Genomic DNA, 72,089 nt, shown 5'->3' with positions numbered 1-72,089 from the left:
GCCAGAGGTATATAATTTTCAGCATAGGGAATAGCTATATATATAAAAGCCTACGCGACCATTAAACCATTCAACCCTTCAACTGGTGGATATGATGTGCACTGACCACCAGGGGGCAGACGCTCAATGCAGGAGCTGCTGAGCTGCAGTGACTTGGCAGCAGGGGTTCTCGAGTGACACACCCTGAAACCAGAGAGGAGGGAGCCCGATTCCTCATGAGGCCATGCAATTCCACCTTCGGCCGTGGGTTATGTTGTTGCTGGGGCACTATCAGCCCCAAATCTGGGTTACTGCACACTTGCATTTGCATTCCACACCCTGTGTGACAGCAACTTTGCAGAGTGCCCTCTCGCACTCCGAGACCCCTCAGGGGATGTCGGAGAGCCAGTTTCAGCCCGATCCCCGCAGGCCAGGCTGAGGGACCTCCCCTGCCAGAGGGACTCGCTCACTCTGCAGAAGCTGGGGAGGCTCCAGGGTGTGTCCGGCCTGTCTCACCCAGTCCTGCCCCACCAGCCACCTTCTAATTAATTTCCTTTCAATGTGCACGAATCCATGCACCAGGTCACTAGTTTTAAATAAAAATTAACACAAAGGGATCAATACCCACTAGTAACACATAAAACTATAAAAACTTTTAGAAGAAAACAAGGAAAATCTTTATGATTAAGAGTTAGGAAAAGAGTTCTTAAACATAACACCAAAGCAGTTATTCATAAAAGAAAAGTGTCAATAAATTACACTTGATTAAAATTTAAAATATTTGCTCTATGAAAGACCCTGTTAAAAGTATGAAAAGACAACTCACAGGCAGGGACAAAATATTGGAAATCACATATCCAACAACAAAGATATTCAAAATATATAAAGAACCCTCTTAATTCAACAGCAAGAAAACAAACAATTTAATTGGAAAATGAACAAAAAAATTGAACACACTTCACCAAAGAAGACAGACATATGAATAGCAAATACATAAATGAAAAGATATTCAACATCATTATCCATTAAGAAAATGGAAATTAAAGATGTCACTGCACATCTATCAGAATAGCTAATATAAAAATATTGATGCCCTGACTGGTTTGGCTCAGTGGATAGAGCGTCGGCCTGTGGACTCAAGGGTCCCGGGTTCGATTCCGGTCAAGGGCATGTACCTGGGTTGCGGGCACATCCCCAGTGGGGAGTGTGCAGGAGGCAGCTGATTGATGTTTCTCTCTCATCGATGTTTCTAACTCTCTATCCCTCTCCCTTCCTCTCTGTAAAAAATCAATAAAATATATTTTTAAAAAATATTGATAATAAAAATATTGATAATACCAAATACTGGTGGAACAACTGCCTCTCCTGCATTTCTGGTAAAGCCATTGGAAAATTTGACAATTTCTTACAAAGTTAAACTTGCACTGACCAGATGACCCAGAAATCATACCCTTAGGTATTTATTCTATAGAAATGAAGTTACTTTCACATACACACATTTTAAAAAAATCAAACAAAACTGTTTACAAGTGTTTATAGGAGTTTTGTTCATAATAGCCCCAAACTGATTTTTTTTTTTTACTTGAGCAGGTAAATTGATAAAGAAAGAGGTACATTTGTACCTGGAATACTACTCAGCAAAAAGGGACATCCTGTTGGTATATGTATCAGTTTGGAGGAACTCACAGGTATTATGCTGATTGAGGGAAAGGCCAATATCAAGGATTTATATACTGCAAAATTTAATTTATATAACATTATCAAATTGACAAATTTAAAAAACAAGAGAACAGATCAGAGTGGGGGGGAAAGGTGTGACTATAAAGGGGTAACATGAGGGAATTTCTTTGAGAGAGACACAGAATGCAAACATGAGTGAAAGATTGGCACTTGGGTAAATAATATTGTACCAATGTCAATTTCCTGGCTTTTGCAATGTACTATGTTTATGTAAGATGTGCTCTTTGGGCAAAGCTGGGTGAAGGGTACACAAGAAATTTATCTACTATTTTTTGCAACTTCTCATAAATCTTGAACTATTTCAAATTAGAAATTAATAATAAAATAATTTAAAAATATTATTGACATCTATTTTCTATGATCTACTTTCCCATTTCCTTTGTTATAGTAGGTTTGTGCATTTTATATTCTTTTATTGTACTTTAAGTGAGGTTTGAGAAAATGGGGTGCAAAGCTTGTGTTCATTCTGCTGTTTAACCAGCAACCCCTCTATTTTTATTCTTTTAACTAGAGGCTCAGCACACAAAATCGTGCAAGACCCTAGACCCACCACACCATGGGTCCGCAGACCTGCTGCGCTGCTGCAGGAGCGGGACCCCCAGACCTGTTGTGCCACGAGACCCATCAATGCACCTCTGAGTGACCAGTGGTTTGGTCATTATGGTGTTACGGTGCTGCAGCCACAGGCCTTTTATAGTATAGATAGCTGCTGCAGAGAGGTCATAGGCTAGTTTCTCATAACATTTGTATTTTAATATGACACTATCTATACTTTTATTCTTATCAAGGATCTGTAATTATGACCACTGACTACCCAAACTGGAAAAATAATAAATGAGGTTAGTCCAACTTTCCTCATTTTATACAGGAAAATATACACATAAATGTGTAATTGGTGACTTTTCACAGCATGAAGACACCCATGTAACCATTGTCCAGATCAAGAAATTAAACATTACTAGTGCCCAGACTCCCTCCTCACCTGTGAAGCATGGGTCCCTCTTCAGAGATTACTCTCATTATAGAGATGAGACAAGTCTGGCTCAGAAAGGTAAAGAGAGTTGCCTATGCTCACATAACCAGTGGCAAAGCTGGGATTCAAACATAAGTCATTCATAACCACCTGAAATCTGGCCAAATGGAAGTCCTACACCCAGAGAAGTAAAGAAGAAAGTACATTGAGACTGGTAGGAAGGGTAGGGTGCAGAATGGGCTGATCCAACGCCCACATGTGGCCTGTTTTTAATCAGACTGTGAAGGTCTCCCATGAGAAGCAAGGGGTCCCAGCCCCACACAGACTTCTATCCCAGGGTCCGAGAGCTGGGAAGAGAAGTTCCCATAACTTCAGGCTGCAAATACCAGCAGGAATTGTGGCTGAGTGACATGGAGGCTACTGGAGACCTTGTAAGGGCCAGCCCACGGATTTACTCAGACTCGATCCCTCTGGGCTCCAGTGCTAGGGCAATGGCTTAGGGGTGACTCAGGGACATACGGGGAGGAACTGGATTATCTAGCATTGGAGCAAGAACACAGAGGCAGCTTTCTACTGGCAGGGGTGCTCCCAGGGTTTATTGTTCCTGTGCTGGGACCTCCCTCTTCACAAAGCTGACTGGCAGCCATATCTGAGTTTCCATCAGCTTGGCTCACACTGTTCCAGCCATCCTGGTGATTCTGAGACCACACCCCACTCAAGCTGTTTGCAATAGCTTTTGCATATAAATGGCTTGTCCTGGCTCGGGCTTCAGACTTTACTAAAACCTCTCAAATAAGCAACGGCTGGCATCAGTGTGCCCAAATTCTATCAATAATAGTCCCAAGACCCCGGCACTGGTGCCGGCTTGCCTTGCTTCATAGCTTGGTCTCTCCTGGGCACTTCTAAGCCCAATACAAATAGCAGCCACCTACAGATCTCTCTTAGCTCCTTCCAGGTGGCCTCAGGCAGTGGTTGACTTTGCACCTCCCAGGAGGCCCCAGGGCCAGCATACGCAGTGGACAGCTTCAGACCATAGCAGTTTACAACTCTATATATCCAAAAGCAACACACTCCAGGGGCAGACTCAGCGAACACAAAGCCCCACTGAAGCAAGTCCTGCCCCATAGAGGTGTCTCCTGCACAGTGGCTCTTCCACTGTAGTTGCAGCGGGTCCTCACAGCCAATTGGCCTGGAGCTCAATTCCTCCCAGTGATGCCAACAGCAATCAAGGTTCATCTACAAGACTGTGCACACAGCCCACACAGGGGTGCATCTAGAGTGCCCAGCTCAGGTGACTGGGGAGGCTAAGTCACTGGGCCCTGTAGGACACCTACTACACAAGCCACTCTACAAATTCCAGGAGACATAGCAGTTTTACTTAATATATAGAAACAAACACAGGGAAGAAGCCAAAATGCAGACAAAGTAATAGGTCACAAATGAGAGAAAAGAAGAAATATTCAGAAAAAAACCTAAATGAAATGGAAGCAAGCAAACTACTGGATACAGAGTTCAAAACAATGGTTATAAGGCTGCTCAAGGATCTTAATGAGAGCTTTAAGGGACTTAATGAGAGCTTGAAAGAACTTAGTGAGAATTTCAAGGATCTTAGTGAGAACTTCAAAGACATGAAAAAGATCCAGTCAGAAATGAAGGATACACTAACTAAAATGAAGATTAATTAACAGGGAACCAGCAGTAGAGTATGCCAAGAATCAAATCAACAATTTGGAATATGAGGAAGCAAAAAACACACAATCAGAAGAGCAAAAAAGATATATCCTATATAATAAAAGGGTAATATGCAAACTGACCCTAGCAGCAGAACGACTGGGAATGACTGGTCACTATGGCACACACTGACCACCAGGGGGCAGACGCTCAATGCAGGAGCTGCCCCCTGGTGGTCAGTGCACTCCCACAGGGGGAGCTCTGCTCAGCCACAAGCCAGGCTGATGGCTGCCAGCACAGCAGTGGTGGCGGGAGCCTCTCCCGCCTTCTCAGCTGCACTAAGGCTGTCCGACTGCAGCTTAGGTCTGCTCCCCACTGGCAAGTGGACATCCCTTTAGGGCTCCCGGGCTGCCAGAGGGATGTCTGACTGCCAGCTTAAGCCCGATCCCCCGGAGAGTGGGCCTCAGCCAGCAGGTGGACATCCCCCGAGGGATCCCAGATGCAAGAGGGCACAGGCCAGGCTGAAGGACCCCCCACCGAGTGCACAAATTTTTGTGCACTGGGCCTCTAATATATATATATATATATATATATATATATATATATATATATATTCAAAAATATAAAGATAGTGTAAAGAGCCTCTAGAACAATTTCAAGCATACCAACATTTGCATTATGGGGGTGCCAGAAGGAAAAAAGAGAGAGCAAGATATTGAAAACTTATTTGAGGAAATAATGACAGAAAATTTCCTCTACCTGGTAAAAGAAATAGACTCACAAGTCCAGGAAGCGCAGAGAACCCCAAACAAAAGGAACCCAAAGAGGCCCACACCAAGACATATTATAATTAAAATGCCAAGGGTTAAAGATAAAGACAGAATCTTAAAAGCAGCAAGAGAAAAGCAGTTAGTTACCTACAAGGGAGCACCCATATGATTGTCAGCTGATTTCTCAACAGGAACTTTGCAGCCAGAAAGGAGTGGCAAGAAATATTCAAAGTGATGAAAAGCAAGGACCTACAACCAAGATTACTACCCAGCAAAGATTACTACCCAGCAAAGCTATCATTTAGAATTGAAGGTCAAATAAAGAGATTCACAGACCAAAAAAAAAGCTAAAGAAGTTCATCACCACCAAACCAGTATTATATGAAATGTTGAAGAGTATTCATTAAGAAAAAGAAGATGGAGGAGGAGGAGGAGGAGGAGGAATATGAACAATAAAATGGCAATAAATAATATCTATCAACAATTGTATCTAAAAATCAAAATTAACAAACAGGGATCTAATGAAAAAAATAATAAACTGGTAAATAAAATGGAACAAGAGGCATGGAAACACAAAACAGACTGATGAACCTCCAAGGGAAATGGGGAGGGGGGGGCGGGAGAAAGAGATTAGCCAAAGATCTTACTGGTATATGTGTATATGCATTACCTATGGACACAGACAATAGGGTGGTGAAGGCCTGGGGTGGGATGGGAACCGGGTGGAGGAGGGCAATGGAGGGAAAAACGAAGGACATCTATAATATTCTCAGCAATAAATAAAAAGAAATGGGGCTGGGGGGACTTATTGCTTTAACAACATGCATTGACATGTTACTAAATCTAACTAAGGATTTTGAAGGGTACATTACCAGACTTTATCCAAACCATGAAACAAATTCTTGAAACACAAGCTGCCAAGCTCATCAACTTGCTCGGATCTCTGCAACTTTGGTCTCAGCAAACTACTTGCTTAGCTCCTTGATTAGCTTTCTTAAGACTTTGAGGCTGATTGGGGTGGTGGGCAGGGAGAGCCTGGGGAACAGTTTAGCAAGCTCACAGCATTGGCCCCTTTTGGAAGATCAGACTTCTGGAATCGATTTGGGTCTAGGGTTGCATTACCCAAAGAATGTGGAGTATGCACAGTCCTTGATGGCTTGTGAACAACACTTCCTGGAGCTGGCCACCAGCCAGAGCTTAAAAATGAATTCTTTATGAGACAAAGAACAATCCACCCAATTTCTGAAATTACTGAGCAGAAAGCTTTCCGTAAGAGCCTCGCGCTTGGATGACACTTAGGCTCCTTTGTATTCCTAGTACTTGTGGGAATCAAACGCCACCCCCAAAAGCCTTTCCAGTCGCACAGCAGGCCCTGCAAGGTGTTGAGGAGCCAGGGACACTATCTTGCTAAAACCTAACTGCTCTAATCAGAAGTCCGTTTCCCTATCAAAAATACTGCCAACTAACTGCTCAAAAGACAGCACAGGCAAGACTAAATGTGGTAAGAAAAGACAAAGAGAATTAATGATTTTGTCTTTCCAAGAACATAAAAGTCTAGCCAGCAAGAAGAGACAAGTATCTGTGAAGGACGCTTTAAAATCCTATATAATAAAGCCTAATAAGCAAATCGACTGAATGGCAGAACAACCGGTGGAACAACTGGTCACTATGACTCACACTGACCACCAGGGGGCAGATGCTCAATGCAGGAGCTGCCCCCAGCTCACAGGCCCCAAGCCAGCCAAGGTGGGTGCCAGTGGGGGTCCCCGATCACCCCTCCGGTCACCCCACAGAGGGAGGCAACAGGCGGTGGCAGCAGCTGGGGGCAGGGGTAGGGGGCCGGCAAGCGGACAGTGCCAGGCTGGCCAAGGTGGGTGCCAGCGCCCCCCCAATCACCCCACTGGTGGCCCCACAGATCGGCCCTGATTGCCAGCCAGGCCTAGGGACCCTACCCATGCATGAATTCCGTGCCTTGGGCCTCTAGTAAAAAATTAAAAAGCAATGGTTTGGAGGGATATCCTACAGAGTTCTTATAGGAAAGGGTGAGCTGTGGAAACAACTAAAAACAAAGAGAACATTCCAGCTGTTGGAAAATGACGGGGATGCAGGCTCAGAAGCAGAAGTGAGCCAGATGTGTTGTGGGTCATGCCCTGCGGGAGTGGAAATAGCCAAGCCTAAGAGTACAGCAAGATAAGCATGGGGGCAGCAGGGAGGGTAAAAGAGAGAGTCCTATGGGGCTTGATTTTGCCTCACTTTTCCAAGTAGATTTTAATTATCTTATGGTTGTTTTCTTACTATTTAGGCAACGAACATTTTCACCTGATATCTTTCAGATTAGCTCATTTCTGTCTCTTGTTTTGATCATTTTCTTCAAAGTTATATCCTTGCATGTGCTATTGACCCGTAAAAGTCACTGCTGACTCTCAAATCCTACAAGATCATATATGGCACCACACGAAGTTGCTCTTCTTCATCCAAGTAGGGAAGTATATCTTCTGAATCAGGAAATACAGGCAGAATTATGGTCAGACTCTGCCCCAACTGTTCTGAGCAGTTGATGATGTCGCACTGTACAAGCAAATCTGACACTTTTATTCCCCCACTACCAAGCCTTGGAACCTACATGATAATGTTAGGTAGGTAGGTAGGCATTAATAGAGGACAGGAGCAAAGGGAACCAGGCAGGAAGGAGACCAATAAACTAGAGAGCTGAGTCGAACAATAAGCCTTTTTCACTGGGCAGCTGCAGAGGCCATAGGCTCTCGGGAGGCTGCGGGCATCCTCTGCCTTGGGGCCTTCATCCTCGGGCAATCCCCGAATAATCCCTGAAGGGGGAGGAAGGATTGTTACCAGTAATTAGCCAGGATTACCAAGGCGAGATAGAGCAATGAAGGGGAAATTCCTCTGCTGGGCACATGCCCAGTAGAAGCCAAGACTGTGCAGGAGGAGGTGCTTCTACTAGGAGGCATGCCAGTAGGAACGAAGATGGTGACCATAGGGGCAGGGCCCAGCCTGGGAAAGAATTGGATGGGGTAAGGGACACAGAACCCCGGAAGATCTAAGACATGGGTAGGTTAGGGGGAGGGCTCCACACCAGCCACCAAAGATTGGGAAGTTGGTTAGTTTGAAAGGGCGCCTGGTCCTTTCCAAGCCTGAGGTAGTATAATCTGAGCTTAACAGAGACAAGCTTGCTCTCTGGCCCATCACGTGCTCACCCAGGTGTTTGTGCATTCTCTCTCCTGGCAGCCATGCACCCAACAGCTCTCCGGATGTGGTCTCCTGGGCTCCAAGCATGAACCTGGGCAAAGCATCAGCCCAAGCAGAGCAGGAGCAAACTGAACTAGCAGGATATGGCAGAGACTGAACAGGAGTAAGCCTCAGCCTGGCACCGAACTGGCCCTGTTTCTGGGCCTGATGAAGACAAGGCTGGACTTGACCCAGTGGAGAAGCCAGACATGAGACCCAGGGACCTGGGGCCCGTCTTCCATTTCAGCCCGAATAAATCTTACTGCAGCACCTCAAGCTCCCAGGCGTGAGTCCCTGAAAATGCTTTTCTCACAACTCCATAAAAAAGCCTCATTTCCACCGGCAACATCAACAATGGTACTTACCATTAATGCACATTCTCACGTATGCTTTCTACTGAGTTCCCCTTCCTACTTATGAAGAGTTCTAAGAAAAACCTACCTGTAAGGTAAATATCTCACATTCCTCAGTGTCAGGATCACACACCTGTTTAATCAATTTCTCATCCTACCAATAATAAAAACCAACATTCTCAAAGTGTATTAATTAAGATTCTGGTGAGGCCGGTGTTTCCAATTGGAGCTCTAATATGAGTTGATTATACCAATTACAGAGGGACCTATAGCTAGCCTGAGGGAATCACTCCAAATTAAACGACTTTTTAAATAAGTTTATTTTTTAGTTACTGCTTTCTAAACTAACAAAAGGACTATTATTTTTTGCCCTGTTTCTAAACAAACTTTAACCAACATAATTAAGAATCATGAGTATAAATTCTTTAGAGGATATAGAAAATGTCCAGCATGGTGCTCTGGTGAACAAATGTGTGATTGAGTAAATAAATGAATTACTTTTTAAAAGGAGCTCTTTTTCATTAGAAAGGATAGGCCAATCAATATCAATGGTTGGAGATGGTAGCAAATAAAACTGGTTAAATGACTCAGGGTATCTTCAGGTGCTGTTAACAGAGTGTTGAAGAAAATTATTAGTTCCGTCTGCTTGGTCAGAAATCAAGGGGATTGTAACTATTATCATAATGGACCACTGCAAACTAATGCCGCTAACTGTCCACTAAGCAGTACATCCCAGGGCTTTCAAAAGACCCCAATATTTCACAGCGTGCCTCCCCAGCAGGATGGGCCCCTTAGGGGTCATCTGATCTAGCACATGTGTTTAGAAGAGAAGCAAAGGCCCAAGGAGCAGCCCAGTGTCACACATTTATGGCAGAATATGTAGGGTCTCCTTTTCCAAACCCAGGCAATGCTCCTTCTACTGCACTATGGCTCCATGCTATGAAGTCTTGGAAGGAAGAACAGCCAGGCCAGGGGAACTGATGAGCCCAGGATGCTGGACCCAAAGGACTATTTAGGAAAAGCCTTTGCTGGTTATAAGTATTCAGGAGCAATTGAGCAGCTACTGAGGGATGTTGAACTAGGGTGCAAAGAGCCAGCAGACCCCTGTCCAGGTGAATTAAAACGCAGAAAAGGTTTTGCTAGTAACAGTTTGGAAAGGGAGCATTGTTGAAACCCAGTCAGTAACTCCAGCTGCTCCAAGGATCTGTGTAAGGGCAGTGGTGCCAGAGGAGTCTGACGGCCTTCTGCTGGGGGTAGGGGAAGTGGCTCCTGCGAACTTCTTAGCAAACATTACTAAGTGAGACGCCAGTATTTCCACTGAGGCCAGAGCAAAAATAAAACTGAGGCCCACAAAGAAATGACAGGCTGCTCAGATCCAAGGACAAAAGTTGTTGTTTTAAGAGAAATACTATTTTCACCTTAATGTCAAGGACAGAAATTATGAAGAAAAAAGATTGTGTTGAGACTTATCTTGACACATTACTGTGGCAGATAAAGGCAAGGCAACAAGGAGTGCTATGCAGAAGGGGATTAAACCATTTTTACAGCATGAAAAATGGGGCTGAAGTGGAATGTGAAGAAAGGGTTTTAAATATCAGGCTGCAGAGTTTGGTAGATAGAATGTCTGAATAACCCCTGGGGAGGAAGCAGCATTCCAAGGGGTGGGGTCAGCAGAAGTATGGGACAAGGACTGCTCTTCATAGTCGCCTCACCCAAACTCCTAGATGAAAATATTAAAACTCAGATAGTGCCTATAAACATACCATCAAAACATAACCCAAAGGAAAGAGATGAGGCTTCTTAATTAGGTGAAATGAACTAAATCAGGTAGTTGGGCTCTCTGGCTTCAGCCACACGGTGATGGGATTGGCAAGGGTAAAAAATTATAGACATTCTGGAGCCAGGGCTGGCTGGTTTAACTAAAATGGTTCAGTATCAGTTTGGTTGCCATGTGTGTAGACACAGCTTTGGTTAATTATCTAGATATTTAGGCTACATGAGGTCAAATATTTGGAAAATTTAAAATATCAAAATAATTTTCCTTAAGTTTCTGCCTAAATGCTTTGGCATCATCGTCCTTAGAGTCAAGGAAGAAAGGTATGAAGAATGTAAATTTATAGTTAAAAAGTATGCTTCTATTCTTTTTAAACTTGATGCTATATTATGAACTGAAGTTATGGCTATCTGTTTACAAGAAGAAGGAGGGGGAAGTGGAGGAGGAGGTGAGAGGGTGGAATAGAGTTATTGAAATATTTAAGGCATTATGTAAGAAATCTCTTTAAAGTTAACTTAGCCCAATCTCATATATCTGATTTACCAGAAATAGGCATATTGAGGAAATGAACATATACATGACCCAGAAGAGAAAATTCCAGTCTTATTCTGTGTGAGAAGTGATTCAGAGCTTAGAATTTGGAGTCAAATAGACTTTATGTCATATTGTTATTATTTGTCCAGAGGCAAATTGCTTAACTTCTCTGAACTTCAGTCTATACATTGTTACAGTAAAAGGGGATAGAGGGAAATACCAAAGCTTTATAATACTATTCTGAGCATTAATTGAGATCACATATATAGGGCATGTAATACAGTACCCAGTAGGCACTCAGTAAATATTAGCTGTGACATAAATAAAGTTGGAATAAATTGGGGACGGGGATTAAGACTTCCAGATAGAATTTGTGTGTGTTTGCTTTAACTATGAGTATTACACAGAAATGCTTCCATCTCATAGAGCACTGAGCTCCATAACCTCTAAGGCAGTGATGGCGAACCTTTTGAGCTCGGCGTGTCAGCATTTTGAAAAACCCTAACTTAACTCTGGTGCCGTGTCACATATAGAAATTTTTTGATATTTGCAACCATAGTAAAACAAAGATTTATATTTTTGATATTTATTTTATATATTTAAATGCCATTTAACAAAGAAAAATCAACCAAAAAAATGAGTTCACGTGTCACCTCTGACACACGTGTCATAGGTTCGCCATCATTGCTCTAAGGACTACTCAAATTAAACTAGAGGCCTGATGCATGAAATTCGTGCAAGGGGCTCAGCCCTTGCAGCCCCGGCTTCATCCAGAAGGCCGTCCAGAAGGCCGTCCAGATGGTCATTCTGCTGTTTGGTGGTTTGGTCAATTTGCATGTTACGCTTTATTATTATAGATGTCTGAACTCACTTCCTTTCCTAACAGTTGTCCTATCATCATTACGTTGTTATAAGAAGACACACAACAAGTGCTGAACTAAGTGTGGGGCCAACGCAGGCCTGACAGTGAAGAAGGAACCAATGAAGAGTGCTCACTGCACAGAGGTCAGCAAATGCAGTTAAAACACATTAGATATTTTGTATCTGCTCACAAAATGAGGACTCTGCTTGACAATGTGTACACTTTATCTCACTAAATCTCATAACCCTGAGGTTGGTACACATAATACCCCATTTCAAAGAAAAGGAAGGTTAGGCTTGAAGAGATTTAAAAATTTACCTGATGTTACATGTAGCTAGAAAGTGGCATAGACCTAGGTGATCAAACCCATATTTAACCACTTCAGGAGTGTGGTGAAAAACCCTAGATCACCTTTTTGGATTCTTATTACCCAAGTTACTAAGAATATTACCAGTGGCATACAGGGAGCTTAACCAATGAGCGGTCAGAAAAGATGTTTTCTCTGTAGTTCACACCAATCGCCGGCTTGCCCCGCCCCCCCAGGCCTGATGCCTCTGGCCCAGGATTCAGGCCTGGGCAGGGGACCCCCATCTCCCTCCAATTGCCAGATTGGTCCCTCACCCAGGCCTGACACCTTGGCCAGAGGCATCAGATCTGGGCAGGGGACCCCCATCTCCCTCCAATTGCCAGATTGTCCCCTCACCCAGGCCTGACACCTTGGCCAGAGGCATCAGGTCTGGGCAGGGGACCCCCATCTCCCCCCTATCACCACTTCGCCCTCACCCAGGCCTGATGCCTCCGATCGCAGGATTGGCCCCTTGCCCAGGCCTGACGCCTCCACCAGAGGTGTCAGGCCTGGACAGGGGACCCCCATCTCCACCCAATCACCAGCTTCTGGGCGGCTTCTGGGGCTTTTGGGGCTGGCTTGCGGCCCAGGATGGCGGCTCGCGCTGACGGCTGCGCTGTCCCACCCTGCCTGCAGTATGCAAACTAGCCACCATCTTTGTTGGCAGTTAATTTGCATATCGTGCTGATTAGCCAATGGGAGGTGTAGCGAAGGTATGGTCAATTACCATGTTTGTCTATTATTAGATAGGATTATCATTCCAGGTACAACTGAAATAGCAAGCTTTGAGAATAAATTCAACTGATTCTTAGTGAACACAATTTTTCTGAAAAGAATTTCATAGACTCGCTGGAAAGATGCCTACTAGTTACAAATGCTCACTGTGTAGTGAGCATTATTAACAAAGTCCTTTAGTGGGAATAAAGCATTCACTAACCCAGCAAGTAAATTAAGTACAGGTGTGTTAAAGAGCTCTATGATGTTAATGATGAGCCTTTATGAAACTGTTTACATATTACAACATCCTATCACATACATTACCAGGCATACACATGTATTACCATTGGTCGACCCTTTTTTTCCCAATATTTACTAAAGGTAGCAACTACACTCAAACCAAATTGTAAATGTTTTTAATAGTTATTTCTCATTCTTTTTACTTTACTTTCATTTTTTTAGGTTTGAGGTGTCTTTAAAATTTTAATCTTTCTCCAAACAATTTACCAGGAAATAAGAACTAAAATGGCCAAAAGAGAAAAGGTGATAGTGTAAATAAAAATTAAGATATGTATAAGGAATTGTGTATTTAACTTCTTCAAATCAAGAAAGTCTTCACGAGAGATGAATGAGCTCTCTGTTACACTTGAGTATACTAATGATTCGAATACCTAGGAGAGAGTAGGAGGGAAAGCCAGTTTCTTAAAAGTGAACGGTATAAACAAAGCATGGGAAAGTGTAGAGTGTGCTTCATAACAGGCTGTGCACGGGGGGAGGAGAGGAAACTCGGAGAGAGGGCCCAGAGCCCGCTGCTGAGCATGACCTTCAGCGGTTTCGGAGGGAGAGGGGGAAGCTCAAAGGCCTGTTCTCTGAGACAAATGAGTGACTCCCCACAAGCCACCTACGTGGATATCATGGCATTTAGATTTTCCGAAGCAAACTGAGAAAGATTTACATTTTCTCAATCTGGTGGTTTTATGTTTTGAAACCAAAGCCTCAACAACAGGAATACAGAATTGCTAAGCAGATGGGGCCACCCACACAAGGCCCGCAGCCTCCAGCCAGGCCGTTTAGTTTGGTCAGGTTTTGGGCACAAGACAATTCAGGCTTCCCCTGTGAGGTAATACAATATAGATATTATTGTTACCCAAAGCTTGTTTTTGTAGTGATCAAGCTTTCCAATAATCAAAGGGGTTTTCAGATGGAATTATTTGGGTTTGCTTTTGGCATAATTTCTCAGTGGACTATGTAGATGAAATATCCTTCTCTATATAGGATATTTTAGAATTTGGTTGAGTATAAAATATGAACTCTAAAGTTAATCAACAGGGTGGCATTTGGTGCCAAGGATTAAATATTTACTGGTAAAATACACAGTGACGAAAAGAATTTCTAAACAGGTGATAAATCATATGGTTTGTGCTCTGGATTAAGTGTTTTTACCAGAGAAAACACAAAACTGAGACCAAGGAGAAAAGTTAACCCATTGCTGTGGATGCCTGAAGGCAGAACTTGTGAAGATCACCAGGAATTTCTTAAAAAAAAAAAAAGTAAATGACAGAGATTTTATTTAATCTTTGAAATGATTCATTTGTTGAGTGAAATAAAGAATGCTAACGTCCCACCCTGCCCTCAGCCGCGGTTGAGCAGTTCTTCCTCAGGCTCTCCCAGCTAGGCTTTCCCCCCACCTGTCCTGTCCACCATTGTTAAGGGCATATACCCTGAGGACGTGGAGAAAAGTGAACCCTAGTCACTGCTGGTGGGAATGCAGACCTTGTGGCCTCTGTGGAAAACAGTGTGCAGTTTCCTCAAAAAGGTAAATATGGAACTGCCATTTGACCCAGTGACCCCACTTCTAGGAACATAACCTAAGAAACCTGTAACACCTATCAGAAAGAATGCAGGCACCCCTATGTTCATAGGAGCACAATTTACAATAGCTAAGATCTGGAAACAGCCCAAGTGCCCATCAGTAGATGAGTGGATAAAAAAGCTGTGGTACATTTGCACCATAGAATACTATGCAGCTATAAGAAAGAAGGATCCTTGCCCTTTGAGACAGCATGGAGGGACCGGGAGAGTATTATGCTAAGTGAAATAAGCCAGTCAGAGAAAGACAAGTATCACATGATCCCACTCATATGTGGAAACTAATGAACAAAATAAACTGATGAACAGAGTGGATCCAGAGACATGAAAGCATGGACCAGAGTGTGGAAGATTAGAGGAAAGATGGGGGAGGTGGGTGGGTGGGAGATAATCAGCCAAGGACCTTGTATGCATATATGCATGGCCCATGGACTCAGACAATGGGCAGTGAGGCCCTGGGGCAGGGGGCAGTGTCAGTGAGGGAAAAAGGGGACAGATGTAATACTTTCAACAATAAAGAATTTTTTAAGTGCAAAAAAAAGAAAAAAGACTATACAATTTTCTAAACCTAAACACACACACACCCACACACACACACACACACACACAGAGCACATGCCCTACAGCTGGTCCGTCTAGGTCCAAATCCTGCCATTTCATGTGTTATTTAACCTCTCCAATCTTCAATTTACTCGTCCACAAAATGAATATAGCAGCAGTACGACATCATTGGTTTCTACACAGGTTAAGTTAATACATATGTGCCAGTCCACTAACACGTGGATATTTTTAATTGACTCAAGCAGTTCAAACCCACCGTTCTTCCAGGGTCAGCTGGCAGCTGGGGATCCACACATAGGGGCCATTTTGGGGCTGTGCCTGGTGGCCATACCCTATTACTCCTGCACTGTCGAAGGGCCCACGGTGTGTGTGAGTACATACATAATCACTTAGAGCAGTGGTCGGCAAACTGCGGCTTGGCAAACCACGGCTCGAGAGCCACATGCGGCTCTTTGGCCCCTTGAGTGTGGCTCTTCCACAAAATACCGGCTCTTCCACAAAATACCTACTTCTGCGCATGGGCCACGAAGTTTCAGTCGCACTGTACATGCGCGCCCGCACGTGGTATTTTGTGGAAGAGCCACACTCAAGGGGCCAAAGAGCTGCATGTGGCTCTCGAGCCGCGGTTTGCCGACCACGGACTTAGAGTGCAGCCTAGGAAATAGCCATCGCCACGTTATTGCTTTTCGTCTTCTTTAATTATCCAAATATAACCCATTTTTCAAAACCTAATGTAATTCTTTAATAACCTGTCTTTCATCAGTGCAAATCTTCCCTGAATGTACATAGCCTCTTAGGCCTACACCTCTCTGATTTAATATCTAATTGCTTACTATGCACAGTTTCAAATTGTTTTATGATTTTCCTAATACATCATTCTGAGAGAGGAGGGGTGAGACTAAATATTTTTTAAATCTCTTTCAGCTGCATACGCCTTTAGGCAAAGAATATATCAATAGTATGTGCCCACCATTTTGCATTTAGGGAGAGCCTGGTATGTGCATTCTGATAAAAACCAAACCCAGCTCCCCATCCTCTAGCTTGAAGAACGAGAGAGGTGGGTGCAAAGTGTAAGCATGTCCCTCTGTGTCGGCTAACATTTGGTCTGAATAGATCTGGTCTTGACAAAGTGTTATTTAAGATGAATGGATGGGTGGATTGACCAACAGGAAACCTGGAGGAAAAAAGAGATCTGCAGAACAAAACAGAGAAGTTAGCCTCTGGGAATGATTTACTACACAAAGCAGAAGCAACTTTTAGGCAACACCTGATTCACATTATTTGAAGACATAGCAAAAGACTATGAAAGGGGAATGTGTTGAATTGAAAATCCAACAGGCAAGATGATGGTTAGGTACACTGAGTCAAGATAATGATTGTGGTAGGGAGTTGTGGGGATGGTGGGAGAGATAGAGAGAGCGAGAGCGAGAGTGAGAGCGAGAGAGAGAGAGAGAGAGAGAGAGAGAGGAGAGAGAGACTGATACTGTGCATTTTAATTCAATTTCCATTAAACTCAGTGTTTGGGAGAGCAGCTAAGTGATTTTCTGCAGTTGAGACTTATGTTCCTAATTAGACTCACTTATGCAACAACATGAAGAACATGCACCTGGTGGAGGCAAAAGAAAGCAATTGGGAACAGGGGGCTGAGGGTCAGGGTTCTGCCTGGGTGCACAGAGACAATAAGAATGGTTCTCTTCTGTTCTCTTAATCATTTTAAAGACAAGGAACTCTAAGCAGAATCTCAGGATCACAGATCAGGATTGTAGCCATTTTAGATGTGCCCGGCTTCAGGGTATGAAAGCCTTCTATTAAGTCATATTCAAAAAACTAACTTTTCTGTAGGTCTCCAGAGAGGAAGTGCAATAGGTTCAGCAAATGGAACTATTCTGCTAATCATACTTCTACCTGAAATCCTACACTGGTTTTCCCACTAAGTGAAGGCAAGATACGGACCCGCGGCAAGATCTCATAAAAATCCTGGGAGGACATCATCAGACCTGAATTTTAGTTCCATTCTTTTCTGCTAATTTCTTAAGTGATTCTGTCCAAACCATAAGCTTCCGAAGTTTAACAAGCACCTGAGAAGGACCAGCATGAGCTGTACTTCCCCAAATAAAAAACAGGAACAATAACTATTCACCGCACTTTTACATCACAAAGCACGTCTCAATATGACACTGTTTAATGTTAAATGGTTAAAAGATGTTTTAAAATTCACAGTGAAAGTCCAAGTGAGGATAGCAGTTATAGCAATATGCTGGCGTGCTTCCCCATTGAGCACCAAGCCCACCTCCATTCAATGCCTCTTGCAAGTTAAATTCCTATAAATGTTCCATTTTATGCCTTGATTTCCAAGTTTCCTGGGTTCTTTTATACGTCTTCTGTACCCGGGATATCTACTTATTTCTGTTTGACCATAATGATACACGTTTCAGACAGTTTTGCCCCAAAGGGAATAACCCATGGTCCCATAATGACAACTGAAGTCTACAGAACACAAGCCTGAAGATGAGGATGGACATGTGACCTGCGTTGGATGACATGCAGGTGCTGAAATTGCTTCTTCAAAGAGCAAACACCAAGTTACTGACCTTAACTAGCAAACGGAATCCGACAGCCTTAGGCAGTTCTCACAGGCACATTGGGAGAGATGCCAGCTTAGATGCTGACAGGAGTCTTGATGCGGGGTTTGCCCACATCTTAAGTAAATAAATGGGGACCCTCCTCACCTAAGAATGCTTCTCCTTGGCTGGAAGTATGACTCAATGGAAAGACAAACACTGCAATTTGAGGCAGGAATATCCTATGCATTGATACTAAGCCACAGGACATGAGCAGGAAAAGGAGCCGGAGAGGAAGCCGTCCCTGTGGCTTCTCCTTGGGGCCACGCCCACTGTCACTCAGGCCTTGTCACAAGCTCTTCCCTCAGACCCTGGGTCCCCTGACCATTGGCTGCTTCCTAGTGAGCTCCTCGTCCACCTTCCAACAGCCTCTCCTCTATGGAGCCTGGTCCAGCTCCCTCACCCTCTGTCATGGCCAGAATGTCTGTTCCTTCCTAGTTCACCTCAGGACACAGAGCCAGGGACTCAACATACCAGGCTTCCAGCCCAGGCTCCCCAACCTGGGCAGGTTACTCACCTCATGCCTCCTCTTATCTGGGGGTAGTAATAACAGCCTCCTGGGATGTGAATAAGAAGACAATCTAGCCCAAGGCTGTTTGCAGTGTGGGGGGCAAAATAACCAAGCAATACATAGTGGGCATTTTTACCTTAGTTTCATCTATTCAGGTATATTTTGTTCACCTTTGTATACCCAGCACCTAACATGGTGCATAACACAATGTGGGCACTTTAAATATTTTCCCCATTTAGCAAATAAATGAATATGTACCATGCTTCACACTTTTCAAAGAGCTTTCGTATATGTGGTCTCATTGCACTTCCTACTAAGCCTCAGCTGGAGGCAAGGGAGCTCAGAGCTCCTCCTGGGAGGAAACACCCGCCACCATCTCCAGAATAGCTGCCAATCATGGGACACGTCGAAGCTCAAGGACGATCACAGGGTCAGGCTGGACCACATCAGTCATTGCTGGTGATGTTGGCATTTGAAGAAACCACTGAGGAGCGGAAAACGAGGCAGCTGCTTCAGTCAGTGGTTTGCTTCCCGCGTCGGTCCTGGAATTCCAGAGGCTGCCCTGGCCCAGTCCCTCCTCGACCTTGGGAGCTCCAATTCCTGCTGACAATGTCCGTGAGTCACATGGTACACAGACAGAGCACTGAGGGAGCATCCCAGCCCTGAGCTCTAGGTCTGTCTCTGCCGTTAGTAACTGTGGGCAAATCTGTTCGTCGCTCTTAGTCTGGCGTTCAATATCTATAGAATGGGGACAGGGGTACCCTGTTCTGCTTACTTCACTGGGTTGTCAAGGCACGATGAGGTTTTGTAAACTACAAAGCAAATATAAAGCTGGAGTCTCCCCCACTTTCCAGGCCGAAGATCATTTCTCTTGGCATAAAGGTTAAAACTTTGGTTAGACCAGCCTCCTTCCAGGTGGCACCACAAGGTAAATACAGACCCTCTCACACCTGCCAAGTTCTCTGCGTATGTCCTGAGCCTTTTTGCTTTTGACCTACCTCCAGGTTCCTCCCTGACCTCTTGTTGATCTCCTGGGCCCTTGACTTCCTGTCAGTGGCCTGAGATTCTCCACCTACCACTGACGGTTCATGCTGCTCCTCCGACACTTATGTAGCAGGGTAGGCCTTGGACCCACGGCATACACTAGACACATGGTCAAACGACTAAGTCTTTCTTCAGTCTTAGTTTGACCCATGCCCTTTTATTCTCCTCGCTCAGAACATGGTGTTTCTATTAGCCAATGCTACGTCACAATGACAAAATCCAAAAGCAAAGCCTGGGCACAACGTGTGCTGGGAAGTGTTAGCTTTCTCGCTATATTATGTTTATATTTATAAGGAGGGCATTCTCATGAGGCCAAATCACTGGGCAGTTCCCAGAATTTAAGCCACACTTTTTCTCTAGGGAAAGACTGAATGGAGAGAAACAAGCCCCTTCTCCCGGCAGAGGCAAATATCGACCGGCAGCTCCTCCACCAGATGCTTTCTGAGCCCTCTTTGGCTTCCACGGTTTTGTCTATTTCTGCTGGAGCCCACAAAAAGCATCTTCTAGGTCCTGAGAGACAGCAAGAGAGAGGGAGTCCAGGGGTGGGTGTTCTCAGGAGGATAAAGGCACAAGACTCCCTAAGGAAACCTATGGAAAGGCCACATGAGGGCTGAGGTGAACTTGCTCTGGATCTCAGGCAATTTGGTTCTGTACGTCCTGGTGGCACCATTATAATAATAATCAGGTCATTGTTTCACAGGAAAGTAGGAAAGGGAAGACTAAGTAAGGTCAGCATGCCATTTATACAGCTTTGCCAAACATTCTCCAAGTCTGTTCCCCGCTGCCCGATGGGGGCAGGGACTGGACAAAGGCAGTTTGGACACATGCACCGTGAGGTATGGGTGCCATGGCAAGGTGCCTGTTTGTCAGTCACACCTGGAAACAAATTACTGGCCTGGGTGGTGTGGCCACTGAGGCTCGTGAACCCTGAATATTTAAACTTCTGCACAAAGGAGCCTCTCTCTTGGCTCCTGCCTCTCCAGCTTGCCTGCACCCATGACTCCCATTGCAGGAGGATGTGCTCCCAGCATTCGCCCATGTAGCTCATGGCAGGTGGAACCCACTCAATGGACTAATGGACTCTAATGAACCTGAATGCAGAACTGGGCCCGGCTGCAACATGGAACGGGAACTCAGTGGCTTTCCTTTAGGCTTTGCTAAGCCCACAGCTACGCCTCTTTCAGGACTGGTTTAAGGGACATGGGACTTTACAACCCGAGGAGTGTAACTCCACATGAAGGAAGCTCTTACCAAGGCTCATTCTCCCACAGGGGCTCCTGGAGATGCTTATTTCAGTGGTACCCCAAGAGCCCCCACTCCCACTCGTGTTTGGGAAACCTAGCCTGTTAATTCCTCTGGCAATGCTACTGACCACCTCAGTTCCATGCGATGAACGGGAAAGGCAGGGGGAGCCCTGAATGAGCAAACGCAGAAGCAAGTCCTCCGTGCTGACCAGGGCTCCCACGTGCTACCAGAACGTGCTTCTCCGGGGCTCAGCACGGGCTCCCGCTGCCGGCAGCTGTGTGCCCCCCGCCCCGCACAGCTGGCTTCGCGGGCAGAAATGACCCCCCTGAGGCAGTTTGCCAGAAGGCATTGCTTTGGATGCATTAAAGTGCGGCTCGTTGAGCATCGACCTATGAACCAGGAGGTTAGATTCGATTCCCAGTCAGGGCACATGCCTGGGTTGCAGGCTCCATCGTGCAGGAGGCAGCCAGTCAATGATTCTGTCTCTCCCTTTCTCTCTGAAATCAATAAAAATATTTGTTTAAAGTGCGACTCAACAAGTATCTTAAACTAAATGAATTGCATCGTTGGACATAAAGGTGTGCCTGGCCCGATGCATCACACGTAGGAGGGTCTCACCACGTGAATGGCAGATCTGTCCTTCATTTCTTTCTCTTCTGCTTTTTTTCATGCTGGAAGGAAGAACGGTTGGAAATACTGAGAAGCGTTTTCCGTGGGGGCTCCAGATTCCCACCACCGGTGCTCAGTCTGCGCTTGAGAGGTGCATGCGCGTGTGGCGCCTGCGTGAGGAGCTACCTGGGGCACAGCTACATCTGACGTCGCTGTGTGCACACATGGGCATGCCTCGGAGCGTTTCCCTAACATCAGTCACAGCTACTCAGAATCAAAGTGTGGGACCCAGCAGGAGAGGGAAGCTCAGGGGACTTTCCTCAGGAGGGCAGCCTGGAGGCTGAGCGGCAAGCTCTTAGGAGGTAGATGGGATTGGGCTCCAGGTAATGGCTGAATGAGAAGTCATGGACTTCTGTTTTCATTTAATCATCTGCTCTATGGACATACATTTTAACTATTGAATTCCTGCTGCTCTAAGTATGAATAATCAGGAGAGGTTTTTTGGTTTGGAATGTTTTAAATGTTATAAACTTCCAACTTACCTGTTTTTTATTTTTTCCCCAATACCATTTATCCCCACTATGCCCTTTTCCACCTCCACCCACCCCATACCCACCAAAGGGGTGGGCGTCGGGGAGGGATTGAGAAAAAAAGGGAAAAATGAGAGAGAACTCATGAACATGGACAACTTGCCTGTTTTTGAAGGTTAAGTTCATGTCTGTGCTAGGCTGTTTGATCAGAGCTCAACAATTCTAACAGACAGTGGTTGGAAACTTTGAAACATGCATTGATATTAGTGTTTTCTACTTTTCCCCCTCATTTCCTTATCCTCATGGACCTCAAGCTATGTTCATTTACTCCTTTTTTCCTTTCTTCCCTCCTTCTTTCCTTCCTTCCTTTTTTCTTTCCTTTTTTTTCTGTTCCCTGCCTTCTTGCTTTTTTCTTACTCTCCTCTTCTTTATGTCCTGAGCACTTGCTTCTGTCTCATGACATAGCAGCCCTTTTGCCAGATTACATAAATACCAGGCAGCCTGTTCTCTTCCAAATGGTATTTTTCTTCAGATTTAACTCTTAAAAGTCGCTGTGCTCAGGGGCACTGTGAGTCTAGGCCCAGGAAAGAGAGACAAAAAGGAGGCTGTGCAGGCCCAGGGTATTGTGGGACCTACAACACCACAGCTAGGGGCTTAGCTTGCTCATTCAAAGTTAACCCAAAGTCACAGAGTTGAAGTGCCTGAAGGTAATACCACTTCCCTCACCACATGCTCAACCAAATGTCCTTGGGTTTTCAATAGTCCTGACCTCTTGGCACTATGGAGTCTTGATGTTTTGCATTCTCTTTTTTTAGATTTTTAACCCTCAGCTAGTTCTTCCCCCACTTAAGCTTCATGAGTGACTTACATGTCTTACTTCCCAAAAAGAGATATCTCCTTCCTCCTTCTCTCTTCCTTCTTTCCTCCTTACCTCTCTCCCACCATTTTGCTTTCTTTTTTTTTTCTTTCTTTCTTTCTTTCTTTCTTTCTTTCACTTTTTCGGGAGTGGGTAGGGAAAGCAATGGGGGAGCCCTTGGAATCTCTGCGTGGGGCACAGGATCACAGGAATGTTTCCAACGGGTTGGGGATGGGGGCAGGCAGCACAGGAGGTGGCTTAGCCACTCTCCCCAGAGAACAAGGTTCTCTTTCCCTACAGCTCCCCAATTTACTTGTCTGTATTGGTAGAAATAGCTTCAGAAAGCTACAATCTAACCCTTATCCCCAGGCTTGTTCCAGGCTTTGGCACTGAACATAGTCTTTGAGTGTTGCCCTTGGGAAGGAAAAATGGGCTTCTTGTTCCATTGTATCTAACATCGAGGGTCCCCTGCACCTCATCAGTGCTCTCCTGGAGACCTCCCAGGCCATTCACCAGCCCAAGATCTCATTCTGGGTGTCTTTCCCCAAGATAGTCCAGTGGACTTAAAAAGTGCACCATCTTAGTGAAGAAAAGAGCAACGGTAAACATGTGCACATGCACCGTACTTGCATGCATCACAGTTACACATAGACCACACACACACGGATGACACATACAGACCACACTTACACATGTGCCATACTTGCATATGCACCACACTTGCATATGAGCTACAGTTGCACATGGCACCACACACACGCACACTTGCACATGGACCACACTTGCACATGGACCACACTTGCACATGGACTACACATGTGTCACAATTACACATGCAATACATGTGCACATGGACCACACTTATACATGAACCACACTTACACATGGACCACATACATGCATGTGGACCACAGGTGCACATGGACCACATTTGCACATGCACTACACTTACACATGCACTACACATGCACATGAACCACACACATGCACCACACTTACACATGCACTACATGCGCACATAGACCACAGATGTACATGGACCACACTTGCACATGCACCACACTCGCATGCACACACAGGCTGTGTCTCACTGAAAACAGTGGATCTGCCTGGGTGGAACTGTTCATATGGTTGAGCACCATCTCATGCACCAAAAGGTTGCTAGTTCGATTCCCAATCAGGTCACATACCTGGGTTGTGAGTTTCATCTCCAGTTCGTGAGCATACGAAAGGCAACCAATCAATGTTTCTCTCTCAAATCTTCCCCCCTATCTCTCTCTCTTTTTCTCTGTCTCAGCATGTCCTCAGATGAGGATTAAATAAAAATAGTTATTTAAAAAACAGTGGATCAATTATTCTAAGTGAGCCAGCAAGTGTGAGTTTACACATATAAATATTTTTCACAGAACAGACATGTTGTGAAGAAATAGAAATGATCTGATAGTTTTTTGGGATTTTTGTTTTTGTCATTATAAATCCTGACTTTACTCTTATTGGGCATTCTAAGTGTCATGTCATGTGTTAAGGGCTCTGTACACTTTACCTTCTTTACTCTTGCAAATAATCCTATGAAGGGGGTACTATACTAATTCACTGCACAGATGTGAAACTGAGGCCCAGATAGGTCATGTCACTTGCCTAATGTCTATGGCTATTTGCCTGTGTCTTCAAGTACCTTAAAAGGAACAGAACATTCTCTTCCTTACTCTCTGCCTACCACCTGGCATATATTACCAGCTCAGCACACAATGGATGCCACATCAATATCAGTGAATGTCCACTTCTGAAGAGGAACATTTTAAACCAAAGAGCAAAAGATCCCAAGGCAGGTTATGATTCTTTCCAAATCTGCTGTCTTTAGAGCCCCACAAGCCACTCCCAGAGAGGTGGTGATTCCGCAGGAAGCTAACAGTGAACTTGGTGGTGTGTCATTTTAGATATCAGTGCCCTAAATGGAGATATGAACCCAAAGCTATGGAAGTATAAATACGACACTCACGATCCTTTGTCAGTTAAAAATGTTACCTTTCTCATGACTCAGGTTAGGAACCTATTGACTCTATGTAAGAAAGAAGGCACCTGGATGGGGTTGTATAACTGCAGGAGCCATCAATCAAGCAAACTCCAAGGCCTGGCCCCCTGATTCCATGTTAGACAGCTTTTTATGCCTAGAAACCGAGACATCAAGGGCGTTCAGATCATCTGTAGCCTTGACATTTCTTTTCCTTTCCACACACCACTTCATTGGTCAGAACAATATGATAAAACACACGCGAGCGTGCGCGCACACACACACACACACACACACACACAGTCAAGCCAATCTTTAGCTTCTGAGTTGAGTAGAGGTCTTTGTATTGCAGTTCTTACTCTGTGCCAGTTTACTGGATGTTTGGGTGTATTCCTGAGTTATTCTCAGGTTTCTGCTGTGGCTCCACTTCTAGCTGGGCTCACAGGAAGCCTGGCGCCTGGCCCCATAGATCCGGTGAAGCACTCACTGCAGCCCGCAGTGGCTAATTAATTTGATCTTGCACCTGGGTGTAGACTAACTGGTTTTATCACAAGCTGAATAACTCTGGTTTTGTCTATTTTCAGAGTCCATGGACTGCCAGGGTCAGATGCTGGGAGCCAGAAGGGACAGAGGAAAGAGGAAGGGCCTCTCTGGAAACACTCAGGTATTCCAAGAAAGGCTCTTCTGAAAAAACGGTCAATACTAGAGTGCAGTTTACTGGTGAGAAAGCCAGAAGACACAGGAGAAACCACAGAGGCAGTCTTAGCACATGCGAGCATTGAGACTAAGATGTGTGGGAGCAGAGAAACGGATGCCTATGAGAAGACACAAGATACAAAGAAAACATGGCTGAAATAAGTAAATGTCAAACTATCTGCGTGAGATTTCTCTCTTCTGTCCACCAGGGATGAAATCAGATCACGAGCTAGTGTGGAGCCAGAGCAGATGAATCTAGCAGCTTATTTCACTACTTGGCACAGCTTTCTGGACTCTGCACTTTGAACAACCCATTTAATTTCCAACAGGGAAGAATGTAAACAAAACACAGCTCTCAGAGAGTCAGGATAATAATTCCCCACTCTCCTCCAGTGCATGTTTCTAAGGCAGCCACGGTGTGACACTCTCTGACTTCACCACACCCTCCAAGGCGGTTCCCCAGATGCACATGGAACCTCTTTGCCGTCTTTTCTTTCCTCCGCTCTTTCTTCTGGGCCTCTGTGCGCCAGAAAGCTGACATTTGGGATGCAAAGTGCTGCTGGCTGGTCAGTTCCCTTTCATCCCAATCGGGAGCGGTGGATCTTTCCCATCCCTGGGGCTGACCTGCTTCCCCCGTCACCCAATCAGCGTCCCAGAAGGAAACATCCTAAGCAGGTTTCAAAATGGAATATCAGGGAAAAGATGCAAAGACATTGATGAGAAGGACACACAAACAGGAAAAGAAATGGAAACAGAAACTGTAATGCAAACCTACTGAAATGAGATTGAAGTCTGGGAAAGATGAGCAAGAAAACCCAAGAGCTTTGACTGAGATGCAGAAGCAAAGGGAAGAATAAAAGTTCCCTCTCCAACAAGGCCACTAGAGCACAAAGAAGACTGTAAGAGACCAAAACTGGAGCCAAGAACATGGTCAGGAGCCTCAAAGCCGGGGACATCCGTTGTCGAACAGCAGGTTCTTCTCTGGAAAATGGCGATAATCATGTGTCCCTCCTAGAAATATTCTGCGGTTTAAATGGCATCATAACATTAGCACTTCTATAGCACCTACTATGTGCTGGGCACTGTTAATGAACTTGCCCAAGGGCACACACCTAGGAAGTGGCAAAGTGGTGATTTGAACCCAGAAAGGCTGGCCTGTGTTCTCATCTACACGCCTCTCAATCTATGTTCACAAGCACTCAGCCCGCGGCTGGCAGGTGTGGTAATAGTGCTAAGATGTCAGTTGTCTTGTTGTTGCTGTTGTTGTGGTGGTTACACAGGGCATAAGAACAATCTTGTCAATAGAGATGAGGGGAGGACAAGCGGTTCTGGGAGGCAGCACCTGGAGCAGTTTTTCGGGGGAAATTCAGACAGCACTCAGCAGAGAGGACTTGCTTTTCTAGCGCATTCAAGTGTTCTTGGTTGAGCACCATCATTTCTTCTGTTTTCAAAGACTGCAAAGAGCTCTAAGTTTCCATGGAGAGTTATAGATTCTCCTCAGCCTCTCATTTTACAAACAAGTACATTGAAGATCTGAGTTGTAGTATTGCATAGGAGATATGTAAATTAACAGCAAAATTGATGTCTCTTTTTAAAAAAATATTTTTATTAATTTCAGAGAGGGAGAGATAGAAACATCAATGATGAGAGAGAATCATTGATCAGCTACCTCCTGCACGCCCCACACTGGGGATCGAGCCCTCAACCCAGGCATGTGCCCTGACGAAGAATCGAACCGTGACCTCCTGGTTCATAGGTCAACCACTGAGCCACACCAGCTGGCAACAAAATTGGTAAGTCTCTTGATGCCAAGATAGCACTTTGTCTTTTAAATCTATAGCTAATACATACATTGGAGTTCTAGATTTCACAATTCCTTTTCCATTGTTGGCATAAGTTCAGTTCTATTGGCCAAATAAATGATTTAATTATTGATTTGACAAAAAAAATGGTTCCAACAATGATTCATCACATGGAAGACAGTTATAGAACTTCTCTACCCATTTCCTCCTAGTGGCCTGGGGGCAGGGGTCACAGGGGCACAGATGATGGCGCTTAAACCACAAGTCCTGACCCACCACTGGCCTGGCCTCCAATGGCCCTGAGGTTTGGGTCCCATTTGCCAATACTGAGACCCACAAGCTCTCACTGAATTAGGGTTCAAGTGCTCCAGACATGACATGAGACATTTATATCAGGCACCTCATTCCACCCCCAAAAACACCCTTTGCCTTTAAGGTTTCTTTTGAAAAGCCAGAGAGTGTTCTCTGACCCTCCTGAATCAAGTGGCCAGCAGCCGGCACCCTTCATTATTTGAGGTCTATGAGTCTCATTAAATCTGAGGTGTCCCCCGAGAGCTGGGTGTGAGAAAGGGAGGCTGTGGGAGGACTGGAGGTCCCCGGCTTTATTGAAAAACCTAATTCATTCCAGCTTTTCAAAATGGATGCCCCTGCTTCCTGCTCTATTGATTTTTTTTCTTTGCAAGGAATGAGTGAAGGATGAGCTGAGCCTACAGATTTAACCCTTATTAACAGCTGTTTAAATTCAAGATGAGGTTTGATGGACAGACAGGAGCCTCCATATATCCTCACCTAAAGGAAACCCAGATTATGGAAGCAAACGTCTGGCACTAGGCTGGTCATGCAGTGTCTGCCACCATCTGAGGAGGGCTTGGCACCCCTAGGAAGTAGTTTATCCAAATAACGTGCTCCTGCTTTTCCCAGGCTAAATATCCACACCCTCCTCCTCCCACCCCCTTGAAATAGTCATGGAGAGAGGTGTTCGCGGTTCTATGTGAGGTGATGAATCCTGGGACGGCAAACCTCCAGCCCAGTGAGCACTGCCTCCTCGGGACTGACCTAGAGCAGCTGGACAGTGGCTGCAGACTCCCCTGCGACCTGGGAGTGAACACACTCATTGCTTTGCTGCTCCTGAGTGAGGCCAGCCTGTCCTGGGCACAGAGCTCATAATGCAAATGCAAGCTCTGCCTCTGTCCTGCTCCTGGGCAGGAGTCCCACAGACTAACCAGGAAGCCCAGGAGTAAGATCAAGGGCGGCGCCTTGAGGAATGGGGGGGTGCAGACAGTTCAGGAGTGGCTGCGGACCCAGCCTGTTTCTATTTTACTCAGAACCTCCAATGCTTCAGACTCCTCAGCCCCTAAGCCAGCGCCAGTGGGTGTGTTGTCCTTATGTTCCTCTGAGTTTCTCAGCGCTGCAGACAACACAAAAACTGCCTGCCCAGTGGGAAAGTGCGCCCTGGAAAAAGGTTGCTGTGGGGAAGGATGGGGGCAACGTACCTCCTCAGGCAGCAAAGCCCGGTATGTTTAGATGTTTGCTCCCCCATTCCTCTAACCATCCTCATCTTCCCTCAAACTATAAGGAAAATAATTCCCAGAATGGGGCCTATTCTTGGGAAAATGTACACACGTATTTGCTCTAAGGAAGAACAGGAGCCGGGGCTCTCAGGTGCTCACAGGCTATACATTTCTCTTCCTGGCTTGCAGCATCTAGCACAAGGATCTAAAGAGAAACTCCCTATGACGGGAACAGAGTAAGACAGGGCTGAGTAATGCGTGCTGGGTCAGCAAAAGAGGATATCCACTCACTTCATTCTTATTTTGCTTTCAACTGAAAGAAATAGATTTTTTCCAGAGTCTAAATGCAATTCATAATGCAAAAACCTTAGTACACCCTAGTTTCTACTCCACCAGGAGTTAAACCGCCCTCCCAAAGTCTCAAAATAAATAAGAAATATATAGGACGTGGCAGTGCCCCCTCCATGCTCCTCATTTCACTCTGTGATGACCTTAACCTCTCAGGATCTCAATGTCCACATCACTGCCCTTCCTATCACCTGAAACTTGGTAGAAATGCAAACTCTCAGGTCCGACCTTAGAGTCAGAATCTCCAGGGCGAGACCAGCAGGCTGTGCTTTAACAGCCCTCAGGTGCTTCTGATGCACAAAAGCGTGAGAACCCGTCGTGCAGAGAGTGGCCACAGCATGAACCACATCAATTTGAGCTTTTCTACCCTAAGTCCTCTCTGCCTCACCTCGTTACCGCCTTTTCTACTCTCACAATTTTGCTAATTTAATACTTACTACAGGAACCTGAAGGGTCCCAGGTTCGATTCTGATCAAGGGACTTGTATGCAAGTTTATTTGGGAGACTCAAAGTATTCACAGAGCTTGTTATCAATAGGGTTTTCCTCCAACTATTTTGAAACCGAGTTCCAAAGGGTTCACAGGGTCAGAGAAACGTATTGCCACTCGGGCTCCCCTGGGACTGGGAACACTGGAAATATGCTCCTGCCTCTGTTTTACTAATCGACACCATCCGGGGATGGGAAAGATGGAGCCTCGGGAAAGTAAACTATACATTTCCAACAGGCGCCTCGCCCAGCCACAGACAGGGCCGTGCGTGCTGCGAGCGCTGCCAAGAGCCTTCAGGCTCAGCACCAGCATCCAAGCCTGACACAAACTTGGCAAAGCCTCTTCCTCTTCATCTCAAACTTGCCCGTGTGTCCAGGGAGTGTGATTCCTGTTTCTTCTGGGGAGCTTTCCCTTCCCAGAGCACCCAAGCCCCGCTCTACAGGCACGGACCCCATGAGGCAGGAGCTAACAGCACGGAGACCTGCCTGCCAAGCAAGAAGGCCGCTCCCACAGCAGGAAGAAGTGGTGTGTGGTCAGGTCACCCACGCCCCTCACTCCCCACCGTGAAAGCGTTCCCTGACCCCTAACAATACACACAAGGAGCGAAGTAACAGTGCAGATTGGGGAGAAAAAAATTGAAATCATATTATTGAGCATTTAGCATGTCCTAGGAATGTGCTTAAGAATGTTATATAGGCTTCCTCCTTTAATCTTTGCAACAACCCTATAACATCAATTACTGTTTTTGTTTTGGGGTTTGTTTGGGTTTTTTTACTTACAGCTGAAGGCACTGAGGACCAGATGGGTTGGGCAATTTCTCCAAGATCTAAGGGGCTCAGCTAGGACTAGGATCATAATCTATCTCATCTTAAAACCTCTCACCCTCTTCCTACTCTACAAGATTGTCTCCAATTGCAGGGTCTTTAGAAACCATGGACCGAACACTACCAAAGTCACAAAGAGTGGAAGCCAGAATCTGGATTCTTCCCTCAGTCATTTCCTATTATGCAGAGTCACCAATGATGTGTTTGCTTCAAAATGTTTATTTGCCCCATTAAACTTCTAAGATGTGTCTAGCTTCTAAACTTCTGCTGTTACAATTCTTAATACAATGTCATATGCAATCTGACATAAGGAGTACTGTGGAACAACGATTACAGTAAAAGAGATCTGTAGTGTAGATGAATTATTTTAACAAATAGTTACTTGTGCCCACTATACAATAAAGCTCTTAGAGTAAAAAACAAAATAAAGTAATAATAATCTATACAGACATAGTCTCAGCCTGGCCTCCTATCCTTACTAACAATACTCTCAGGAGCAAAGAAGACATTGTTAAAGCAAAAACATGCATAGACAGATGTTCAAGTAACACAACGGAGGGGTGGCTCAAATCCCCACCGTGAAGGCAGAATGCCGGGTCAGCACTCTCCTCTGACACTATCACAGGCCACCCTGGCCACAAGCTCGGTCTGTTAGCTCTGGTGTCCAGACTTCAACTATCAGCACAGACCGCACCCTCCTGTCGTCCTCCCCTATTTTCCAACTCAGTCAGCCATGTACAACCAAGCCAGTGTTCCACCCACTCCCCCCATATTCCACTCCACCTTCTCAACTAGTCTCTTTGGTGTCCTTGCACCAGCATCCTTTCTGCCTCACTGTCTAAATGGAAATGTGCTTTTCCCTGAATTATAAATAGCTCTCAAGCCCCTTTCCCAAAGACACTGTTTTCACGGATCCTAGCTCAGAGGTCACACTTACTCTCACTTCCCTTGCAGAGCATCATCCTGCAGCCATTGCACAAGACCCTCTCTTCTGCAACTCTCGTCCTTCCCTCCTTTTTGCCACCTTCTGACTCTTACTACCTTGAGCACCTGTTCATTTGAGACGCCATCAACACATTAAGCTTTTATTGAAGATTGATGACCTTGACCTCTCAGGGTCTCAATGTTCTCCACATCACTAACCTTCATATCTTTTCTGTTTCTCACAAGATAGTGGCTCTCAAAGCATCAGCATCACCTGAAACTTGTTAGAAATGCAAATTCCTGGGTCTGACCTTAGACTTATTGAATCAGAATCTCTAGGGCGAGACCAGCAGGCTGTGCTTTAACAGCCCTCAGGTGCTTCTGATGCACAAAAGCATGAGAACCCGTCATGCAGAGAATGGCTACAGCATGAACCACGTCATCAATTTGAGCTTTTCTACTCTAAGTCCTCTCTGCTTCACCTCCTTATCACTTTTTCTACTCTCACAACTTTGCTAATTTAATATTTACTATGGTCTGCCAGCCTAGAGCCCTTCTGGCCTCACCTTCACCTGGTCTGGGCCCCAGTCAGTGATTTGCATGATGTCTCAAAGTTTGCAATGGCCACTTACCTGGGTTCTCCTAAATTTGGACTTTTTGATAAAGCTGTGAAAGTGTGCTGATTGAGCCCAAGCTAGTTATCTTATCTGGACCCTTGGGCTGGTATATAAATATTTCTCACATCTTTTGAATTTGCTTATTTGTTATTTACAATATTTTAATATTTATCCACTTTCTTCAAAGCTGACATTTTCACCTAGGCTTTCTCATTTTTGGCAGATGACCTTGACTTTTACTTCACTAAGAATAAAGTAACTTAGCTGAGTTTCCTAAATTTCTACTCACTGCTCTTTAAACCATCTCTATAGCTGCTCCTCCTGACTCTGATGCTCTGAATCTTCTCCCCCGAGACTCCACCAGAACCTTGCTCCTCAGAAATGCCAGTAGAATATAGGGCCTTTGAGAAGAGAAGTTCAGGACCATGTCTTGCCAGAGGGTGGAGGAGGTTGACACTGACTGATAGTGTCATATGACAGAAATAGATCCAAGATAATAAAACTGAAGAAATGTTATTTTGTTGTGGCCATTACTAGATCACTGATTTCAAAATTGCTATTTCAGTAGAGAGGTGAGGACAGAAGATAGATTGTAGGGGGTTAAGAAAATGAAGTAAGCATGTGCGGGTGTGTATAGTTCACTATCAAAAGAAATTTATCCATGCAGCCCAAGGTGAGAGTAGAAATGTAGCTCAAGGGATGGAGGATTCAATGGGAAGTCTTCTCTCAACCAGTCTTCTCTTTGGTCTGTGCAAAGGGGAAGCAGCCAGGAGGGAAAAACAGAGTAAAGACACTATGAGATGGGATAATTGAAGGATTAAGGTCTTATAAGGGACAGGAAAATTATAGAACAGACAGCAAAACTGGAGGGATTTTTTTAATCAGGATTCTTGGTTGCAAGTGACAATATAACTTCATCAATGAATTTAGTCAAAAACAGAAAAATATTGACTCACATAACCAGCAAGAGGCATGTAGCTGAAGATGGCTGCATCCAGCAGGACGATGTTTCCAGGATCACCATCTCATCTCTGCTGTGTTCCATTTATCATCCAGTCTCTCTCTCATAAGATGAACACACTAAACCCACCTCCCGGCTTCCCCTGGCACATATCTTTTGGACTTTTCTATGAGGAAAAAAAGGGGGGCTCTCCTCAGCTCTAGTTAAATGCCATGCAGACCCTAATTGGTCCCGTCTAAGCTTCGTGACCAGCCTGATGGCTGGGGAAAGTGGGAAAAGACAGGGTATTAAGGTTCATGGTCCCATTAGAAAAATATGCATGAATGAAGGAGGATCTCTCCTTCACTCTCCCACAAAAGGCATGGCGCTGTGACAAACAAACTAGGGAGAAATGAGGTACGGGCAGACGTAGACAACCAATGTCAACTAGCCATAGTCAGCTTTGGATAAAAACAGCATCACCTCCTCTGACACTAGGACGCATGTGAACGTATTTGTGTGTGTGTATAATACACATGTGTGTATATGTGTGTACATGTGTATATGTATATACTTATACACACATGCAAACATATGTATAGTTATATGCTTAGAGGAGTATGTCATAGGTCAAGAACTCCCTGAGAGCAGGTGCTGAGACAGTGTGGTTTGCGAGACGTTCATTGGAGAGCCACACCTGTGAACGGCAGGAAGAAGTCTGTCTGGCAAAGGGAGAAGTAAAACTGCAATGCAGACCTAAGCTGGACACGGGCACTTCTTAAAGCGGGACTGATTGGTGCCCCTCACGTCTACAGTACGAGAGTAGAAGGATGCAGAGCACAGAGGACTTTCAGGGAGTAAAACTACCCTGTATGATACTGCAATGGTGAATACACATCATTATCCCTTTATCCAAACCTACAAAATGTACACCCCCAAGAGTGCACCCCAATGTAACCTATGGACTTTAGGTGATAAGGATGTCCGCATAGGTTCACCGATTGTAAAAAGTGTACCTCTCTGGTGGGGAGTGCTGAGTTTACAGAGGGGCAGGAGGGACATAGGAAGTCTCTGTGACATCCTCTCAATGTTGCTGCAATCCTAAAATGGCTCTTTAAAAAAATGCCGTCTATTACCCTAGGGCAGGGGTGGGCAACCTTTTTGTGAGTGCGTGCCAAACCAGCAAAATCTCTGACTCAAAATTCTTCTGCGTGTCAACCCTAATTTTTTGAGAACATGTTACTCCTACTTGATATCTCTTAAGGTGTACGTATGTGAAGAACCTTGAAAAAATAATAAAATTCATTCGAGCGACAAAAACACAGTATATGATGATGAAAAATACATTTATTTTTTAATGTATACATGTACACTGATAGTCCGACAGAAAATTTTATGACTCTGTTTGATATTATCAGTGGGATTTTTGCTGCTGCATCACTGACGACAGAGATTTTACATCAGGTTTATATTTCGTGACCTTCAGAGATATGCACGAGCTACTACTTTCATCCGTCAGGCTACTCCTATTATGAGACTTAACAAAATTCATCACTGAGAACAAAGATTCACAAGTGTATGTGGATGAAACCAAAACACTGGTCGGATCTAGGAAGGCAGGGAGAGTTAAGGCAGAGTCATAGAAATTGCTCTTCCCCTCTCTCGTCAATCCATGTCTATGGTCTTTAAGATAACTTGTTATGTAAAATTATTTATTTATCTAAGATGCACCTACACTTAATTTATCTGAAAAATAAAAAAGTCGATATTAAGAAAAAAATTGTAAATGGAGAGGGTTTCCCGTGCCAGCAAAAGTTACTGGCGTGCCATGTTTGGCATGCGTGCCAGGGGTTGCCCACCCCTGCCCTAGGGCCTAGCTGATTTGGTTCAGTGGTTGGACTGTTGGCCCGCATACTGAAGGGTCCCAGGGTCAATTCCAGTCAAGAGCACGTACCTCGATTGTAGGCTCAAACCCCAGCCCCTAGACAGGGCACTTGCAGGAGGCAACCAATCGATGTGTCTCTCTCACGTCAATGTTTCTCCCTCTCTGTCTCTCCTCCTCCTTTACACTCTCTCTAAACATCAATGGAAAAATACCCTTGGGTGAGGATTAACAATGAGAAAAAAAAATGTGGTCTATTAATAATATTGTTTTTTTAATTTATAGCAATAAAAAGTCATAACCCAGACCAGAGATCAGAATGTGGTCCTTTCCTCTGTCAGTCCCAGCCTGGGAGCAGCGAAGGCCAGCACAGAATATCTGGGCCAAGTTCGCTACCTGTGAGCCAATGGGAAATATACTCCCAGTTCTAAAATGGGTAGGTCTGATGGATTAAAACTGCAGTCGATTCTTTGACACAATGCTCATCAAGAAGTAAAGTCTATTCTCCCTTCCTTTGAATGAGGGCTGGCCTGTGACTGTTTTCATCTCTAGAATATATCAGAAGAGACGGTATGTTATTTCCAGGCCTAGCCTTTAGGAGAACTCAGTATCTGGAAGCCCTGATGTATCAGGTAAGTGGAGAGATCCCTGGGAGAGGCCCTGAGGTTGCCTGGAGATGAGGAGGATGCAGCAAGGCCCAGCCTTCCAGGCTGCAGGGCATGTGGGGAGCTGGTTCTCGTTAGACCAGCCCAGGCTGAGTGCTGGTTGGCAAAGCCCTGACCGAACATACGACAAAATTGTGTGATGTGATAAAACAGAGTCGTTTAAATCCTCTAATTTGGGGGTAGTCTGAAATGTGATAATAGATAACCAGAGGAGTAGGAAGAAGCAGAGTCAAGGACATGGCAAGTTCTGGAAGCAGTAACAGAAGACTGAAGAGTAACAATGCAAGGACAGCCATAGAGGATCAGGGATGGACAGAGACTAATAATACACACGTTGATAAAAGCAGCAGGTGACGGGTCTGATGTGATTGCGCTGAGGTGGACGCTGCTGGCTTCCAGATTCCTGGTGAAGGTGAAGTCGCAAACGAGAGAGTGCTGACATTAACACCAGGCACAGATAGACAGTGACTCAGAGGAGACAAAGAGACTTTGGAAAACTGTGATGCAACAATGCCAGGAAAAATGCCAGATATGAATAGCAAGGTCACCAGCAAGGATTCCCTGAAGTCAGAGGGCCTAGATGTTGGCCCATGTCATCAGCATTTTGAGACCCTCTCACGTGATGCTGTGCCACTGAGAAGCAAAATTGGGATTGCTCCGTTGGGGGTTACCACAGCAGGACCAAGGAATAATGACATCAAAAAAGGTCAAAGAGTGGGGACATCGAGGGATTGAGAGGTACAGGCTTAAAGATGGCCTAGATGCAGCAAAGTGAGCAAATGAAAGGCTGAGGGTGTCGGCATCTTGACAAAAGTAAAGATCAGCATCTTAGAGATCGGTTGTGAATAACAGGGTTCCTTCATCACTTATTCATGCATTCAAAATGCTTATTGAGTACTATGTGTCATGTATAATTCAAAGCTGATCTGTTTCTATGCCGGTAAGTAAGTAAGTATAAAAAGAAAAAAAGAGAGATTAAGTCCATTAAACAAAAATTGAAACAAATGGATAATATGATCTTCTGCATCATCTGTGAGGTTGAATTATGATTCCATTGCCCTTAATAATAAAGGGTTTACCACTTTCTAATTTTAAAAAAAAGTGGATGTAAGGGCCCTTTTTGGTTCCAAATATAAGGTATAGGCTGGCCTCAGAAATATATCATATTCAGAAATATTTTAAATAACTGTCTTAATGTGCAGGCTGCTATAGAGAACATACATACAGAGAGCCTGACTCTGATCACCGCTATATGTCAAGAATAAATAACCTTTCTGTACTTTGATGGAATTATCACTCTGACCACTTCTGTTCTGAGAATTCATTCATTCCATTTACTGAATATCCAAGTATGTGCCAGATGTTAGGCTGTGCCCAACAGAAACAATGATTATTAACACATGTTGTTCATCTTCAAGAAAACCTTGGTGTAGTCTGAGAGACAGGTCTATAATCAGTTAACTTCAACACAACGTGCCATGTTAATAGCTTGTATTCATAGCATGTGTTCAACTAGTTAGTATATTGTAGGACAAAGGAATGAGAAGTCTCACTAATTGAATGCTTATTATTTGCTATACACTTTATATTTCTAATGACATTTACTCCTCCCAAAAATTCTACAAAGGAGAAACTGCTTGCCCAGGGCTGCATGGTGCAAGAGGAAAGTAACTTGTTGGGGGGGGGGGGCGGGCAGAGATGTTAAAAATGGCTGGACTACCGCCATAACACTGAAAGTCTTAGCCACAGCAATTAGACCAAAAAAAAAGAAATAAAAGGCATTCAAATTGCAAAGAAAAACTACTAGCACTAATAAATAAATTCAGTAAAATAGCAGGATACAAAATAAATATTCAGTAATTGTTTGCATTTTTATACACCAATAATGAACTATCAGAAAGAAAGACTTAAAAATCAACCCTATTTACAATTGCATCCCAAGAAGTAAAATATCTATGAATAACTTTAAAGAAGGAGGTAAAAGGCCTGTACTTGGAAAATTAAAAAATACTAAAGAAAGAAATTGAAGAAGGTGCAGATAAATGGAAGCATATACCATGCTCACGCATTAGAAGAATTAACATCATTAAAACGTTCATACTACCCAAAGCAATCTATAGATTCAACACAATTTCTACCAAAAGAGCAATGGTGTGTTTCCCAGAAATAGAACAAAAAATCCAAATATTTATACGGAACCACAGAAGGCTCCTAATAGTCACAGCAATCTTGAGAAAGAAGAAAATAACAAAGGGAGGAATCATGCTATCTGATATCAGAGTATACTACAAGGCCACAGTAATCAAAAGAGCATACTACTGGCATAAAAACAGAAACATAGGGCATTGGAGCAGAACAGAGAGCTATGCCTATATGGTCAATTAATATTTGATAAAGGAGGCAAGAGCATACAATAAAGACAGTCTATTCAACAAATGATGTTGGATAAATTGGACAGATACATGCAAAAACTGAAGCTAGACCACCTTCTTACACTATATACAAAAATAAGCTCAAAATGATGAAAGACTTCAATGCAAGACTTGAAACCATAAAGCTCCTGGAAGAAAACATAGGTGTACTGGGCTACATATCGGGGCACACTGTCCAGGAACAGACAGATAGAAAGGTACTGACATCAGGTCAGGCCTTGAGATATGGTCTCATGGTCCCTCCTCAATGTATGCTGTGTTCTCTGTTCCCAGAAAACATAGATAGGAAGGTGATAATGCTATACTGTGTCGGGAACAAATTGCGTAAGCATGGCTTTGTAACTTTGTAGTTTTTGCAAATAAATTGCCATAACTCTTGCAGTCAGGGGCTGCAGTTCAAAGCAAAGGCTGAACTGCAGACAGCTGGCCAGCTTAATAAAGGTTCCTAAATTTAAATTCTGAGTCGGTGGTCTATCTCGCTGAGTGAACCCATAACATTTGGAGGCCCCAGCGAGATTCCCGGCAGGGAGGAGAGGGACCCCTTGTTTAGGGCAGGAGGCTCTCCCCTGGCAGGGAGGAGAGGGACCCCCTATTCAAGGCAGGAGGCTCTCCCCCACTTGTTGCCGGGCACTCAGAGAGATACCCCACACCTGTGGAGAACGACTACCAAGGAGGCCTCCTGTCCACCCAAAAACTTTCAATTTGGAAACCGAGCCACCTGGACTCTCGAGAGAGATAAGGACCGGTCATTAAACAGGAATTGGGACATCCCACGGAAGGACCTATACGGAGGGCTGGACGCAGCGGTACTCCTGGTCCTGACCCTCGGCCACGACAGTGGCCGGGGTCCCTGGTTGGTGCGGCTGTAGGCTGCACTGGGTTTGTCTGTCTGGTATTTGTTTGTCTTGCTGTTTATTGTTTAAAAGTTGTCTGCTTCTGTGTACACCCTACTGCAATGTTTTTTGAAAATTTTCAGGACTTCAAGGAGCAAGCTGCAGGTTCTGAGCAACCTTAGGTTGCATTTGGCTGATTTATTTCGTCTTTGTTCTTTGTTGTCTTTGTCTTTGTCTTTGTCAAATGGGATAGGGTCAGTTATCTTTGTCGACCCCCTATCAGTCAGGCCCACTCCAGGTGAGTGGAAGGGGAGCTTGATCACCTCCCGGGAAGCTATAGAGCTCCCTCAGGAATTAGGAAATTGTTGGGAATTGGGTGGATTGTTTAAACTCTGAGTGAATGTCTGGTGAAAGTGTGTGAGTGTGGAGGGAGGGGGCCTGCCCTCTCCTCTCCTTTGTGTGGCTCCACGACTTCGGTTACGGAGTCCAAGTGGGCCCCAACCTGCGGTTCCGTGATTCGTCATATGGCATAACGGTGACTCACCCCCATGTGGAGGTGACCAGGCCTGGGGTTTATACGGGTGCACCTTAGCTACGATGAATCTAAGCTCCCAAGGGACACGGCCAGGCAGGCATCTGAGTGAGGATCTGTGAAAACAGGTCACCCCCTCCCTTGTCTGTCTCTCACCACTGATCATCATGGGGTCGGGACAAAGTTTGTGTGGGACTAGCCAATTTACTACTGAGAAGGAGGGAAAAAGTGTAAATCATTACTGGTCTGTGTGAAGTAAGAGCTACTTTGATTTATTCTGCTTTCTGTTGATACGCTTGGCTGAATGTTTGGGCTGGCCCCTTAGCAGTCTGCAAACAGTCTCTCGGCAGCTGCAAGAATTATTTTTCTGAGTCTTTTGCTCACTGTTAAGGAGAATTAGCCCACTTAGTTAATAAAGATTTCTGTCTATCAGCTGCTCTTACCTAGGTTGCAATTTACTGTATTAAACTGAAGTTCTAGGGTAGATTTAAAGGTTATAATGTTAATGCTGTGAATGAGAGTGGCCCACTTTCCAGGAGGGGTGGCCGGATGCAGGGTCCTTTGATCTGACCACTGCCTACCGGGGGCATCCTAATCAAATTCCTTATATTCAAGTTTAGGTTGACATATTGTCCAAGAAACCCCAGTAAATGAGGGCTTGCCTCCCGAGGGAAAATTGGGACAGAGACAGACAATTCTTTTAGGCCGGGCCCCAGAAGGGAAAGGCTCCCCCGGTCCTTCAGGGAGAGCAGGAAGAACCCATTAGCCGGCCGCCCCCTATGGTCTCCTGGCACCAGATTCGGGTGAGCCCAGGCCTCAGGCCCAGGCAATGCCAGCAGCTCTTGACCCGGAGCCCCTGCCTCCCCCGATGCCAATTGTCTTCCCTCCGCACCCACCGATGGGAGGGGCTTTGTCGTCCTTCAACTCCTTAAGTCCGTCCCATACTAGACAGGGACAGCATATGGGGAAGAGAAGGGGTGGGGGGGGAGAACCTGCAGGACCTTGCGACTTCTGCCAGTCCTGCAGTTCCTATGTTGCCACTACGGCAGGCCGGCCCTCTAGATCTGGGGCTAGACAGGCAGCCCTCTGGGAAGCAAGGCAGACCGAGGCGCTATTCCCAGCTCCAGACCAGATTAGGGAGTGAATGAGAGAAGGGGGGCGGGGGTGTTGGCAGTTAAGTTACTGGCTGCAGACCTAACAGGTCTTATCAATGAACTTCAAGGTCACAAAAAGTAACTAAGCACAGTCTTTCTCTGCCCTGGTTTATTCTTTTTAACCCCTCCAGTGCTGAATCAATTGGGCCTGGGCTGAGAGAAGGGGGGCTGGATGCCTGAGCTGCCTGCAGTGGCCCTAAAAAAGAAGCAGCAGCAGCAGCAGCAGCAGCAGCAGCGGCGAGAAAATAGACCAGACATTAGAGCTGCCCTGCTGCTGCCCAGTACTTGGGCCTTTGGCTTGCAGGCTACAGCAGTTAAGCCATAAGGCTGAGATCTATGAAAGCTGCAGATAGAGTTATTAAAAGCTCCCTGCTTGCAAATGTACTGAAAGGGTTTAGTACCTGTTGCTGCTGGAAGAGGAGGGGCTGATATCCCCTTCCAGTATACTCCCTTCAAAGAGGCCTGGTCACTGCTCTGCCATAAAGGGGACTGGTGGGAAGACAAGGAAAGCAGGGCCCTGTAACTATAAACAGAGTTAAGAAAAGGGCACTCTCCCTGGACCTGGGAGCCATCAGGACTTTGAAATTCTCCAAGAGAGGAGAAGTCTGACTCAGAGACTAGCAGAAACCTCGTTGGGTTAGGAGGACCGGAGGCTTCATATTGAACTTATAGAGTGCAATTTGCTAGACAGAGGTCCAAGACCAGTTGTATAGGGATTAAGCTACCTATGTACAGCAAAACAACTTTCTCCTGTGCCAGAATACATTCTAAGGAAATTGGACAAACTGTATTTGTGGCTAGAAAGAACTGGCCTATGTGTAAACTGTCCTGGAAAAAGGCTATGTGGAATGAACCCAAAAAGTAAAGGGTGTCTAGCTGCCGAGAGGGCAGTTGCCCAGGTGGGCAAAGAAGAATACCCATTAAAGTTTGGTCTCTATTTAGAGACAGTTGACAGTTAGCAACCTGTATACTGTCTTACAGGCCTGTGTGACCATGCCCATGTCAGGGGTGGCACAAAACCTCAACTGTATGAAACTGGGAAAGGCCTGTCTAGAACAGAGGGGGTTAATAAAGTGGTGAATACTAGCCCTCTGTTACAGGAATTACAGACCCTGTGAGGCCCTGTGACATATAAGACCCTGTAGGGAAATAAAGCTCCTTTAGTCCATTCTGAAAGAACAAATAAAAGACAGATTAAAGGCTGTGTTTCCCTCCAGGCAACCCAACTGGAACCCCTATAGTGACAGGGGAAAGGAGGCTCTCGATCGGTATCACCAGACTCTATTGGGGGCCATCCGAGCTGCTGCTTGGAGACCCACAAACCTCTCTAAGGTGACAGAGACAGTCCAGGGGCCTAACCCTGATGCCCTGGAAAGTCAGAGGGCTGTCAATGTTGCATTTGTTTCCAAGTCGGCCCCAAATATTAGGAAAAGATGACAGAAGTTAGAAGGCTTTGAGGGGAAATCAATCTCTAAGTTGGTTGAGGTGGCCCAGAAGGTTTCTGACAATCTGAAGGACCCAATGGCAGGTTTAAACACCTGGATGGCCAAGGTCCTCCTGGCCCTAAACGAGGAAAAAGGCCCAAGGGGCCAGAGAGACAACAAGGGCCAAGAAAAGCCTCCCAGGAGAAAAGGAGTCCAACCCAGGCTTGGGAAAAATCAATGTGCATTTTGCAGAAAGGAAGGACATTGGAAAAGGGAGTACCCTGAACGTGCGGGGGAACCGACTCCCTCCCATGCTGGTGGAGGAGGTGGATTGGGGTTGTTGGGGAGCTTGGCTGGCCCCCAGGAGCCCAGAATAACCCTGACAGTGGGGGGCCAAAAGGTGGACTTCCTTGTGGAACTCATAGCACTCACTCAAGGCCCTCTGGTAGGGAAAGGGAAAAAGAGTAAACATTTCAGCTTCCTGAAAACAGCTGCCTTGAACCCTGCCACACTCCTCCCAGACAAGAAGGCAGAGGCCCATTTGCCTGAATGCAAGGAGACACAAACTACCCTCACTTCCCTCCGTGAGGACCTTGTAGACCAGCCCTGCAGAATCCGGATGAGACCCTCTACACGGACGACGGGAGCAGCTTCGCAGAGGAAGGTACCTGGTAGCCGGGGGCACATGAGGAAGAGCCAGGGGAGATCTAAGAAACCCTGGTAAGCACTCCGGCACTGGCCCTGCCAGACCTATCCAGGGACTACAGGGATATATCTCCTCACACTGCCCTTACAGGAGGACACGGGAGCCACCTTAAAGAAGTCTCCTAACCTCAGGAGGAAAGGAAAAAGCTCCTGAGATACTTAACCACCTGGCAGCCATATAGGGGCCAAGGAATTGACTAAAAGACCAGTAGGGCCCCTAGAAGTTCTCCTAGCCCTGCCAGCACAAAGGCTCCCAGAGAAGCCTACTCATCTGCCAGAGGAGCAGAGGCTAGCTGAGAAACTAAGGGCCCAGGAAGGAGAGGCTGGATGGCTAGTTCTGCCAGATGGGAGGCCTATAATGCCAGAAGCCCTGGGGCAGACCATCGCTTCCCAGACCCACCAGAGCACCCACCTGGGGGAATGAAGCTATCAGAACTACTGGGAAGAGAATTTTACATCCCAGGGCTCCAGAAAATATCTCAAGAGTTGGCTAGAAGGTGCCAAGTGTGTGCCTGGGTGAATCAAGGGCCCCCTGTTGTGGCCGCGCCGGGACAGCAATTCTGAGGTCAGAACCCTGGAGCACACTGGGAAGTGGACTTCACCGAGATACCAGGGGGACAAGGAGGTATAAATACTTGCTGGTTTTCATTGATACCTTCTCTGGCTGGCCTGAGGCATACCCAACCAAGGCAGAGACAGCACAGGTAGTAGTTAGAAAACTCCTCACCGAAATTGTCCCCGGTTTAGCCTGCCACTATACATGGGTCCGACGATAGCCTGGCGTTTATCGCCAAAGTTACAATCCATAGTTAAGGCCCTAAGAGTTTCTTGAAAATTGCATTGTGTTTATAGACCACAGAGTTCTGGACAGGTAGAGAGGATAAATTGGATCTTAAAGGAAACATTAACTAAGTTAAAATTAGAGACTGGAGAAAACTGGGTAAGTCTCCTTCCTTTTGCTCTCTTCAGAGCTAGGTGCACCCCATGCATCCAAGGGCTAACTCCTTTTTGAGATAATGTTTGGGCAACCGCTGCCATTGGTGCCCAGGTTGAGGGAGGAGGAAGTCGCCCATCTCTCTACCCAAAATTTGCTTAAGTCCTTACAGGCTTTGCAGAGCAGCGCCACATCAGCACGACGGGTGGTGAGAGCCCTACGGGAGGAGGACGTGCTGAGATCCAGTCCAACACAGCCTGCCTTCTCTCCGGGAGATCTCGTTTGGGTGAAGCGTCACGACCCTGGCAGCCTGGAACCTAGATGGGATGGACCCTACCAGGTGGTGCTGAGCACTCCAACCGCCATCAACGTCGCAGGAAAGAGGCACTGGATCCATTGTACGCAGGTTAAGAAAACGAATGACAGCGTCGAGGGATGGCGGGTCCAGAAGACCGGAAACCAGTTGAAGAGAGGTTCGACCTGGGGCCCCGAAGAAGAACTGCATGATCGGAAATTGTAACCCCGTCCTCCTCATGCCTCTCGCCTGGTGGACTGACCAATGGGAAGGGGGAAAGACCTGGGGACTAAGACTCTATGTAAGCGGCCGAGACCCTGGCCAGCTGTTCACCATTCAACGCCGGACTCTTCCCTGGTGGTTCAACCCGATTGGCCCCTTGCGTCCCCTAGACAAGCCAGAGAGGCCAAGTCAGCCACAGCACCCAGCCACAGCTAAATCTCCTGGTTCCCCTGGGTCACAAAGCTCTGGGAGCCCCAGCCCTACTCCACCTGCAGCCACGACCTCACCAGCCCTTGGGGACCTACAACAGCTTTTGGATACAGGCGCAGGAAAACCAAACCAGAAGCTGCTGGGAACCTTGGACTTAATGTTTTCTTTCCTAAATCGCACCTCCCCAAACCTGACCGCGGATTGCTGGCTGTGCCTCAACCCTGAACCCCCTTATTATGTTGGGATAGGGGCAGGGGCCCAGCTCGGGAAGGACGCTTCTGCCATCAGAAACCTTTCGGCAGGAAGTGTGCCAGACGGACTGTGTATGTGGGGACACAAACACCAAGGACTTACTCTTGGGGACTTCTTAAACCCCGGGACTTGTGTGTACCCTATGAACTATCCCGTTAGCAGTGCCACCTATACAGATCTATGTAATTCATCTATCATACTTCCAAAGAATTATACAGGAGAGACCCCCACCTACTTAGTAGCTCCGGAGGGGACTTGGTGGGCATGTACAACTGGTATAACCCCTTGCATCTTCTCTCCAGTCCTCCAGAATCCGATGGACCCTGGACTATGCATTCTAACTCATATCCTCCCACAGGTATATTACTATTCGGGAGAAGGGGGCCGAGAACATTTAAACCTCGAACCCAGAAGGGTTAAAAGGGCCCCCATCCTAGTCCCCCTCCTTATGGGAATAGGAATAGCAGGGTCCACGGCCGTCGGAACAGCCACCCTTGCAACCGGCCACCAGAATTATAAAGAGTTAAGTAGGCAGATAGATCAAGATTTAAGCTCTCTCGAAAAATTTGTTAGCCAACTGGAGGACTCCATTGGTTCACTCGCAGAGGTAGAATTACAAAACAGACGAGGCCTAAATCTGCTTTTCCTGAAGCAGGGAGGCCTCCGTCTGGCCCTAGAGGAATCTTGCTGTTTCTACACCAACCACTCAGGGGTGATCAGGAAAAGCCTTAGCCAGCTGCAAAAATAGCTGGCTGACCGAGAAGAGGCTAGAAAGGCTGAAGGCAATTGGTATGAGGATTTATTTTCCTGGTCCCCCTGGCTAACTACCCTGCTCTCCTCCTTGGCAGGACCAGTCGTTCTGCTCCTCCTAGGGCTCATATTTGGCTCCTGCATTGCCAAATGCCTCCTCAATTTCATATCGTAGAGGAGGACGCTGAATCAAAGATTTGATTCAGGAAAAGACCAGTAGGGAATGTACTGGGCTACATATCAGGGCGCGCTGTGCTGTCTGTTCCTGGAACAGACAGATAGGAAGGTACTGACATCAGGTCAGGCCTTGAGATATGGTCTCATGGTTCCTCCTCAATGTATACTGTGCTCTCTGTTCCCGGAAAACATAGATAGGAAGGTGATAATGCTATACTGTGTCAGGAACAAATTGCGTAAGCATGGCTTTGTAACTTTGTAGTTTTTGCAAATAAATTGCCATAACTCTTGCAGTCAGGGGCTGCAGTTCAAAGCAAAGGCTGAACTGCAGACAGCTGGCCAGCTTAATAAAGGTTCCTAAATTTAAATTCTGAGTCAGTGGTTTATCTCGCTGAGTGAACCCATAACAATAGGCAGTAAACTCTCTGACATCTCTTAGTAATATTTTTTGTGATATATCTCTTCGGGCAAGAGAAACATCAAACTAAAAGTTTTGTGCAACAAAAAAAAAAAAACCATCAACGAAATGAAAGGGAGAACATATTTGCCGTTGATACATCTGACAAGGGGTTAATAACCAAAATTTATAAAGAATCCATACTACTCAACACCAAACAAACAAAACAAAAAAACAGATATTCCAATTAAAAAGTGAGCAGAGGACATGAACGGACACTTCTCCAAAGAGGACCTACAAATGAACAATAAACATGAAAATGCTCAACATCACTATTTATCCAAAAAAATGCAAGTAAACCATAATGAGATATCACCTCACTCCTGTCAGAATGGCTTTCATCAATAAATCAACAAAGAATAAGTGCCCTGTTGGTGGGAATGAAGATTGGTACAGCCACAGTACGGAGGTTCTTCAAAAAGTTTAAAATGGAACTGCCTTATGACCCAGCAGTTTACTTTGGCTATTTCTCCAAAGAAATTTAAAACATTATTTTGAGTGAATATATTTACAATAGCCAAGATGTGAAACAATTCAAGTGCCCATCAGTAGACAGTGGATAAAGATGTGGTACATCTATACAATGGAACACTACTTGGCCATTAAAAAGAACAAAATCTCATCATTTGCTACAGCATGGGTGGACCTAGTGGATATTATATTCAGTGAAATAAGTCAGTCAGAGAAAGACAAACACCATATAATTTCAGTTCTATTTGGAATCTAATGAACTATATAAACAAACAAACAAAACAGAAACAGACTCATAGATACAGAGAACAAAGTGATGGTTGCCAGAGGCGAGGGGTGTTGGGGGACTGAATGAAAAGGAGGACGGGATTGAGAAGTACAGAATGATACTTACACAATAGTCACGGGGAAATATAGTACTGCGTAGGGATTACAGTTAACAATCCTATATAATAAAAGCCTAATATGGTAAGTGTCCAGTCATCAGGTCATCCATTCAACCAAACAAAGCATAATAAGCTAATGATATGCTAAGGCCGCTCAATCGCTCACTATGATGTGTACTGACCACCAGGGGGCAGATGCTCTGACCGGTAGGTTAGCTTGCTGCTGGAGTCTGGCCAATCAGGACTAAGCAAGATGGGCCGGACATGCCCTGGAGCCCTCCTGCAGTCCCTTCCCAGATGGCCAACCTCCCGCATCCCTCCCCGGCGCCGAAGGTGCACCAGTGGGGTCCTCAGCCTGGTCTGCACCTTCTCGCAATCTGGGACCCCTCACAGGGGCACAATGATTGTCACGTAGTTCCATCCTATATAATAAAGGGGTAATATGCAAATAGACAGTCACACCCTCACACAAGATGGTCACCTCCATGTGGTCACAAGATGGCTGCCCCCATGTGGTCACAAGATGGTCACCACAAGATGACTGGCAGGGGTGGGCAGTTGTAGGTGATCAGGCCAGCAGGGGAGGGCAGTTAGGGGCAACTGGGCCTGCAGGGGGGCAGTTAGGGGTGACCACGCCGGCAGGGGAGGGCAGTGGGGGGGACCAAGCCGGCAGGGGAGGGCAGATGGGGGAGACTGGGCCTGTAGGGGAGGGAGGGCAGTTGGGGGGACCAGGCCTCCAGGAGAGGGCAGTTAGGGGTGACCAGACCAGCAGGGGAGGGCAGTTGGGGTGACCAGGCCTGCAGGGGAGGGCAGTTAGGGGCAACCAGGCCGACAGGGGAGGGCAGTTGGGGGCAATTGGGCCAGCAGGGGAGCAGTTAGGTGTCTATCAGGCTGGCAGGGGAATGGTTAGGGGGTGATCTGGTTGGCAGGCAGAGCGGTTAGGGGCAATCAGGCAGGCGGGCAGGCGAGTGGTTGGGATCCTGGAGCCCCAGATTGTGGAGGGATTTCCGACTGCCTGTGGGGGATCAGGCCTAAACCAGCAGTCAGACATACCCCAAGGGGTCCCAGATTGGAGAGGGTGCAGGCTGGGCTAAGGGACACCCCCCCTCCCCCCCGTGCATGAATTTCATGCACTGGGCCTCTAGTCTATATAATAAAAGCCTAAGCTACCATTATGACAGAACAACTGGTCACTATGATGCACACTGACCACCAGGGGCCAGACACTCAATGCAGGAGTTGCCCCCTCTTGGTCAGTACACTCCCACAGGGGGATGGCTGCTCAGCCAGAAGCAGGGTTCATGGCTGACAAGCGCAGCGGCTGTGGTGGGAGCCTCTCCCACCTCCGCAGCAGCATTAAGGAGCAGCAAGCCAAGCAGTAAGGAGTGAGCAGGCAGGCGGTAAGGAGTGAGGGGTCCCAGAATGCAAGAGGGATGTCTGACTGCCAGCTAGACCCAATCCCCACAGGGCAGATGGACATCCCCTGAGTGGTCCTGGACTTCAAGAGGGTGCAGGCCAGGCTGAGGGACCCTCACTCCCCATGCACAAATTATGTGCACCGGGCCTCTAATATTGTAATGATGGTGTCTGATGCCAGTTGGAGGAACATTTTGTCAAGTATATGATTCTCTAACCACTATGCTGTACACCTAAACTAATACAGAATAATACTGAATGTAAACTATCATTGAAAAACTTAAAAAAAAAATTTAAATATCAAAGATTTGTGGAGGCAACTCATGATGAGAGCAAAAGTGGAAACTGTGTCCCTAGAAACTCAGCCAAGACAGTGACTATCAGGGAGAAAGCCAGGAATCGGACACTGGGGTCCCCAGAGGACCTCCAAGGCGGCTGCATGGATCTGAGCCTCAGGGGCTCGGCGATAAGTCACTGTTCCTCTTAAATTGCTCTTCTTCACTGAGGAGAGGTAGTCACTTTCTGATTAATGTTCCCTGAAAATATTCATGTAAATGTATTTCTTTATCTCTCTCTCTCCCCTCTCCTTCTCTTTCCCCTTCCATCCCCCACCTCCTCCTTTCCCTTATTTTGCTCTCTCCTTAGCATAAGGTTTCAAATTTCAGTTTTCTATTGTTGCATTTTAAATTACCTCAAAATTAGCATCTTAAACCAGACAAGTTTATTGTCTCGGTTTCTGTAGTTCAGAAGTCTGGGTGGGGCAGGACGCATTCCCTGCTGCGTCTCCCTGGGCTGAAATCAGGGTGCATTCTGCAGGTCCTCCTGCAACATTACAGCTTGTTAGCAAAACTCACTTCCTGCAGCATTTAGACAGAGATGAGTCTTTTCCTGCTCCCGTCACAGGCTCCTCCATTCCCTGGTGTGCCCCCCGCCAGGCCATTTACTACAGGAGTTGATCTCTCCCAACGCAGGGGGTCTGGCTTTCTGACTCCCTCCTGAGCATCCAGAGGGAAACCTCTGCTTTTGTGGGGTTGGTGAGTAGGCCAGGTCATAACTGTGCCCTGGAGCACAATCCAACCGCAGCAGCAAACCCGCTCTGTTCCAGGGCCGGGCTGACGCGGGCAGACAAGGGGACGGAAACCTGGAGACCAGCTTAGAGCTCTGTCCGCACGCTGAGCACGCACAGGCCATCTGTGTGGACGTGTGGACGCGGTGTGCACATTTCCTCTCTTTCTTTCCACGATGGCTCTGCCTCCTATAGAAATACTGTGCACGGTCCCCCGAGAAGCCCCTGTTCCTTGGGTCTCGTCTAACTCTGTGAGCCTCTGTGCCGGGTCCATGTCTCCCCCAGCCTCCAGCTGCAGGTCCCCTGACCTGACCTCCTCCCACTACGGACAGGCATCCCTAGAGACCCACCCGCTCCAGGGTGTAGGTACCATCATATACAATGGTGGCCAATGTAGCTCCGCAGCTCAGGTCTCTCCTGAATTCCCTCACATCCCAATTGCTTTCTCAATATGTCCGCTTGCTGTCCAATAGCAATATAAAACTTAACATTTCTAAAAATAACTTTGGCCAGAACTGTTCCTTTCCACAGCCTCCTTATATCCGTAAATGACAACGCCCATATTCTACCATCTTTTTAGGCCAAAGATCTTAGTGTCTTCATTAACGCCTCCTTCTCTCCCAGAGCCCAGACTCAATGCATCAGCCACGTTCCTCAGCTCTACCCTCAAAACGGTAGGACCTGGCCCTTGCGGAGCTCCATGCCGCCTCCCCTGGGTTTTTGCAGTAGACACCTGTCTACTCTAAGTACCTCCATCTTCAGTCCCCCTGCCCTATTTCAGTTTATTCTCTACATGGAAGCTGGAGCGATCCCTTTAAAACATCAAATAGAACATACCACTCCTCTGCTAGAAATGTGCTGGTGGCTTCCCACCTTCCCCAGAGAAAACTCCAAGGTCTCCCTGGTCCGACCCCGTGCCCTCCCACCTCCTGCCATGCTGCTCTTCCCTCACTCACTCCACCGCGCCCTTCCCAGGCCTTTCACATGGCACAGGTGTTCCTTGCACAGAGCCTGTGCCCTTGCTCTTCCTGCTGCTCTTTTCCAGCCTCCGGCTCACTTCACAGTATCAGAAGGGCTTTCCTGATGACCTTCCACCATGAACACTGCCCTTGGGACCCTCTATCTCCTGTCTCTTCTTTTGTTTTCTTTGTGGCACCATCACTTACCCACCCCCCCAATACATGAAATCGTATGTGTGGGTTTGTTTTCCATCATCATATTAAAATGTAAGCTCCATGCAGATGGACTCAGTCAGTTTACTGCTGTGTCCCAGATCCTCAATCGGAGTATCAGGAACATAGTATCCAATCAATATTTGATGAATGAGTTTAAAAGAACCAATTGCTTACCCATCAGAGAACATAGATTTTCTCTACAGGATGTATTTTTAGTAGAAAATACATGGTGGAAAGAAGACAGAATAACCTTGTCACTATCTCTAGAGCAGCAGTTCTCAACCTCCTGGCCCTTTAAATACAGTTCCTCATGTTGTGACCCAATCATAAAATTATTTTCGTTGCTACTTCATAACTGTAATGTTGCTACTGTTATGAATCATAATGTAAATATCTGATATGCAGGATGATCTTAGGCGACCCCTGTGAAAGGGTCGTTTGACCGCCAAAGGGGTCGCGACCCACAGGTTGAGAACCGCTGCTCTAGAGGATGAATAATTCAACCCTTACATTCGAGAGAGGACAAAGAAAGGCCTTCGTGGAAGAACGACATGCACATGAGCTAATATTTTCTTTCACCTCAAAGGCTACGGTGTAAATCCCATCAGGTGTCCATCCCTGATGGAGACCAGATGTCCACCCCCCCCCCTTTTACCACAAGCCAAAACAGGTTTCTCTCTCTGGCTGCCCTAACTTCAGCTTCTTAAAATCCTGTCTGTCCTTTGAGATGCATCTAAAGCACCATCTTTATCAACAAATCTCTTGATTCTCTGACTTTAGGTGTGACCACTTCTGCCCAAAGCCTCCCACAGCACCCTATTTTTTTAATTGATTTCAGAGAGGAAGGGAGAGGGAAAGAGAGATAGAAACATCAATGATGAGAGAGAATCATTAATCGGCTACCTCCTATATGCCCTTTACTGGGGATCTAGCCCACAATCTGGGCATGTGCCCTTGACTGGAATCAAACTGTGACCTCCTTGCTCAAAGGTCGATGCTCACCCACTGAGCCCTGCCAGACCAGGCAGTTCCCTATCTTAAATGATGATCTCTTTATGCTTTACCCTTTCTCCTCCAACGCTTCCCATGCCTAGAGGGTGTGCTATTATATCATGTATCCTCCATAGCACTTAGAACCATATCTTATCAGAGAAGATGCTCATTATATATTTGTGGGATGAAGCTGATTGATCCAATTTATTGTGTTTAATTGGGAAATTCAGCATTTAACTAGAGGACTGCTGTGATACACTCTCAGGCCTTAGGGACTCAGCACCATCTACCAGAGCTGGGCAGGTGGCTCAATGGTCTGAGACTACAGTCACCTGTCCAGCTTGTGAGGAGCCCCCTGCTAACTGAGGATTCTGTGATTTTTGTGAAATGCAAGAGACAGTCAAGAATGGTTTGTTATAAGTCCGTTAAACTCTCTACATATTTTCACTTCATGTTCACTAGCTGTATTTAAAAAAAAAAGTATACTCTTAAAAGCAACATTTTTTTTTTTTTAAGTGAAATAACACACTTCACACTGTGCTGCTCTGGCCCCTGCTGATGCTTCTAGGGGAGCATAGCGAAGAGCTGCTTTCCTCTCCAGCCTTTGCCTTGTTTTCCCCACATCCTGTAATTTCCCTCCACACTGGAGAGCCAAGTGCTGTGTGGGGCTAATGAAACACTATAATTACCCATAAGTCCTGGCCCAGAAGCAGGAGAAAATCTAACAAATGTCTGATTGTGATATCAGTGAAAGACTCGAGATGTGTGACTGGTGACATGCAAAATATTCTATTCACTTAATACTCTTGATGAATCGTGAATTAGTGTAATCACATTAGCTATTCTATTCACTTATTAGGCAAGATTGGTTAGAAGTGAATCATTGCAGAAAAAACCTCTCAAGTTGCAAAAATTAGACTTCTATAGTTTTATTATGTTTATTTTCAACCGAATGTAATTGTCTGTAGCTTTGCCTGAGACTAGTCTGCCTTCCGCCCCTGCCTTTGCCCCTTGAAAGACTGAGCACTGGTTACAAGTGTAGAGAGAGCAGGTGGGACCATGCAGATCTCCCATAGCAGTGCTCATATAGAGTGTACAAGTGCCAAAGTATTGATTATAAGAACTCCTTTCCAAAAACATAGTCAGGCTATTTTTAACTGAGTTATAATATACATACAGTAAAATGTATAAATCTTAAGTGTTCAGCTCAATTAATTTGAACCTATCTATATGCTCATGAGATTAGCACCGTGTTCAAATTACACATTTTTATTTAATTTTAATGTTTTTAATTGATTTTTTTTTAGAGAGACAGGAATAGAGAGATAGAAACATCGATAAGAGAGAAAAATATCACTGATAGGTTGCCTCCTGCACACACTGGAGATCTACCCTGCAACCTGGGCACGTACCCTGACCTGGAATTAAACCGGCAACCTCTTGGTTCCTAGGTTGACGCTCAACTGCTGTCACACCGGCTGGGCAAATTACACATTTTAGAAAGGTTCCCTTGTCCTCTTCCCCATCAATACCCCACCTCTTCCCAGAGATAGCCACCTTTCTAATTTCTATCACCAGAAATTGGGCTAGCCGATTCCTCACTTCATATCAATGAAATCATACAATCCCATATTAATTTTTAAAGAACAATATGAAGTAATTTTAATACAGAAAAGCAAGACAAAAGGATGCCCATACCCCACCTCCACCAAAAAAGGGAACAATTAATAAAGTAGCACATACCTGTCACTAGAGAGTCCATGCCTTACAGAGAAGCACTCAGAGGCCCGTGCTTCTTCAGAAGCTGTCCATTGCTCAGCGTGCCTCCCCCGCGTTCCTCAGGCCCTGTCCCTCCCTCCGCACCTGCTCGGCCTCGGCCTCGGCCTTGAAGGCTGGCCCTGGTGACAACACTGGTTCCCTGACTCCCTGGCATTGTAAAGGAGGGGCACAGTGATCCCTCCAACTTTTTTCTTCTTTCTCAAGACCTTTTGGACTTTCTCAAGACTCTTTTTGGCTTTTTGGAGTCTTTGTGGTTCCATATATATTTTTCAATTATTTGTTCTAGTTCTGTGAAATACATCATTAGTATTTTGATAGGAATTGCATTGAAGCTATAGATTGCTTTGGGTAGTATGGATATTTTAATTATGTAAATTCTTCTTGTCCATGAACATGGTATATGCTTCCATTTACCTTATCTTCTTCAATTTCTTTTTTCATTGTCTTTTAATTTTCCAAGTAAAGGTCTTTTACTGCACTTGTTAAATTTATTTCTAGGTATTTTATGTTTTGGATACAATTTTAAATGGGATTGTTTTCTTAGTTTTGCTTTCTGATAGTTCATTATCCTATATAATAAAAGGGTAATACACAAATTGACCCTAACGCTGGAATGATCAGAACGACCACTCAACCAGTCACTATGAGGCACACTGACCACCTCTTGGTCCCTTTCCCTGGCTGGCAGTCTCCAATCACCCAATGGTGAATGGGAAACTGGGGGTGGGTGGCGGGGGATGCACGTGGTGCCAGGCCAAGGCCCCGACCCCACCAGTCGCTCCACACACAGAGGGCAACCCGTGGTGGGGGCAGAGCTGGCGAGCAGGCAGAACAGCCAACCTCTTGGTTCCATCCCCTGGCCGGTAGGCTCTGATCACCTGATGGTGAACAGGGAACTGGGGGTGGGTAGCAATGGGGGGTGGGGGCAGGCTGCTGGCAGCCAGGGAAGATGGCCCTGATTATAGGCCAGGCCTAGGGACCGTACCCAAGCACGAATTTCATGCGCAAGGCCTCTAGTTGATGTATAAAAGTGCAACTGATTTCTGGATATTTATTTTGTATCCTGCTACTTTACTGAATTCATTTTTCAGTTCTAGTAGTTTTTGGATGGAATCTTTAGGATTCTTTATATACAATATTATGTCATCTGCAAATGATGACTTTTTTTTCTTCCTTTCTAATTAGAATGTCTACTATTTCTTCTTCTTGTCTTATTTCTGTGGCTAGGACTTCTGGTACTATGTTGAATAAGAGTGGTGAACATGGAATTCTCTGCCTTGTTTCTGATCTTAGAGGAAATGTTTTTAGTTTCTCCCCATTGGGTATGATGTTGGTTGTGGGTTTGTCATATATGGTCTTTATTATTTTGAGATATGTTCCCTTTATTTCCACTTTGCTGAGAGTTTTATAAGAAATTAGTACTGGGTTTTGTCAAATTTTTTTTCTGCAAAAATCACATATGATTTTTGTCCTTCATTTGTTTATGTGGTGTATGACATTTATTGATTTGCAGATATTGTACCAACCTTTCATGTCAGAATTAAATCTCACTTAAACATGATGTATGATCTTTTTAATGTATTTCTGAATTCAGATTGCTGATATTTTGTTGAGGATTTTTGGATCTATGTTCATCAGGAATATTGGCCTATAATTTTCTTTTTTGTTGTGTATTCATCTGGTTTTGGAATTAGGATAATGCTGGCGTTGTAAGATGAGCTTGGATGTCTTCCATCCCTCCTCTTAACTTTTTTGGAATAGTTTGATAAGGATAGGTGTTAGTTCTTTTTTTGAATGTTTGGTATAATATCCCTGTGAAGTCATCTGGTACAGGAATTTTGTTTGTTGGAAGTTATTTGTTTTAATTGGCCTGCTCAGATTTCCTGTTTCTTCTCTATTCAGTTTAGAAACATTGTGTGTTTCTATTAATTTCTCTCAGATAATCTGGTTTGTTGGCATATAGTTGTTCTTAATATTTTCTTAAATGCTTTGTATCTCTGTGGTATCAATTGTTACATATCCTCTTTAATTTCTGATTTTATTTGGTTACTCTCTTTTTTATTCTTAATGAGTCTGGTTAAAAGTTCAATCTCGTTTATCTTTTCAAAGAACCAGCTCTTGGTTTCATTGACCTTTTGTATCCTAAATAATAAAAGCCTAATAGGTAAATTGTCTCCTTGACCGGGAGTTTGACCACTCACTATGACCTGTGCTGACCACCAGGGGGCAGCGCAGAACATGGTGGGCATTGGCGATGTGGCGCTGGCAATGGGCGGCAGTGGAGGCACTGCTGGCCCCGATGGGCCCCAATGAGAGTGGGACCATGGTGGGATGGTAGAGCAGGTGAGCAGGCGTTGCCAGGCCAAGGCAGGTGTGAGTGGGGCCCAATCGCCCCACAGAAGGCGACCAGCAGCAGTGTCTGGGCCACATCCCAGCCCCCAGATGCTGAGGGAGCCAGGAGGAGGCCCAATGACTCAGGCAGAGGGGGGAACATGGGGGCTCAAGGGCCCAGTTGCTTCCCACGGCCCAGAGGTCAGCTGGGACCTGCCCTTCCATGCCAGATGCTCATACTTCAATCACCAGCCAGGCCTAGGAACTGCACCTGTGCATGAATTTCATGCACCTGGCCTTTAGTTGTTTTATAAGACTCTATGTTTATTTCATTTCAATTTTTATTATTTCCTTTCTTCTACCTAATTTGGGCTTTGTTCCTTGTTCCTTTTCTAGTAGCTATCTGTGTAAGGTTAGGGTATTTATTTTAGATTTTTGTTTCTTGAGGTAGGCATGTATTGCTATGAATTTCTCTCTCATTACTGCCTTCATTGTGTCCCATAGATTTTGGATTATTGTGTGACCATTCTTACTTGTCTCAAGGAATCTGTTCATTTCTTCATTGATCTCATTATAAATCCATTCGTTGTTTAGTAACATGGGATTTACCCTCTGTGTTTGTGTGTTTTTCAGTTTTTTTCTTGTGATTATTTTTAGTTTCATAAAATTTTGATTAGAGAAGATGCTTGATATGATTTTAATTTTCTCAAATTTATTGAGGTGTTTTTGTTCCAAGATGGGGTCTATGTTATAAAATATTTCACATACACTTGAAAAGAGTGTATATTCTGCTGCTTTGTGGTGAAATGCTCAATTAAATCCATCTTATCTAGTGCATCATTTAATGCCACCTTTCCTTGTTGATTTTCTGTCTGGAAGGTCTATCCATTGAGTTCAATGGAGTGTTACAATCCCCTACTATTTGTGTTACTGCTAACTTCTCTTTTTATGTCAAGATTTGCTTACATATTTAGATTCTCCTATGTTGGATGCATACATGTTTACAAGGATCATATTCTCTTGTTAGATCAATAATGATTTATCATTATGTAGTGTCCTTTGTCTTATAGCAGTGGTTCTCAACCTTCTGGCCCTTTAAATACAGTTCCTCATGTTGTGACCCAACCATAAAATTATTTTTGTTGCTACTTCATAACTGTAATGTTGATACTGTTATGAATCGTAATGTACATATCTAATATGCAGGATGGTCTTAGGCGACCCCTGTGAAAGGGTCGTTTGACCGCCAAAGGGGTCGTGACCCACAGGTTGAGAACCGCTGTCTTATAGTAAAGTCTCTGTTTTAAAGTTTATTTTGGCTTATTAAGTGTTGCTATCCCAGTTTTGTTTTGTTTTTCATTTCCATTTGCATGAAATATCTTTTTCCAATCCTTTACATATATTCTGAGGTGAGTCCCTCATAGGTAGCATATGTGTGGGTCTTGTATTCTTGTCCATTCAGCTACTCTATGTCTTTTGATTGGAGCACTGAAGCCATTTGTATTTAAAGTGATTATTGATAGGTACATACTTATTGCCATTTTATTATTTATAACTATGTTCATTTTTTTTCCTTAAAGAAGATCTTTTAACATTTCTTAAATACTGGTCTGGTGGTAATGAACTCCTTTAGCTTTTCTTTGTCTCAGAACCTCTTTATTTCTCCTTCAATTTTAAATGATAGCCTTGCTGGGAAAGTAGTCTTGTTTGTAGGTCCTTGCTTTTCATCACTTTTAATACTTCTTGCCAATCCCTTCTGGCCTGAAATATTTTTGTTGAACAATCAGTTGATAGTCTTATGGGAGTTCTCTTCTAGGTAACTAACTGCTTTTCTCTTGCTGCTTTTATTTTTATTATTGATTTCAGAGAGGAAGGTAGAGGGAGAGATCAAAACATCAATGATGAGAGAATCATCAATTGGCTGCCTTCTGCATGCCCCCTATTGCGGACTGAGCCCACAACCCAGGCATGTGCCCTTGACCGGAATCAAACCTGGGACCCTTCAGTCCATAGGCCGATACTCTAATCACTGAGCCAAACCAGCTAGGACTCTTGACGCTTTTAAGATTCTGTCTTTGAGAGTAGGCTAGAAGGGGTCAATGTGGCGGGGGGATATATGTAATACTTTCAACAATAAAATGTTTTTAAAAAAGATTCTGTCTTTGTTATGAACCTTTGGCATATAATAAGACTGTGCACACAGCCCCCAAAGGGGTGCACCAAGAGCGTCCACCTCAGGTGACTGGTGAAGCTCAGCCACTGGGCCCTATAGGACACCTACCACACAAGGCCACTCTATCAACTCAAGGAGACTTAGCAGCTACCCAATACATAGAAACAAAGACAGGGAAGCAGCCAAAATGCAGAGACAAAGAAACATGTCACAAATGAAAGAAATGGAAGAAAGCAAACTCCTGGATATAGAGTTCAAAACCACGGTTATAAGGTTACTCAAGAATATTCTAGAAACCTCTGAGGAACTTAGTAAGACCTTCAAGGATCTTAGTGAGAATGCCAAAAAAAAAAAAAATGGAAAAGGACCAGTCAGAAATTAAGCATACACTGACTGAAATAAAGAATAATATACTGAGATTCAACAGTAGACTACAGGATCCTAAGAATCAAGTCAAAGATTTGAAATATGAGGAAGCAAAAAATGCCCAACTGGAAAAGCAAAAAGAATCCAAAAATATGAAGGAAGTGTAAGGAGCCTCTGGGACAACTTCAAGCATACCAACATCCGAATTATGGGGGTGCCATAAAAAGAGAGAGAGCAAGATATTGAAAACCTATTTGAAGAAATGACAGAAAAATCCCCCTACCTGGTGAAAGAAATAGACTTACAAGTCCAGGAAGCGCAGATTACCCCAAACAAGAGGAATCCAAAGAGGACCACACCAAGACACATCATAATTAAAATGCCAAGGGCAAAAGCCTAAGAAAGAATCTTAAAAGCAGCAAGAGAAAAGCAGTTAGTTACCTACAAGGGAATACCCATACAACTGTCAGCTGATTTCTCAACAGAAACTTTGCAGGCCAGAAGAGAGTGGCAAGAAATAGTCAAAGTGATGAATAGCAAGAACCTACATCCAAGATTATTCTACCCAGCAAAGCTATCATTCAGAATTGAAGGTCAGATAAAGAGCTTCACAGACAAGAAAAAGGTAAAGGAGTTCATCACCACTAAACCAGTATTATATGAAATGCTGAAAGGTATTCTTTAAGAAGAGGAAGAAGAAGAAAAAGGCAAAGATAAAAAATTATGAACAACAAAGTGACAACAAATACATATCTATCCACTGAGCCAAACCAGCTAGGGCAAAAGTTTTAATTTTCATGGAAACACTAGAAGCCCGGTGCACGAAATTCATGCACTGGACAAGGGTGTCCCTCAGCCCAGGCTGCACCCTCTCCAATCTGGGACCCCTCGGGGAATGTCTGACTGCCGGTTTAGGCCCGATCCACAATCGGGCGGTCGGACATCCCTCTCACAATCCGGGACTGCTGGCTCCCAACCACTTGCCTGCCTGCCTGCCTGCCTGACTGCCCCTAACCACTTCTGCCTGCAAGCCTGATCACCCCCTAATCTCTCCCCTGCCAGCCTGATCGACGCCTAACTGCTCCCCTGCTGGCCCGATCGCCCCCAACTGCCCTCCCCTGCAGGCCTGGTCCCCCCCAGCTGCCCTCCCCTGCTGGCCTGATCTCCCACAACTGCCCTCCCCTGCTGAATACAAAGGGATGAAATAAATGAGTAATCATTAACATAAAACAATAGAACATTTTAATAAAATTAATATTTTTTCTTGAACATTAACCCCTAGAGTGCCGGGAGCGCTATCGGCTCCTCCTGCAGTGTCACTATTAGATGCTAGTAGTTCACTCTTTATTGACAGATGGCACCTAAGTGCAGATTACTTATGATGCCGAATGTTTGTAGTTCTAAAATTGACCACTGGCATTTATCTGCCTAATTTTTTACAGGTACTACAATTTTATGAAGTTTACTCAGATTTTGTAGCCCTAAAGCTTCGAAATGGCGTCCAGTTCTAAGTCTGCTTTTATTAGTGATGATGATATTGCTAAATATGTCAATTCTTGCTGTGAAGATGATGATTTTGTGGAAGATATTGGAGATGGGTGTCCCTCTATTTTAACATTATATGTTTTGTTCAAATTTTTTTCTACTAATATTTTATAATACAATCAGCAAACAATATATGTCAAGGATGAAAACAAATGTAGTAAAGGTTTCCTTAAGTTTTTGAATATGTAACTTCATTTACTTGCGATTTATAATTTTTTTCCTAAACTGCTGCAAAATCAGCAAAAATGCCTTGGCAATTTTAGCATAGTTCCTAGGATATTGGTTGGCACTCAAAGGGTTAACTTACCAGACACTGAATAACTGCACAAATTAATAAGTGTAATACAAATAAACCTATTTTTCTTTGTTCTCCAAAAGTGAAATATTTCCTGTTCTGCACACCAAACAAGGCAGTCCAAGACTAATGGCATGGCCATCGGCTGCTAAAATATTTGCTGCTAGTATTAGAGGAGAGAAATGGTGTGCCTGTGAATAAGGTGCATAAGGGAAATGAATGCAACAAGATGATAGTAATCAGTCATTAGCGAACATTGTAGTTCATTATTAATAACTAGAGGCCCATTGCACAAAGAGATTCGTGCAATAGGCCTTCCCTTTCCCTGGCTGCTGGCACCGGTTTTCCTCCTGCACTCAGGACCCAAGCCTTTGCTCTGGACGGAGCCTTCAGTCTTCACTCTGGCGCTTTGCCCCTACCTATGCAAATTAACCACCATCTTTGTTGGGTTAATTTGCATACTCTCCTGATTGGCTGGTGAGCATAGCGGAGGGACAGTTAATTTACATGTTTCTCTATTACTAGTTAAGATTATGTATATCAGGATATTGTAAAAATTAAGTTACAAAATTTTTATTAAAACGTTTCTTGCACACCATTACATTGACTGTGCCGCAAAAATATTCATTGTGGGCCACATGTGGCCCGTGGGCTGCGAGTTTGACATGCTTGGTGTAGGGTGAAGGATGATCATCTGGGCTGGTTGTTTGGCTTGAAGATTATTTCAGCATGTTTTCAGGCTGGCAGGCATGGTCCTATAGAGAACTGCTGCATGTTGCTACAGGAGACAGAAGAAGAACTGCTGGAGGCTGTGGGAGAACAGGGTGGAGGACAAGTTCCAGTTCACAGGAGGAGGGTCTCCTCAGAGCCAGAGTACTGTAGTTCTCACCTTATCTGCCTTGTATTTCGCAGTTCCACAGATCATTTCATTAGGGGAGTCGTGCATGTTGTACCGCTGTTTAAATAAAATTTATGATTATCTGCTTTATTTATTCTTCACATTTTTCTATGAGTCATTCTCCCCAATTTTACTAATTGTGACAGTTCCATGACTTCCTCAGGTCCTCAAAGCATGTATGACAACCAGGATTCAAACCAGGTCTGCTGATTCCAAAACCCATGAACACGGCACAGCATCAGAGCCTAGAATTTCCCCCGAGAGTCCACCACCTGATGAGAAAGGGAGCGCATCATCTGAAGATGCCAGGCAAGAAAAGCACAGTAGACTCCCATGTACAGGTGAGAGGAGGCCAGAGCACGTTGCCTGCCTGGACTCCGCAGGAAGGTGTGGTTTTTCCCATAGCGTTTAAAGGCCAAGAGCCATGAGGCAGCCATAGTAACCAGCGTGAAGAGAAGGTTCTGAGAAGAGCTGGGCTCCAAAGAAGGCTGACCAGTCAGTCCTGTGTGGACAGGAGGAGCAAAGGGATCCACTTGGTTTAAAGATGAGAAAAGCATGATGGGGCTTCTGTGGGTTTCCATCACTTCAAGGAACATTTATCATGTTCCCACCATGTGCCTAGCACAGTGGCCTCAGGAAATAAGAAAAGCAGTCATCCTCCCTGAAGTTACTGACACAACAGAGAACAGTTCAAATTCAGCACAAGATCTGCACATACCTTCATCCGTCACGGTTCTCCAGAGAGACGAATTAATAATGCCTATAAACAATATACAGTGGGGCCTTGACTTACGAGTGTCCGGACTAATGAGTTTTTCGAGATACAAGCTGTCTCTCGGCCGATTTTTTGCTTTGAGTTGCGAGCTAAAATTCGGGTTACGAGCCAGCTTCAGATACCCCACCGCTAGTTGGCGCAGCAAATGTCACAGTGAACGCCACAACATCAGCCCAGCATCACGTGTCTCACTCGTTCACTGTTGATTTGACATACGAGTAATTTGAGTTAGGAGCTCCGTCACGGAACGAATTAAACTCGTAAGTCAAGGCCCCACTGTAGATGATATAAATATAAATAGAGATAGAGGTATTTATTTTATATAAGAAATGAATTTAAAGAAATAGTAGGGGCTGGCAAGTCTGAAATTTGTAGGTCAGGGCAACAGACTGCAAACTCGGGCAGAAGTCAATGCTGCAGTCTTGAGGCAGAATGTTTTGTTTTCTGGGAAACCTCAGATTTTACTCGGAAGACCTTCAGCTGATTGGATGAGGCCCACCCACTTTGTCCAGGATCATTTACATAAAGTCAATCACCTGTAGCTGACAACCATGTTGACAAAACACCATCCCATCCGCACCTGGATTCGTGCCTGATAATTAGGTGCTACACTAGTAGCCTAGCAAACTCCACACATAAACTGTCCTATTAGTCCCATGTTTATCCCAAGAAGCCAGAAGCGGGCACTTTCTCTTTGGGACACTGGCTTTGTGCATCACTAGGTCCTGATCCGGTTTTAAGGTGCAGCCGGTGGGGGCCCCAGGAGGGCAGTCAGAGCCCCTGCCAGGGCGCTCACAAAGGTGTGGATTCCTTGCAGCTGATCTTCATCGTGCAGTCGGAGGCTGGAGGAGAGGGGGGGCATTTCGCAAGTGAAAAGAACAAATAACGGGTCCCGCACTAGGTCACTGTGCCCAGGCCTCACGCTCTCGGTGAAACAGCCCCAGCCCCTGCGGCCACCAAGGCCGCTGTGCCCCCATCCCCCACGCCCCTCTCCCGGGAAGCCAACCTGTTTTCAAATGCGCAGCCCCATAGCCCTCCTCCCAACTCCCAGCCGGAGCTCTGTTAGGACCCTCACCAATAAAAAGGGGTGCAAGCCCGGGGGCTGAAACAGAACCCCCACCCCAATAAGAGGGGGAGGTTCGCAACCGGCGGGCGTCGGGCGGCCGGGCACGGGGCCAGCGGGGAGGGCCGGGCGGGCGTTGTGTGTCACAGCCGCTGCTCGCGGGCCGGCGTGGGAGCAGCCGCGCGGAGTGGGCGCTCGGGGCGTCTGAGCGTCTGCAGGGAGGGCAGCGGGCAGCGCGGAGATGGAGCCGAGCCGCGTCGGGGGCGCAGGGACTCGCCTTCCTCGGCGGAGGCCCGGGTTGGGGTCTGGAGAACTGGCCAGTGTAGGTGTCTCAAGGGCACTCGCTTCTCCGGGCGCCCGTGGCGACTGGCCCCGAGGCGCGCTGGGGTTTACCGGTGCAGAGTGGACGCGACGCCACGCAGTGGGCCCCGCGCCACGCAGGCGGGTGGCGAGCGGCCAGAGGGCGGAGCCCGTGGGGAGGCGCACGGCGCGGAGAGAAAGCAGCATCTGATAGACGCTAAGACCTGGCCGCGCCGGGCGGGAGCTGGCCTGGACCTGGGGCGGGGGTGGGGGTGGGGGGTCGGGGGGAGCGGAGAAGGAGGCAGTCTCTGAGCTTAAGGAGGGAGGTTGCTGGAGGGAGGCGGGGGGAGGGGGAGGGAGCCAGACCAGGGCCTCCGGAAGTCTGCAGGAAGGCACACCCGCTGCGAGAGGAAGTGATCGATTTTGAAAAGCCATTTGCTGGTTACAGAAAAAGAAAAAGAAAAAAGAGCAAGTACCTCACCAGCCTCTTGCTCTGAAACAAGCAACGCCCTGGGAGGCGTGGGAGGCGCGAAGGCGCTCTGCCGGCGGGACCTTGCCGAGGGAGTGAGACCCGCCTGCCCCCGTGCGTTCCCCGCCGAGCACGGGACTCTCGCCCCTTCTCTGGGTGGTTCCGTTTGCTCATCCTTTGTATTTATTTCTCCCTCGGGCTAGGAAGCAGCTTAAAATGAACATCTCAGGCTTTGAGACCTTTAAACAAAAACCTGTAATGCAACACAGCTGATCTGCATCTCTCTACTTTCAAGTTCGCTGGTTTTTGCGGCTCTTCTCTGGGGAAGGCACCGCTTAGATTCACCTGTGAAGTGCACCACAGGCACTTCATTCATTCCTTCTCCAACAAATATTTGGGAGTAAAAAAGATGACTAAGATCCATCACTTCCCTCCTGTGGGGAAAGTGGACAAGTACATTCACAGGCGCAGTACCCTGGAGATGGCGGGGGGGGGGGGGGGGGGGGGGGGGGGGGGGGGGGGGGCAGCGGAAACAGAAATCACGTTTCTCCATCAACAGCCCAGATGTGTGGGCTACATTTGAAATGTCTGGATTTCTGATTATTATACCCGAATGTCCAACAGCATTTGTAGGAAGGAAAGCATGAATGCGACTTATAAAAAATGCAAGCATGTATCTTGAAAAAAAAATGCAACTTGTAAAAATACAAGCATAAAAATAATTATTTTTATGAGCCAGCCTTTTCTACTAGGACACAGATCATCAAAATTCTTTGCTATTTGTTTTACATTAATTTATTACTTTCCCTCAATTACTTGGGGAAATTTATATCTTTTCATATGGCCAAGGTGGTAGGCACCATGGCCCAAAACAATTTGATGAACTGTGAACAAGGCAGGATTTTAATAAAATTTGAAACCTACAGCTGTCAAGCCACATGAAGCCTCATGCTTGCAAGTATCAGGCAAACATCACGATAGAATTGGTTAATGTCAGAAGCACTGGCAAAATACTTTGCATCTGAAAAGATATTTCAAGCAAATGGTAATGTAAAAAAAAGCTGGGGTAGCAATACTTATATCAGACAAAATGGACTTTAAAACTGAGGCTATATTAAGAAACAAAGAAGGACATTACATAACAATGAAGGGACCAAGTCAACAAGAGGATATGACCCTTGTAAACATAGAAGCATCTAAATATGTGAATAAAATATCCTGTATAATAAAAGCCTAATATGCAAATTGTCCCCTCCAGCAGTCATTCGACTGGGAGTTCGACCGCTCGCTATGACATGCTCTGACCACCAGGGGGTGGTGCGGAGCATGGTGGGCGTCACAACCTGGCGCTGGCAGTGGCGGGCAGTGGAGTTGCTGCTGGCCCCGTGGGCCCCAATGAGAGGCAGCCTTGGAGCCATCCGAGGAGTCCAGCCCTCCATGGTGTAAACAGGGACTGACAAGTGGAGACCGTGAGGGTCCGGCCCGAGGAGCGGTGGTCCTGGTTGGGGAAGGGCGGCTCAGTCAAAAAGGGTTCCCATGTGACGCCATTGGAGCGCCCACTGTAGGGGAGCCAAGGAGGCAGCAAGGGAGCAAGCGTCTCTACCAAATATCCTCTGGGGACGAGGCCGGAGGGGCCAGGTGCTGTGGGTCAAAGTGCGCTGCTCCTGGAGGGAGCTCCCCCCTTCATGTGCCTCCGTTTCTCTCCCTGGCTGTATTAAACCACATGAGGACCCAGAGCACTGGGTGACAGCCCCGTGGCCACTCCCCAGATGCGTCAGGGTTTAATTCCAGGTGTGTTCTGGAGTCCCTATGGGGCCCCTGCACATCTTAGGGTTCAACTCCAGACACCTCTGCAAGGTCCTTACTCGAGTAAGGACGTTCGAGAGACTCCACCAGAGGGAGGAATGTGCCTCGTTGACCTTCGGAGCTGGGGCGGCCCATGCAGTCGTCGGTCGGACTTTGTCTTGCTGCTGGTGGGGGCCTATTGCCTTCTAACCGGGTCCGACAGCCGTTTATCCTCGCATGGGAGTCTTCTAGTGGCAGCTGCCCTCGTGGCATTTAAGTGGCTGATCCATGCCCACATCAGGTGGCCTGTAGTTTGACAAAAGAGTAGAAAATAAAAGAAAGGGAAATCCTGCTTCAGAACAGCAGCCAGAATACGTGGCTGACGGTGCCCGGGGCTGCTCACAGAAAGGGAAGAGAGAGAAGCAACAGGGTCTGCTCTGCTCACCGTTCGAGGTTTGCTGTCAGGAGGTGGGATCCCGGACAAGCACCCAAAGAGGATACCGAGCAGAATTCTTCCCAGGTTCATGCCTCACAGAATCGAAGAACGAACTGCAGACCAGAGACATTCAAACAAGGCAGGAGTTTACTGCAACAAACACAGGCTCCTTGCTCAGGGAGGGGATTCAAATGGGCTGCCCGGAAGCGTTCTGCTCTCCCCTTATATCTGCTAAAGGCTCACTCTTTGTCTATCTATCTGTGCCTTTTTCTGAGTGGTTCCTGGCCTTTATGCAACATTTTGTTTTGCACTTGCAAGAAAAACATCCTTGTTTCAAAACACCCTGTTTTTCTGCTACCTACCCTGTTTTCTGCAAACACATTTTTTGTTTGTTTCCGCTAGCTCCACGATTCCTCCTTCTTCCACCCCTCACCCTATCTACCTAATCCTGCTTTAACTCCTTTCAGTACCATATGATTTCACTTATATGTGGAATGTAAAGAACAGAATAAACAAACTAGAAACAGACTCATAGATACAGAGAACAGACTGGCAGTTGCCAGAGGGAAGGGAGGTTGGGAGACTGGGTGAAAAAGCAAGGAATCAAGAAGTACAAAATAGCCTGGCTGGCGAGGCTCAGTGGTTGGGCATCAACCTATGAACCAGGAGGTGATGGTTCGATTCCGGTCAGGGCACATGCCTGGGTTGTGGGCTCCATCCCCAGTGTGGGGTGTGTAGGAGGCAGACAATGAATGATTTCTCTCATCATTGATGTTTCTATCTCTCTTTGCCTCTCCCTTCCTCTCTGAAATCAATAAAAATAAACTTTAAAATAAGTACAAAATAGGAGTTACAAAATAGTCTTTGGGATATGGTGCACACAGAGAATATGGCAAATAGTGATGTAGTGACCACGTGTGGAGCCAGGTGGGTATCTGAGCCCTCACGGGGCCGCTCTGTAAGGTGTGTGATTGCCTAGCTTTTGTGTCAGACACCTGAAACAATATGAAATAATATGGAATGGACTGGAATGGAATGGAATGGAATGGAAAGATTTTAATTTGCCTCTTATTTTGCCGACAGATTTAAAGACCATGTTGTTACCTGTGTGTATGCACATACTTTTATACATGTATGTGTGCATGCAATCCTGCTAGTGTGTTTCTGTTATATTTATGTTGAGGTAGGCGTGTGCTAGAGGGAAGAAAGCAAAACCACAAAGGTAGTGCCTCCTTTCAGCAGCCCCAGCTACTTTCTCTCTCCTCGATTCCCCTCTTCCTAATCGCCTTCTTATCCCACAAACCCCCAGGCAGCTCAGAGTCCCCAGCCCTCACCTCTGTATTCTCCCCCACACCTCAGGAAAGCCTACTCCCTTATACTCAATTCACATGAACACCCTTCCTGTGACATAGTTTAATTTAAATAACTACTATGGCCCAAAGTCTTGGTGATGGTAGACGTTCGGTAATAAATGGGCAACAGCTCAAGGGCTGATGTGAGAAACAGGAGACTTTGCCGACCAGGGAAAGTGAGTCCGCACAGCTGGCTGGTAGCTGCTGCGGTCCTGGAGGTCGTGCTGGCAGCCTTTGGCGTGTGGTCAGCCTCTTTTCTGTAATCGCTGAGTTGGAGGACTTACAGCTCGCACAGCCCCCTATTAGTTACTTACATGTGGTCATCTTACCCTCTGGACTGCGTGCTCCTGAAATGGGGGACCCTGGCTCCCCAGGTTCCGGACGGTGCCTGGCATGCAGTAAGTGCTCTGTGCAGAGTGCGTTCTAATGAACTAACTATTCTGAATCCGTTTGTCACATGCAAAATAGAAGTTTGTCCACTCATCCGTCCGTGTATTTACTCGGCATTTGCTGGACAGCCTGCGAGGTTCAGTGCTGGTAACCCGGCAGCTCACCTGAGGCAGCACCCGGCATCTTCCAGGGCCTGAAGGAGGAGCAGAGCCACAACTCCCAGCGTGACTGAGCCCTGGAAGCCGCGTGCCCAGAGGGAAGGGGGATTGCTCAGCGCCCTGTCGCCTGTGCCCGCTCGTGCTGTGCACTCCTGCCTGCAGGGCTTGGCTGTTCCCGGCCTCCCTTCTCTGCAGCTCCCAGCAGAGACATTGAGTGTCATCTTGGAGCCGGTCCAGGCTCCCTCTTTACCTCTCAGAATGCTCGCTGTTTCCTGCGGCAGCAGCGGGTCTGGCCGGCCGGACGCCAGGGACTTGGCAGGGCTCCTCTCCAGGCACAGGCCTCCGGCTTGCCAGCTTCCCAGGTGCCCGCTTGGGAAGCAGGAACAAATCCCAGCAGAGGCTGCCCCCAGGCCCACCAGTGTGTGTCCCAGAGGACCCAGAGGACGGGAGCACCACTGGGAGGGAGGTCCCACTGCAGACAGCCCCGCTGCGCTGGAGCAGCCTGGCCTCTGCGCGCTGAGGTCAAGGCCGTGCCTCTGAAAGGTTTCCTCCAGGAAATGAAGGGAAAGAGCGAACTGGGGCCCAGACACTGGCTGGGGAAGGCCCGGGGGCACACAGCCTCCCTGACCGCGCAGACTGAGCCTCCCCTCACAGGCGGCACGGGGAAGCCACAGCCTTCCCCAGGCTGCTGGTGAAGGGAGGGTGCCCAGGACCTGGACGTGTTCTTTCATCTGGACCCTCACTCCCCTCTCTCTTTTGAATTAATTTGTATGATCTCGGGCCCAGGCTGAACACGTGACAGCCTAGGCTCCTGCTTGCATTTAAACAGAAACCAGATTTGTGCTTTTCGATATGATCTTTTTCTGACTTTTCCTCCACCCTTTGTCTTTCTTTTCATTTACTCTCCCATCTCCCGGCATTTCTTTTTTCTCTGACCCTCCCACACTTGGTGGGTTACCTGGTCATTCGCATCTCCCTCCTTCAAATACCCACCCTCTTCCCCAGCCACGCCAACTCAGTCAAATAAGTATATTCTGCAACAGAAAGGAAGGTTCCTGACATTCGTTGAACTCCTAGGAGGTGCCAGGCATGATGCCAAAATGCAGACTACAGACGGACAAACTCCTGAACACCTGGAGCTCACGGGGGCTCGAGTTGGTGCTAAAGCACCTGTGGAGTACCCAGGCCTGAGGCCGGGAGGCGCATCACACAAGCATAGCGTCAGTGTTCAGGGGCCTTGAGGCATAAGTCCAACGCTCAGCCATGGGGCTCTGCACAGGAGGTCACTGACAGATGGCCGCCTGGCAGACAGGAGTGCAGTCCCAGGAATGGGAGGAGTCGGGCCCTGCTGGCCTGACCTTCATTCAGCTATAAGCTCTCCTCACCTTGGGCTCCTGGTTCATAAACCAGGACAGCTGACCAGGCTCTGAAATGCTCTGAATCTGTAAATGCCTCCCTGCTCTTTACCTGTCACCCACATTATTATAAAACTGTACTAAAATGATAGCCATTTTTTACAAATCAACGAGCCACAAATGCTGGGGAGGATGTGGAGAAAAGGGAACCCTAGTCACTGCTGGTGGAAATGCAGACTGCTGCAGCCTCTGTGGAAGACAGTATAGAGTTTCCTCAAAAAATTAAATATGGAACTGCCATTTGACCCAGTGATCCCACTTATAGGAATATATCCTAAGAAACCCAAAGCACCAATCAGAAAGAATGTATACACCCCTATGTTTATAGCAGCACAATTTACAATAGCTAAGATCTGGAAACAGCCCAAGTGCCCATCAGTAGATGAGTGGATAAAAAAGTTGTGGTGCATTTACAGCATGGAATACTATGCAGCTGTAAAAAAGAAAGAGCTCTTTCTATTCACAACAGCATGGATGGACATGGAGAGCATTATGCTGAGCAAAATAAGGCAGTCAGAGAAAGACAGGTATCACATGATCTCACTCATATGTGGAATCTAATAAACAAAATAAACTGATGAACAAAACAGATCCAGAAACATAGAAGCATGGAACAGACTGACAAATTTCAGAGGGAGGGTGGAGGTTGTGGGAGTGGGAGGGGAGTGATTAACCAGGGAACTTATATGCGTATATGCATAACCCATGGACACAGAGTGGTGAAGGCCTGGGAGGGGCAGGTCGGGGGTGGAGGGGATTAATGGGGAGAAAAACAACAAACTAACAAAGGGGACATCTGTAATACTTTCAACAATAAAGATAAGTTTTTAAAAAACTGTACTAAAATGGACTAGATTCAGGCGAGTGTCAGCTGTTGGTTTCAGGAGACCAGATCCCAGAATTCTTGGTCTGTGTTTGGGGCTGCAGTGTTTTTAAAGCCTTGTAGGTATAATTCTGCATAAGCCTACTGAACTGCACTGCTCCTCTAAGCATCGGAATTTGTATTATTTGGAAAGGCAGACTGGTGTTCAGCTGGAGCCATCCTTACTGGAGTCCCATTTAGACAGAGTGTGAGCTGCTTGAGCTAATGAGAGAAACCTATTATCAAACCCTGGAGGTCAGCAGATGTGGGCTTAACGGGAAAAGTGGGAAAGTCAGGGGATTCCATCATGGTCACGAAAAGGCACTTTACAGTAAACTCTGTTATCCATCCAGAGAGAAAAATAGGTCATGCTGGTTGATGACAAATAGAGGCTCTTTAAAGACGCTGCATGAATTATCAATTTTCAAAATTTGAAAGAAACATGGAATACACCGAAAGGTTGCTATAAATAAATTAATCCTCTTTGAGGATTTCAAAACCCTTTGCACTACACTTCATAGCAAGTGAGAATGATCAGACCCAGCATAGAATCTCCTTTAATTGCAAAAACAACAGGAGGCTTATTAATACTGTTACGTTTAAGAGCAAAATAATATTACTAAACATGATCTGGCTTTTCTCTCAATCCCAGTTTCCACTACTTCCCTGCTCCTGCTCCCTGCGGCAGCCACAGGCCAGGACCTTTTCTGGGGAAAAGACTTGCATCTCCCCCTTGCACACCTGTGCTCAAGCTCCCTGCCCCCGCCCCAGTCTCTCTTTTCCTCTCTGGAGTCTCTTTTATGAAGCTTTCCATAATGTCCTCCAAGAGACGTGACATTCCGATTTCAGAACAGTCTTGGCTCTTCCACTTAGAGGAAGTTTGACATATTATCTGCCTGAGGACATTATGGTCTCATTTGGCTTAAACTTCTTGGTAAGAATAGACACATGGCACCATTTATCAAAGTTTTAAATTTTGAAAGTGTAGACACTAGTCCCTATCCCTGAATGTCTGACAGCTTGCAGGCAGGACCGTGTCTAAGCAATCTGCATTTCTGTCTCCAGCACAGAGCGAGGCATGTGGTAGGAAGCAATCAATATTTGTTGAATTAAACCAAACATAATAAAAGGGCACCTTCATGCATTAGCACATTAACGGAATGAAAGACGGAAGTGTTCACCATACTTAAGTCTCTCATTTTCAATTGAAAAGAAATCATATGTTACACTGGAAAGAGAAACAGTGGTATGTGCAATCTCATTTTGAAGGTCAGATAGTTTAATAAAAAAGCTTCACTAGCCTATAATCTTTCAAGAATGTGTTGGCCAAGGCCATTTAGTCATGTTGACTCTATAGCTGCAGACAGAAACTCATTCAGTCACTCATTTGGCAGATATCACTGAGCCCCTACTCTGGGCTGAAAGCTGTTACAGTTTTAGGGTTACAGCAGTGAACAAAGCCAGGTTTTCTGTTATTTTGTTTTTAATATATATTTTATTGATTTTGAGAGGAATGGAGAGGGAGGGAGAGAGAGAGAAACATCAATGATGAGAGAGAATCATGGATCGGCTGCCCCACACTGGGGATCGAGCCTGCAACCTGGGCATATGCCCTGACTGGGAATCAAACTGTGACCTCTTGGTTCACAGGTCAACACTCAACCACTGAGCCATGCCAGCTGGGCAAGGCCAGGTTTTTAAACTCCTGGAGATCATATTCTAGAGAAATAACAGGATAAGGAAGTAAAAGAATAGCAAATATGCGTCAGTGTTAAGGAAAATAAATCAGGATCCTGACAATGACAGTGAGGGGAGATGAGTATCTCAGGTAGGATGGATAGTCAGGGAAGGCTGTTGGGAAGAGATGATCATTTGATTTGAAGGAGATACGTGGCCCATGCAAAGATGTGGGGGAAAGTATTCCAGGCAAAAGGAACAGCATGTGAAAAGGCTCTGAAGCAGGATAACACTCAGTGTGTTTGAGGAATAACAAGGAAAATAGTGTAGGAGAGGACTGAACAGGGTGGTGTTTGGACAATTGGCAAGAGATGAGTGCAGAGCAATGGCAGGGTGCCAGATATAGGAACTGCAGATGGAAAAGTTTGGATTTTACCCTAAAATGAATGCTTTGGGAGGATGCCGAGCTGTTGTGAATCTTACCTACCATTTAAAAGCATCACTGTCGCTGCTTTGATGCAAATAGCCCGGAAGATGGCAGGAGTGGTAGGCAGCTCGGAGGCACTGCAGCCAGTTAAGAGGCCCTCACAGTACCGGATGCTGGTGGCCTGAACTGA

The sequence above is a fragment of the Myotis yumanensis genome, unplaced genomic scaffold (assembly GCF_028538775.1).
Source record: "Myotis yumanensis isolate MYYU_CA2020_CCGP unplaced genomic scaffold, mMyoYum1.0.hap1 SCAF_19, whole genome shotgun sequence".
In the NCBI taxonomy this organism is placed as follows: domain Eukaryota; kingdom Metazoa; phylum Chordata; class Mammalia; order Chiroptera; family Vespertilionidae; genus Myotis; species Myotis yumanensis.
Note: the sequence above shows the minus strand (reverse complement) of the source record.